Source organism: Triticum aestivum, chromosome 7D (genome assembly GCF_018294505.1).
Source record: "Triticum aestivum cultivar Chinese Spring chromosome 7D, IWGSC CS RefSeq v2.1, whole genome shotgun sequence".
Lineage (NCBI taxonomy): Eukaryota > Viridiplantae > Streptophyta > Magnoliopsida > Poales > Poaceae > Triticum > Triticum aestivum.
Genome location: NC_057814.1, coordinates 55,255,698 through 55,327,296, shown reverse-complemented (window position 1 = coordinate 55,327,296; position 71,599 = coordinate 55,255,698). Strand labels below are relative to the sequence as shown.

General features: G+C 46.6%; 3 protein-coding genes, 1 long non-coding RNA gene and 1 pseudogene across 5 annotated transcripts in view; 2 read left to right on the top strand and 3 right to left on the bottom strand.

The window, feature by feature from the left end:
• Positions 1-11,417: 11,417 nt before the first annotated feature.
• Positions 11,418-12,373, top strand: LOC123170773 (probable methyltransferase At1g27930; annotated as a pseudogene).
• A 27,703-nt stretch (positions 12,374-40,076) lies between these two features.
• On the bottom strand, positions 40,077-40,928 carry LOC123166792 (early nodulin-93). Its single transcript, XM_044584591.1, has 3 exons — positions 40,752-40,928; positions 40,580-40,641; positions 40,077-40,478 (listed from the first exon to the last, which is right to left on the bottom strand). Exons 1-3 carry the CDS (start codon positions 40,843-40,845, stop codon positions 40,242-40,244), a joined length of 393 nt encoding a protein of 130 aa, XP_044440526.1. The 5' UTR covers positions 40,846-40,928; the 3' UTR covers positions 40,077-40,241.
• A 2,066-nt stretch (positions 40,929-42,994) lies between these two features.
• On the bottom strand, positions 42,995-43,879 carry LOC123166801 (early nodulin-93). Its single transcript, XM_044584603.1, has 3 exons — positions 43,731-43,879; positions 43,554-43,615; positions 42,995-43,462 (listed from the first exon to the last, which is right to left on the bottom strand). Exons 2-3 carry the CDS (start codon positions 43,605-43,607, stop codon positions 43,277-43,279), a joined length of 240 nt encoding a protein of 79 aa, XP_044440538.1. The 5' UTR covers positions 43,608-43,615; positions 43,731-43,879; the 3' UTR covers positions 42,995-43,276.
• Positions 43,880-46,264: 2,385 nt separating this feature from the next.
• LOC123166795 (early nodulin-93) lies at positions 46,265-52,172 on the bottom strand. Of its 2 annotated transcripts, none has more exons than XM_044584595.1 (3): positions 51,911-52,172; positions 51,741-51,802; positions 46,265-46,633 (listed from the first exon to the last, which is right to left on the bottom strand). In XM_044584595.1, the coding sequence occupies exons 1-3, from the start codon at positions 51,972-51,974 to the stop codon at positions 46,448-46,450; spliced, it is 312 nt and encodes a 103-aa protein (XP_044440530.1). In that variant the 5' UTR covers positions 51,975-52,172; the 3' UTR covers positions 46,265-46,447. The 2 variants fall into 2 exon arrangements, with proteins under 2 accessions (XP_044440530.1, XP_044440529.1); XM_044584594.1 differs by lacking the exon at positions 46,265-46,633 and adding an exon at positions 51,190-51,641 and having other exon boundaries at positions 51,911-52,102.
• A 17,436-nt stretch (positions 52,173-69,608) lies between these two features.
• Positions 69,609-71,599, top strand: part of LOC123166802 (uncharacterized) — a 2,855-nt gene continuing 864 nt past the window's right edge. Inside the window, exons 1-2 of the long non-coding RNA XR_006483706.1 lie at positions 69,609-69,831; positions 69,912-71,465. This is a non-coding gene — a long non-coding RNA (uncharacterized lncRNA). The remainder of the gene's footprint in view (positions 69,832-69,911; positions 71,466-71,599) is intronic.

The following is a 71,599-nucleotide window of genomic DNA, read 5'->3' as shown; positions in this document are numbered from 1 at the left end:
TCCATGTTCCTTTTGCTCAAACTAGTACTGATCAATTTTTTCAACATTGATTGTTTTGTGACAAGAACGTTGCTATACGTACGATGAATTTCCGTCCAACACTCAGTACGATTAGAGACAAATCATAGATTACCTGTTTGTGGGTCATAGCATCTGTTGTCTGGTCGTACCAGCGTCCGATAAAAAAGAATCATACATAGAGCAGTTTTGTTGTGACAAACAAAGTATATGTAAGGTTTCTGTTGTTTGGTAACAAACCATAAATATTGTATTCACTTAAATACCTTGAGGACACTTTATACTATGAAGGTAGTAACATAGACTAGTGTCATATGCATAACACTAGTATAATTTACTTCACACTATGACCAGCCTTGCTCCCCACAATGACAAGCCTAACCATTGCATTTGATTGGGTTGGAGATGTATTGGTGTCAACATAAGTAGGTTGGTTCTAAGCTGTCGTTGGTTGGTTCTACCTCTGCATTAATTGTTGATTGTGATGTAGTGGTCCTGACGTTCTGGAAGTAGTGGTGATGTTCTATCTTACATTTGGCGATGACAAGCCTCTTACAATCACCCTTAAAGTATTTTGGTCCCCAGACCTGGTAACTATATATCACCGAGATTCAGACCGTTCTAATTTCGTTATGAATGTAATGGGAAGGGGCTGAACCCGGTTCAAGAAAAAAAAATCGAGATCCAGGTCCAGCGTGGAGTTGCCGTAGTACACTACCACCCCACCGACGTTCTTGGTACAGGTCAACATCTACACCTAATTGGGTTGGATATATTTTGGTGTCAACACAATGAAGCTGGTCCTAATGAAGCTGCCGTTGGTTTGGTTTGTGATCAAGTTGTGCTGCTAGAGGTTAGTTAGAGATCCCATTATTTTTATACCGAGCCTGTATGCACTAGTACGCTTCATTTGATCTCTTGCATGTTGCTTCTAAGGCCAATTCTAACCGATTCCCTAGAAAATAGAGGAGGATCCGACAGAGTAAGCTTAGTGGAGTAAACTTTTACTCCTCTATAAGTGACCGCACCTAGCCGATCCCCTAAACTTAGTGAAGTAAAAAAATAATTTATATAGGTTTTGTGTCCTAGCCGCATGAACTTCAAACATTTCACAATATATATCATAAAAACATTCATAACATAACCGTTAAAAAGCATAAATTTCATCATCACGAATTTCAAATTCAAACATGCCTTGTTCACCCAAAATGCATTACTTCAAACACAAAGTTTGACCCTAAATCACCACAAACATAACATGTGTATGTTGTGGATCGAGCCAACCAATGGCATGCACGAACTCAAACGAAGTCCTCGGCAAAGAAATCGTCACCGCCGCCACCACTACCATCCTCTTGGACACCATCACTACCACCATCGTCCCGGCCGCCGCCACCACCATCATCACCACCACCACCGCCACCACCACCACCACCATCCTCTTGGCCTCCACCAAGACCACCATTCCGAAGAGAGCTTTCCGTTTGGGTCAAGATGTCCCCACGAGTGAGCTCTCAATACTTTCTTGCGGTTTCATCCATTGTGTTTGGATTCATGAACATGATAGCACGGTCTGCGGCTTTCTTGGCAACACGAATCCTCTCCTCCTCAAGTGCAAGTCTACACTCCTCCACCTTCAACTTTCTCTCCTCCGCCACCAACTTGGCCTTTCATTTCTCATCCTCCAAAGCTCATTCCACCTCGCCATCTTATCTTCTTTGCGTTCGGTCGCCAACAACTTCTTGGCCTCAATCATGGCCACAAGTTCTTCTTTGTATGTGCCAACGTACGCATATCTCTTCTTTTCTTTTTTTTGCAATTTCGTTCCCTTTCAGTCTATTGTTGGCCTCTTCATCAACCTCGTTGTCCTCCTCAACAGATATGCTCAACCTTGTCTCTTTGGAGTGGTCTCCGAAACTCTTTGGATCCACTTCTCGTTCTTGCATAGCTCTTTGTAGCAATGATGCAACATGAAGGGCTTGTGGCCGAACTTGTGTTCCTATGCTTGAATAGTTCTTTGATGTAGGGGCCATACTCCGCCACTTGCACACCGCTTGCTGGTACATGATTCACTTGATTGATGCAACCGGACCATCGGTTGCATTGGTCGTAAATGGTGCTCCAACGATACCCAAGAGAACCTTGCGTACGGCTTGATTGCACCTCCACGGACTTGTTGTAGTAGTCCGTAACTCCCCCAAAACATAGTCTTGGTTTGATTCGTTCCAATCATTGCATCCATGAAGATGTTCATTCAAGCATAGCATAGAGCAACATCTTCAACTTGATTGTAGTTGGCGGTGCGTGACCTTGACGACCGCATGCTTGCTTCAGCCACCTCCTCAACTTCATCTTCGTCGGCCACCTCCTCTTCTTCCATCTCTTCGGCCGCCTCCGAAAGATCCCAAACTAAGTCATAATTGAGATCATCTAGCACCATCACCGCCGAGGACTCCAAAGACGCTAAAAATACGGCCGTGTTCATATCCACACTACGACAACAAAACAAACAAACTCCATCACCATCAGTCAACAGCAATCACCGTCTAAAACTCGTTGGCCGAAATGTGAAAGACGATTTTCTTTACCTTGTTGGCATTTCGTCGAGCACTTGGTAGCCGTGACCCTTCTTGCCGGTTGTCTTCTCCTCCAACCGCCGTCAGTTTTCAAGCTCTCTTGGCTCCAGTGGGAGGCCGGCACGAGTGTGGTTTCCAGCGGCGGCAGTGGCCGGCAGGGTGGTGGAAAGTGTCTTCGCTACCTATTCCGGCAGGAGGGCCGGTCATCGGTGTGGGTATGCTTGGAATTTATGCTTAAGATATGATTGTACTTGTTGCTCTAACATGGAGGCTCCACACCTCCCCTTTCAATGTGAATTTAATGAGAATGAAACTTTAGCTTCTTATGCTAATTGTGTATATGATTACTATGATGTGGAACAAATAGAAGAATTTGTTGCTTTGAAGGGTGGTTATGAAATTGAATTTTTGTTTGAAGAGTATGAAGATTGTAACGATGCTCTTTATCACATATATCATTTATATACTACTACTTGGGGGAGAATAAAACCACACATCAAGACACAATAGATGGTGCGGGTGCATTGGCGAATCCTCCACCGAACCCGCAACAAAAGATGTTCCCATGGCAGCACGCTGGATTGTATCCCAACGGTCTAGCAGCTGCATGTGCTGCCTGTGCTACCATCATCACGAGCAGGCGGACTTGCACCATGAAAAACACAATGATAACTTGGAAGATGTTATTTTTCGCCATTGCCTAAGAACGCGAGCACGCATGGCGGCTAGCTCGAGCGCGATGGCCAGCGCTAGTACGACATGGCCGCCCGAGCACAACGGCCAGCATGCATGCCTGGTTGTGTGAGCATGGAGGCCAGCTCGAGCGCAAGCACAATGGCCAGCACGCACGCACGGCTATGCCAGCATGGCTGCCAGCTCGAGCGCGATGACAGCACTAGCACGGCACGGCTGCGCGAGCACCACGGCCAGCCCGAGCGCGGTGGCCAGCGCTAGCACGGCACGGTGGCAAGCACGACGGCTAGAGCTCGGGGCGCGAGCTCCGGGGCGGCGCGGGCACAACAGCCATGCCGAACTCCGACACGAGCGTGGCGCGGCAGGCACAGGAGCCAGGCGCAGGCGAGCTTCGGCCCCGGCGCGGCGGAGGACGGGCACTGCAGCCGCAACACCCGCGAGCTCCGGCCGGCCAAGGCACAGTAGCACCGCCAAGCGCGAGCTCCGCAGCCGCGTCCTGCCGTCTCGGTCTTAGGGATGAAGTGGGGGTCCGGTTGGGTCACTTTTTTTCACCGGACACTAATTAACGAACGTTTCGGACTTTTAGAGGAGAAATAGGAGGTTTGGCTGTGGATGCTTTTAGTTGATTTGCAAAAAAAGTAAACGAGAGAAAAGATTTGTCATTTTCATTATTAACAAAAAAGAATTATTTGGTTAATTTTTAAAAATTGAGCAAAAATCATAACAACACGCCGAGCAGACTATCGTCATGGAACATGACAATACACATGGCAGCAGCCGATCTAGCTACCAACATAGACTCCACACAGAGCCGGAAAGAGCAACCGCCATGGTTGGACAAAGGCGTCATCATTATCACCTATCGCCCTAGATCCAGTGACTCCAACTTCACCAAAGGCGACCATGAACAATGCAAACACCACAAGTTGATGCACTTAACCAACATTTACTAGTAGAAAATGGGCATTAGAAGCGGCCTCCGCAAGCGGTTGTGATCAAATAGAACAAAGTCGATTGTAATATGCACACCGGAGGCGGTTAGAACAACATAACCTCTTGCTGTAAGTATTCGAGGCGGTTGGTAATAAAAAAAAGAATTGCATCTACTATTGAAACCGCTTGCGCTTAGTGAGTAGCTCGGGGCAGGGCCTTCACTTCTCTTTGTCTACTGATCCTCTGCCTTCACTTTAGTTTCTATCCATTTCCCTTCCCTTTTTCGGTCCTTGCCCAGACCTTGTGCCAAACTCCGTCCCACCAGATGAACGGTTCGTAATTTCTGATTAACCGTTGGAGTTTCTGAGAACTCTCTAAAGTATAGATAGATAGATTACACATATTCCACAACAAACAATCCTTTTGTGCTCTGTCAAAGAGCAAAGAGTTGTATTCATATATGATTTTTTTTGATTTTTTTAGGAATTAAGCACATGCAGAGAATGATTTACCCTAGCTCTGAGGGTGTGTTGGATATACAAACGCAATATCGAGCTTTGCTCACGGGGTGCGAGTGCGAGAGAAAGACGTCGTTGATATACACAAGGATATGTGTTTTATTTTCTGCTTTTGGAAGGATGGTTTTGTAAGGGTTGGACCATTTTAATATATATTTTTCGAACTCCGGAAGAACCCAGACTTAAATTAGATAAGCATGCAACATTTTACAAAAGGACCCAACAGAAAGTAGAAATGACAGTCCAGATGAGAAACTTTACAAATAGGACCCCAGAAGACAAAACAGGATGCAACATTTTACAAAAGGACCCAACGGAAAGTAGAAATGACAGCCCAGATGAGAAACTTTGCCAATAGGACCCTAGAAGACGAAACAAAAAGCAATCAAGTCCTCGGTGCCTGCTTCGATCCTGGCCCGGAACCACCGCTGCGGGGGACGAGACCATTTTAATATATGACCTTGACATTCATGCAAAAAGAAATAGTGTGCATCCCTGAATGCACAAACAAGCCTGCCAATAGTAGCTGGTTTCTAATTATTGGTGACATACTTCATTACCCAATAAATGCTTTAAAAAAGTATGATCTCTGCGAAAAATAAAGAATGTCACCATAACACGGACGATCTTGACACAACATATGACCAACAGAATGATAAAACAGAGATTCCGAAAGGCACGCACTACAGACTCATGAGGTCAACCTGTATGCCTAGCCACTCTCTTTTTGTCTTAAATCAATGCGGCAAAAATCTAGTTTTCAAAAGGGCTAAAGTAAACATAAGATTAAGTCTCTTTGCGGTATACTCCGAACAAGATATATAATAATCTCCTCCCATTTTATTATGTAAGTAACTAGTACAATAACTTTTTGAAACTAGGATCACAAATATCCAGGATTAGGTAACACATAAATCACATATATCATTTATATGTCAAGCTTACTACTTGGGGGAGAATAAAACCACACATCAAGATACAATGGATGGTGCGGGTGAATTGGCCAATCCGCTACCGAACCCGCAACAATAGATGTTCCTAGGACAGCACACTGGATTGTACCCCACCGGTCTAGCAGCTGCATGTGCTACCGGTGCTGCCATCATCATGAGCAAGCAGACTTGCGCCATGAGAAAAAGAATGATCACTTGGAAGATGCCACTGTTCGCCATTGCCTAAGAACACGGAATAATAGAAAATATATAGTTATGGAATAATCTGTCAACCAGAATATTTTTGTGGTCATGAGAGGTACCGTTCAGTCGCCTTATATAGATATGTTGGCATCAAGGTTATCCTTATCCAATTAATGTCATTATATGACTTGTTTCGTTTTTCTTTGGATAAAGGTTATCCTTATCCAAATAAATGCCAAATAAATCTCTACTACTTAAAAACTCTACTACTTAAAAAAGAGAGTAAGGCTTCTTTTGCTGCCGACTGACCACGCCTCTTCGCTTCGCCCATCGTTTCATCCTCCTTTCGTCACGTCGTCCGCATAGTCGCACATGGGCCAAGCCCATCAAAACCATGAGACCTAGCCCATGTAGCTCCCTTGTTCCCATCTCGACCACAACGACGCGCTCTCCTATGTGCCGCTCTTTGCGGCAAATTGCCGGACGCACGCACAGACGCATACCTGACTGGGCCGGCCCAAGCTAGCGACCAGCGGAATGGGTACTGTAGCGCGAGTCTATTGACCTCTAAAAGATTTCGCGTACTGTAGGGATTGAGCCCGGGACCTCTGGTGAAAGAGCCGACTGTGCTAGCCAGTAGACATTATCACAACGAATGTTTACATTGGTAGCGCAACATTATAAGAACCAAAAACAACGAAGATCCTTTTTTTCTTCCTTTTTTCGTGTTTTAAATTTTTGCTCGAAATTCCAGAAAAATTGGAAAAAGGTAAAATAATGAAATTCGCGAACAATTTCTAAAACAGGATCAATTTTGGAAAAACCAAAAACATTTAACACACGCAAATTTTTTGAAACAGCAGAACAAATTTAAAAACATGAACAATTTTTGGAAACAGAAACATTTTATGAAATTTGCGAACAACTATCGAAAACATGAACAATTTTGGAAACACGAAAAAAATTAAAACAGGAACATTTTCTGAATCTGTAGAACAAATTTGAGATGAACAATATTTGGAAACATGAACACTTTTTGAGAACTAGAACATGTTTTGAAAATGATTTTTTTCGAAAACTGAAACATTTTCCAAATTCCAAACACAAATTTTGGATAAGCGAACATTTTTCTTAAAATAGGAACATTTTTTTAAACTCCTGAAATTTTTTTGCAAACACAAACATTTTTTAAAAATTATGTACATTTTTTGGAACTCTCTGCAAAAATTAAAACACAAACATTATTTGAAATTTGCGAACAATTTTTGAAACTCCTGACAAAAATTGAAAAATATAAAAAAAATCTTGAAAATTGCGAACAAAGTTTGAAATAGGAACATTTTTTGAAACTCCCAAACAAAATTTGAACACATTAACATTTTTTGAAAACAAATTGCGAATAATTTTCCGAAAATTGTGAACGGTCTTTGAGATGAAATCATTTTTTTGAAGTTCTTGAACAACTTTTGAAAAGTTCTGAAATTTTGAAAAAAAATCATAAAGAAAAGAAAACAAAAACGAAAAAAAATATAGAAATAGAAAAGGAAAAAAAGAATAGAAAAAGAAAAGGAAAACGAAAACGAAAAATAAAAAAAGGAACCAGAAAACTAGTCCAAAAATCGGTTCAGGAACCTGCTAGAAGATTCCGAAAACCATTAGAAACCTGGGCTGGAACCTTCCTGAAAGTTCCTAAAACCATGTGCGATCTTCTCATTAGCTATACTAGCAAAAGGGCCCGTGCGTTGCAACGGGAGAAAAAGTATATCTTTAACACGGCATCCAACCATCATCGTGGCTATCCTTTATCCCGGACAAACTTGCTGGTCGATACTTTTGGCCACAACAATGTACACACGTGTACATGATTTGGAAGCAGGCAAATGGATGAATTTTCTGAGAGGCTTCCTAGCTAGTATGCCAAGCTATCTTTTTTTGGTGAGTAGAAGCACACATACACAATGCATCAAGTCATGATGGACTTCATGCGACATCACCGCTCCATGGCGGTGTCTGCTTGATTTCACCGGGTCCTCGAATTTTACAAGGTGGTGTCGGTGTTGTAGTACGTGTTGGGTTAGTGTTGGCGCACACCTGAACACGTAGTATAGGTTTCGACGAGCATAATGTGTGACCCTAGCAGTCGGTACTTTTGGACGAAGAAACACATCAACAGAATTACTTTGCGGTACATGCAAAGCTAATTCAGGGAAATGCCTTAATTGATCTGTACACTGGATCAAGTACGTAGAAAGAGCTAGCTGGACTGATTAAAATTTCAGCCCAAGCTGGACAAACACTAATAAGTTTAGCCCAAGCTGGAAGAACACTGATTATGGCTTTTTAGAAAACTCGCATGACAAATAGGGTGTCTTCCTTTCTTTGCCGGGTTAGTTAGTTGCCGCGGGTCGATCTATTCCGATGGCCCATGCACATTGTAGCATTTTGGACTTTTTTTTTATCATCGACTCACTCTCTTTCCCGGTGCTCTCTCTATCTCTCTCTCTCCACTCTCTTGCGCATTAAGAACAACTTACTGATTGAAGCTAAGCTAAATCATCATAAGTCAATACTTTAGCTGGCACAACAATCAGGGACAGTTGCTCCTTTTGATCCATTCTCGGTGTTCCTTCGTTTCCTTGTTGGGTTAATTCTTTTTCGCCTCCTTTCCTTGGGTACCCAATTCTTCTTGTTGATCCTCCAAACTGCTTAAGTATATGAACCGGTAGAATTGTATCTAAAGAAGCGAGGTGGGACAGGAGGAGAGGTTCTGAGTTCTATCCAAGCTCGTATACACCTTTTTTTTGAGCAACAAGCTCGTATACACCTGATTCTGAAAAGTCCACTCACGTGCTCACAGCCCATAAAAAACTTCAGTACAAAGCCCACTTGCCTGGCTCATTGCTACACGGAAACAAAATCGGCCCAGTTGAACGTTGCTTAGACAACGTACGGCTTATTCTAGATGGACAAATTTTTAGTACCACCTCAAATCTATAACTACTAATAATACCACCTCGGATGTAGAAAATAATATAGGTGAAAAAAACTGAAAGCGTAAATTCACGGAAAGAAGCGTGTTGTGACGGTGAACCCACGGAGTCAATCCGTACTTTATTATTATTATTATTATTATTATTACTAGCAAATATGCCCGTGCGTTGCAACGGAAGAAAAAAAACTCAATCTTAGGAAAATAGTGGTTTAAGAGCCCACATAGATACACGCCCACCATTTCAACACGGCAGAGAAGCAGTAATAGCATAAACCATGAATATGAAATATTACTAAAGCTTAATTTCCCAAATCAAGTTTAATAGTGCCAACAGTAGTTACAGAGGCATGCATTGTTTTCCACTATAGAGATTGCTACAGAGTATCTACTTCTAGTGTGGATTTTCTAACATGTAGTTGTATTTTTACATGGTCTTCCTTGGTCTTTGTACCCGAAATATGACTGTTTCTTGCAAAAAGAAAACAAAAACTCAAATGTGCAGTTATTTTTTTTCATGTAGAGCATACATGTTTTGATTGTTTGAACCTATTCTTTAAAGATGTTTTGATTGTTTGCATCTAATTTTAAATTTAGAAAAGAGAAAATACACTCAAATCGTTGCTCCAAACATCAATTTTGTGAGTGCCCGTGAGTTTTATACAATTTTATATGGGTGTTCGGCTCGGCTCCCATCCCCATGGACATATGTTCATGTTCTTACAAACGCTTGTAGACGGTGGCAACTGCTGACGCGGATGGTGGTATGTGTGCATGGCATGGTGATCTTGGCTCCCACTCACCGCCGACCATGCTTCTCGACAGATTGGTCCTAGAGTATTCCTATTCCTATCGTCTTGAAGCTAGCGTTTATCAGGTGTCGTTGGAGGAATAACCTGAGGAGCATGGCGTGCTTCCTCATTGCATCACTCACCGCCGAGTCCATACTGGGTTATTCCTCTTTATTTTTTTGGCAGCAACATACACGGTGTGTTTTTCTAATTGAAATCAACCGATGTGCTTGCGGGAACCATGGGAGTATTTTTCCGTGATGGAAATAAATTCATGAGTTTTTCCTTGTGTACACGACTTGCCCATCTACTACTCCCTCTGTCCCAAAATTCTTGTCTTAGATTTGTCTATAAATACGGATGTATCTAGTTACATTTTAGTGTTACATACATCCGTATCTAGAGAAATCTAAGACAAGAATTTTGGGATGAAGGGAGTATTTGTTTGTGTATATTCATCATTTTACCAAACTTGCCCATCTTCTATCGAGTGAACCGCGTTTCGGCTAGCTCTGAGGCATAGTGATCCGTGTATATTTGTTTTCAATTAAATTTAAATTCCTCCATCATGACCAAATCCTATATGTTCCTGGATTAAGCACATTTAAATTGATCCAGGGCAAATATCCTCACTTCAAAACTCGAGGGGAATTTTCCTCACTTCTTTTAGTTCTCTGTTTATTCTAAATTAGAAAGAAATAAAAACAGCAAAGAGAGAGAGAGAGGCCCACTTGCCTAGCTGGTCTAGCAAAGGCCCATCTCCTGTTTCTCTTACCCTACCAGAAGTTGCTTAAAAAAAAACCTAGAGCAGACCGATCCTAAAATTCCTCTCCTCTCTCTCTCGATCCTTTCCCTCTTGCGCCGCCATACAGGCACGCTAGCCCCCATGCCCCGATCTCCTCGCTTCCCCCGCTGCCCGCGCCTCTGGCACGGCGTTGCCGCCGGCGAGCTCCTCCTCCGCGCCTCCTCTCCTTCCTTTTCTTCCCTCCCCTGACCTCGACGGTGAACCAACGCCGCCCAAGTTTGCCCGCTGCCGGCCCACCCTCCCACAGTCCATCGCCACCTCTGTTCTGGCCATGACATCGCCTGAGTTCCCTCTATTCTTTTGCCCTCCCACAGTCGACCACTGCCTCTGCTCGGGCCATGACATCGCCTGAGTTCCCTCTGTTCTCTTTCTTTGTTAATTCCTTTGATTCTTGAGGTAGCATCTCCCGCTCCATTTATTCCATCTTTGACCAACTCCTTTGATGCTACTTGTTGTCGTCAACTCACAAACACATTTAAATTGGTGGGACTGTCTACAAGTAAACGATGTGGGACTATCTATTAACCATAATCTTCTACATTTTATTACAGAAACACTCGCTGGGGCTGGAACATCTCACACAAACAGGCTGAGGCCCAAGTGGCAACGCATCAGCCACGAAACGATCGCAATTGGTCGAATGGCACGCTCATTGAACGAGGCATTATCAAACACAATCATAAGCACAGAAGAAACTCACCTACATCTATCTCTGTGAACCCGCAAAGACATCCAAAATCCCACAACAATTCCACCATATTGCCCAATGCCATGCAGCAGCCATAAAATCCCAGTCACACATATGCAGATCCGCAACTGTAATTAGCGTTCATGATCCAGGGGTCAGTGGAGAAACATCCCTGTCACATACTTCCTGAGTAGTCATTAAAGTAAATCAGTAAATCTCTTTGAATTAATTGCATACATACCTGGCCTTCGTCTCTGATTGATGCGCAGGATGCACCTTGGCTGTGTCCCAGACCACCACCTCCTCGCTCTTCACCTCTCGTCCACAGACGGCCTCAACGCCAAGGAGTTCGCGCTGCTCCGCTCCATCGTGGCCGCGCGCGCGCCCAGCAGGCTGCTTGTGTTCGGCCTCTCGCCGCAGCTCCTCGCGCTCGCCGCGGTCAACTCCGGGCAGGGCGCTGCCACCGCCTCCGTCACCGACAGCGCCGAGGACGCGGGGGGGCATGCTCGTTGGGCGTGGCCCCAGCAGCTCGGCGGCCGTCCATGTTTCAAGGTACCCCGACCCGGCAGGGGAGGCGTGGGCGGTGCTGCGGCGCGCGAGGTCGAGCCCGGTGTGCCGGCGCCCGACGGGGACGGTGCGCAAGTTGGGTTGCCGGCTGGTGCTGACCTCCTTACCGCGGGAGGTGCTAGACGCGAGGTGGGACGTGGTCGTCGTCGACGGGCCGAGCGGGGCAGGTGAGGTCCCGGGGGGCCGGGGAGGATGGGCGCCATGTACACCACGGCCGCGCGCGTGACGGGGCCGAAGCGGTGGACGTGACGGTGCACGAGATGAACCGGACGACGGGAAGATCTGACGCCACCGCCAATCTTCTCCACCCAGCGGCGCCATGGCTGCCGACCGACGAGCGCCTCATCACGGCTGCTGGCCAACGAGGACAGGGGAGCTCAGATGCTGGGATGGAGACGCACCTACAGGGGGGCCGGGGACGCCGGAGGCGGAGGAGAGGCCGAGAGGGACAGAGGCGGAGGGGAGAGCCGGACGGCCGACGAGTTCGCCGACGAGAGCCCCGCCGGAGCCGTCCCCCATTCGACCTTCTCTGCTCGGCGGCGCAGCTCACGCGCGTATCCATGATGGCGTCCACGATGTTCGATCGGCGTGGTTCAGCGTTCTCTCAGATCTCGCTACTTATAGATGTGCCGCTCCTATCCCGGTGGCTACGGAGGTGACAGAGTCTCCGAAACGTTTTAAGGAAATTTTAGCTACAAGTTTGGGCACATAAAACATATAGTACCACCTTGTGTATATGTTTTAAATTTAAAGTGAAAGCGTAAACTTACGGGAAGAAGCGTATTGTGACGGTGAACCCGACAAAGTCAATCCGTGCTTTATTATTAGGGAATATATATATATATATATATATATATATATATATATATATATATATATATATATATATATATATATATATATATATATATATATATATATATATATATATATATATATATATATATATATATATATATATATTGCACACCTGCCCGTGCGTTGCAACGGGGTAATATATATGGTAGGCCCCTAGCTAAATTAGCATGTCTTAAGACTTCCATATCTTCACTGCTTATTTTTTTTTGCCCTCATCGATGGAGGCCATGGTGTCCACCTGATGACAAACATGTCCGAAAGTGGTTAATTCTATGATAAAACACACGACACACCTGTCATTAAACTTCACCAACGTACGACACACCTGTCATTAAACCTCACCAACGCAAGAGAATGTTTAAAGTTTAAAAACTATAGTTGCCAAGTTCGACGTGATGGCCACCCTCCGTGAGCTACTCCTCACACTTGGTCTATGCACCATTATCCTCTACAGTTTGGAGCAAGAGTTGCGCATCTAGACAACACATGGACCTTGCAGTTAAGAAGTGAGTTCTAGGCCACAATAGCGCTACCTTCGGCAGACCAGTTTAGAACTGCCAAACTAATCCCATTTGTGCATCATATAGCCAGAGAATGGGGGGTTTAAATTATATGCGTCATTGTGTCAGCCATGTCCGCCTTTCTAAACTAAATATTATGTCTGGAATATAAAAAATCTGAAATATTTGTGCATTAGTAATTGCAAGAAGTAGAAATTCACGTCTATAAGAAGCAGTAGCGCACACAACCAAAAATTACCTCACCACAAATAACCTAGATTCTGACCTTAGGTGGTTGGATCCGGTGACGGCGACTATTGAGCGTCGCTCCCTTTCTGAAGGCGTTGCTGTTGAAGAATCTCGTCGTTCATTTGGTGTAATAAGATGGTTGGTGTGGATATGGTCATTGATGTAGTTTTCCGATTATGGATTTGATCGATTCAGGTTTTTTTTTTCTCACCTATGCATAGCTTTGGTCTTGTATGACTTTGCTATTTGTTGGTATGTTCTTGTGTGCGTGTGTTGGTGTTGGCTGTGTGCATCCTAGCTATGCAGAGGCCGGGTGTGCTCATTATGTTTGTATCTTCTTGATGCTCTATTTTGAGCCAATAAAATTCACCCTTTGTCGAAAAACAAATAGCTACAATTTTAGTGTGTAAGCAGCAGCACATCCAATTTCCACGCATGCACACGCACAAAGATCAAGTGCCACACCGCCTTGATGCCACAAGACCTGAAGGAAAAAATAGAGTGGTTGAAAATATGGGCTCTCTTTCGCAAAAAAACGAGCTCTCATCGTCTTGTGTGCACGCCGACGACTTTGGGCAAGAAGACACCATGCATCCACAAGCCTAGATCTAGGCAGTTGGAAGACTTTTTACACGAGCCATATACCAGATTCTTATCTCTTCTTGAAAAGCTTTGTCTATGGCCACCATATGCAGCCATGGATTGGTGCAACCGTGAGAGGGAAAAGGTTGACCAACACCTGGGAACTATTATGAGTACGATGTGCAGATGCGGTGGCCAGTAGGGATGCATCCAAGCACCTTCAATCTGCCCTCACACCGCCACCTCTGCCTTGCTGCCTTCGCTGTTGCCACCAAACGCGCGACGGCCGGAGTGCCGGACGTAGTCCCTGCATGTGAGCTCATTGCCATCCTACGATGCCACCTGGCTGGGAAGATCAGGCCATCCAGTCGTGGCTACGCATGGCGCCCAGCGCCTCTACAACATCCTTTTTTAACACGGCCATAACAGCGGCCGGCGGCGATCATGATGGACCAGGTCCATGCCGGCAAGACCAACGACGGTTCGGCTGTCGGTGAGGCGGAGGGAGAGCATCAGGCATGTGGATGGCATCGGCGAGTTCCTGCCGTGATGGTGGCCCGGCTGTCGGCGAGGGCGATGGAGAGAATCAAGCTCTTGGACTTGCGGTGGTTTGGCGGCGGCATCATCGAGTTCGTGCGATATATGAGGAGGAAATCGAGGGGATTCTCTATGCGCCTGTTCTCTTTGTATTAGGGATTAGTAATGTAGTTATTTATAAGTTTGGGAGTTTCCCAGTTCGTTCTTCAACGGGAGTTATCTCTGGAGTCTGAAACCTACACGTAACGTAGGACAAGGTGTCGGCTTAAAGTAACATCTAAAAAGGGACCGTAGATTTAATTAGTACCACCTTGAATTTTGGAAAAAATATGGACGTGTCGGAAAAAAACTGAAAACGTAAATTCACGAGAAGAAGCGTATTGTGACGGTGAACCCGACAAAGTCAATCCGTGCTTTATTATTAGGAAAAGATAGCAAAAATGCCCATGCGTTGCAACGGGAGAAAACAAACACCACAAGTCCTAACTCAACCAATTGAGCATGGCGTAAGACCTCACCTCCATGCCCCTAACCAAATAAACATGACTAAGACCTCACTCTTAGGCCGGCGTCCTCTATTTGAACATGACACCTGAATCAAGTTTCCGCTTATCCACTTTTCCACCCTCGTTGTCGATAGCCACACTGCCAATTGTTACTAAGCAAGGTTGGCCAGGCCCAAGAACTGGATGCTTTAGCATCCTTCGTGTTCGGCTAGACTAAGAACGTTGGGCAAAGATTTATTATCATTCGGCTAATATAGTAGGGAAAATGGAGTAGTTCGTGTTGGACACACCATGACATTTGAGTTCGACTCCTCATCCGTTGTGACCGGTGGCACTGGGCTGAGCGAGGCAGGCTTCTACGTGACGATGTCTAGCAGAAGAGCATGTCAGTGACCGGCATGTGTTGGTCGACTCGGTCATACCAAAGACGCAATGGAGAAAAAAACATCCAATGTAGTCGTGGATATAACTTTCTTCTTGAAGTTTGAACATATATTCATTCCCGGCATTACGTCGGGGCTTTCAATATTATATTATTCAGTCTTAGGAATCTGTCTAAATAGCAGCCACCACGTATAGAGCAGGCAAGCCGAATCCCCACCTATAGGCATGGGTGGCTCTCCTAGTTTAGGAACCTGTTTAATTAGCCCACCACTTAAATAGAAGATTAGCCTCCACGTACGGATATCATGGAAATTTGGCACGATTTTTCCTCAATTCTCGTTCCTTCCTTTATATTATTTCTCTCAGTCTATATTATTGACTTGTCCTCAATTCTCAATCCTTCCTTGAATTACCTTTCTTATATTTTTGTCCCTAATTTTCCCAACAATTCTCAATCCTTCCTTGAATTATCCTTCCTGTATTTCTCTATTTTTCTGAGAGATGCGGAGTCATTGGGCCGATTTGTGTGCATGCGTTTTCTCATTGCGGCCATATAATCCATCGAGCAGCCAGTTTCCACATAGGTGCAGTTTTCACACACATATTTTAACTGGTGATATGTGATGTGCTAAAGCGAGGTGGGACTAAACAAAAACATTGTCTAGCTCGGTTGGTTGCAGCCTTACAAATTTCCTAGGAGATTGCGAGTTCGATCCCGGGTAGCGACACAAGGCGCCACTGTTTTTGCCTTTCCCAGTGTAGATGGGCCGGCTTCATGAGGCCCAAGCGGGTGCGGGGCGGATGGGTGCAGGCCCCGAAAAAACGCAGCGCAGGGCGCACGCTATTAGGGAAAGATTAGTACCACCTCGTTTATATTACGATTTTATTCATACAAATAGTAAAAGCGTATTATGACATGAGAAAAAAGCGTATTGTGACGGTGAACCCGACAAAGTTAATCCGTGCTTTATATAGGGAGAGATTATATTATTATTATTATTATTATTATTATTATAGCAAAAAGTCCCGTGCGTTGCAACGGAAAGAAACAACAATGCAAACTTGTGGTGGCCGTGTGACCTTGACGTCTCCATCGACGCCTAGCTTCCAATGGTATTGTTTTCCTAGCGCATCACAATATTTTGTTGGATCCTAACAAATATGTCCGTGTGTTGCATTAGGAAAAAAAATTATCATAATCCCATTCCCAACACCTCCCCCACACAGCCCACAACATCTATTTCAATGTGACACCCCATTTGTCGACGATTATCCTCTTTTCCACCATCACCAACGGTCTAACAGGTCGCAAGGCATCTGAACATGGTCAATCCCAAGACGACGAGCTCACCCATCCATTAAACCATACCAATACAAGGAAATGTTTATAACTTAAAAACACATTCCACTTGAGCTAGGCGTGAAGAGCTACTCTATGGTGTCCATGTATTGGTAAAGAATACAAAATCTCTTACAAACAACATATTTTACCTCGGTAAAATCGTACTCCAACATTGACCTCCATAATTGGAGTAGTTGATCAGAAAAAGCGAAATATTATTATTTGCAACAAAAATCTAAATTGTTAACAAATCACCTAATAAAATACACATTTCCATCTATTAATGGAATATAAAGGATACAAAAATCACACTCATTATTTAATATATTTTTAGGGGAACTCATTATTTAATATCACTCATTAAGCTTTCAATTTGCGCGTACATGCATGATTGCATGCCATTTGAGCGTGATAGATATGAAGGCTCCTGTTTGTTGGTTTTTTTCTAAACACCAGCTCGACTCAGACAACACACACATTCACATGAGGACACGGCAACAGAATAGCTCGGCCATGGCCATAATTTAAGCATCTCTGCTTCTTTTTTATGGGAGGTCTGCTGTTTGATCTACTACATAAAGACGTAGAACAGGGCATGTGTCCTGTAATGGGAAAGAGAAGATGTTTAAACGCCAATGTGTTCCATGTTAATGAAAGAAGCCTATTAGTGTCCACAAGCCGTACGTGTTAATTTGTCGTTCATGACAACTGCAAGTACACATCACTAATTCCTCCAGCCTGTTCGTCGCTGCTACCACAATCGTCTACTTACCTCTGCCTCCCGCTGTGCTGTCTTGCCGCTGCCGCCGGGCACGAGACGGCTGGAGTGCTGATGCAGTCCGTGGAGGTGTCTTACATGCGAAATCATTGTCCTCCTACGGTGCGACCTGATCGGGAACGACAGGCGTGCGCAATCATGGCCACACGCGATACCCAGCACTGTACGATATCTCGTTCGACCAGTGCATCGGCTGGCGGCGTTCATCGGGGACCGGGACCGTGCCATGCCTGCATGACGGCGGACCGTCTGTTGGCGAGGCGGATGGGGGGCATCTTGCTCATGGGCCGGCGGATAGCACGACGGCGGTCCGGCTGTCGGCTAGGAGGAGGGAGATCCTCACTTTCTGCCGATGACGACACAACGGACGACATCGGCGAGTTCGTATGGCACCTATCATTGCCGGCACGGCCGTCTGTTTCTGCACCGCCTTCACATATCCAGGCCTCCGTCTCTGCCGAGACGATATTTATGGAAGGAATTGGGAAGTCGGCCAGGGATATCGGTGTTCGACTCCAACTGTCCTCGTCCTCTAGAGTCACGGAGAAAAAATAGTACTACGTGTTGGGTAACACGGTAGCAGGGGAGCGACGTACGAAAAGACCGAGCCAGATAAAGTCAGGTCGTGGTTATCTCCAATGGCCAGTGCTACGCGTCATCCGGTTGACAGGAGTCAAATTCTAAACCGCCTAGCTAGCCGTTCGATGAGAGGCGCGCAGCCGTTTGATTTAAGCCAGCTAGACCACGTGCATCCTTCCCCTTTCCAAGCCTGAAATTGACTCGGTCGTCCGTCGCTCGTCGTCAACAACCTGGTCCTCCCCTCCTCCCGTGTAAGTACCTGCACCGGCCATGCACCACGGGTCAAATCCCCCACAGCAAAAACAGCCCGTTGCATTGCAGTTTCCGTCGCCGGCGAGATCAGGAAGTCGCCACACGAGTAGCATTGCAGCTCCGCCGCCAGTGAGATCCGCGCGTTGCAGCTGCGCCCACGTTGCATTGCAGCTCCGCCGCCGGCGGGCAGCATTGAGCTTTCAGCACAACACCATTGCAGCCCGGCGCATAGCTCCAAGCCTCCAACACAGTACCGACGACGTTCGGTGAGCTCCATTGGAACCGGAACGAGCTCCAACGCAGCATCGACACTCCGGCGAAGCTCCATTGCAACTCCGGCCGAGCTCCATAGCAGCACCGACGGAGCTCCAACGCAACATCGACGCTCCGGCGAAGCTCCATTACAACTCCGGCCGAGCTCCATTGCGGCCCCGGCGGAGCTCCGACGACTCCGGCGAAGCTCCGTTGAAACTCCGACCGAGCTCCATTGCAGCCCCGGCGGCAGCCCGTTGCACTGCAGTTCCGACGTCCACCGGCATGTTGCACTGCCACTAGTAGAAAAGGGGGCTTTTGTCCCGGTTGGTAAGGGCCTTTAGTCCCGGTTTTTGAACCGGGACTAAAGGCTCGTTACTAATGCCTCCCCCCTTTAGTCCCGGTTCTTACACGAACCGGGACTAAAGGCCGTCCACATGGACGCAGCCTGGAGCTCCACCTTTAGTCCCGGTTGGTGTTACCAACACCAACCGGGACTAAAGGAAATTTTATGTTTTTTTTTTTGAAAATTTTTTTTGCGAATTTTTTGAAATTTTTTTTATTTTCAAATTTCTGAATTATTTTAACCTCTAATCTCTAATCATCACCCCTCATCACTGCTCAATTTATCCTCTAATCTCTAATCACCCCTCGTCATTCCAAATCATCTAACTTCCCGGACGGTCACCCATCCTCTCACTACTCCAGCCTGAGCATGCTTAACTTCCGGGTTCTATTCTCCCTCGTTTCCAAGTCTGCACTTGTTGTTTTCCTGACAATAGTAAGATGTCAATTCTATTAACCCTCAGGAATTTAGCTTGAGCATGAAGTGACACATTTCACTGTTTGAGTTTGAAACTATTGTTTTAAAAAACAATAATTATTTAGTAACACTAATATTTCTGGAATAATTAGTTTGACCATTGTTTGACCACTGTTTGACCAGATTTGACCAAAATTCAAAAAAACTGAAATAATTATTTAGTAACACTAATATTCTAGAATAATTAGTTTGACCATTGTTTGACCACAGTTTGACCACAATTTGAAATTTTTTGAATTTTTTTGCCTCTCTAGATCTTAAAAGCCCCGTATCTTTTTTCTGTTAGGTTTTTGAGGATTTTGAAAATGTTTAACGGGGTTCCCCGGGCTAAATTCGGATGTAACTTTTCGAGTAGATGATTTTTCATATAAAAAACTTTTTAATCCGAGTTCGTATGCAAAAGTTATGCCCATTTTAAGAAATTCCAGAGAGATTTTGCAAATAAAGTCGAAATTCATATTTGTTAATTTTCCCAACAACTAGACCACATATCACATGGGAAACTTATGTTATTTTATTTTTTTGACATTTCCATCATTTTCTTTTGTTTTTTCTAAAACTGAAAAGGCGGTCCACGGGAGGGGGGGTAGAGTTTGATGGGCCCTTTAATAGCGAAAAGAATTTTCATAAAGAATGTTTTTGTTAGAAATTTAATAGCAAAAAGCATTATCATAAAGATTTTTTTGTTAGAAACTAAAATAACAAAATCTGTTTTTGAATAGAATCATAAAACACAATAATAACAAAATCAAAGAATTCAAATTTGAAAACTAATGGCACTAACAGAAAGTTTATAATTTTTGTGACCTAAAAGCAAAAAGAATTAAAAAATAAAATTTAATAAAATAAATAAAAATAGCAACAGTAAGTATTTTGTTGTAAGTAGAAACAAAATAAAATAAATAAAGCAACAAAGAAAAAAAAGTGCCATCTACTGGGCCACCACGGCCTGAATACGACTAGAAACCCAACCATGGGCCAGGATTCAGGCCCGCAGGTGGCCCAGTAGGCCCACAGGCACACAGTGTACGGTTAGGCCCGAAAGCCTGCAATTGAGAGGAGCTCGAGAGGATGGGCGCAGCAGCGCTTATAAACCACTCTCGAGCTCTCTCAACTAGCGAGGTGGGACTAAACTTTGGCCGCGACGCGGGCAGCACATGTCCTTTGGTCCCGGTTGGTGGCACCAACCGGGACTAAAGGACTAACATTTGGTCCCGGTTGGTGCCACCAACCGGTACTAATGGGCATCGCACCCTTTAGTCCCGGTTCGTGGCACCAACCGGGACTAAAGGGCCCAGGTGAACCGGCCCTAATGCCTTAGCCGCACGAACCGGGACCAATGCTCACATTAGTCCCGGTTCGTGACTGAACCGGGACTAATGTGAATATTGCCCTGTGACGAAAGCCCTGTTTTGTACTAGTGTGCAGCTCCACCGGCCGGCATGCAGCGCCACGCCCGCTGCACTGAGCTCCGCCACCGGCGGGCAGCACGATGCATGTTGCACTAAAGCTACCTCCCGCCCACCGGCGAGTTGCACTGCAGCTCCGTCGCCCACCGAGAGCTACGAGGACGCGACACGCGCGCTCCACGGAACCATCCACCGCCGCTGACGAGATCCACGGGTTGCAGCGCTCCTCTCCGCAACACCGGCGGCGCTGCATCAACACGCTCGGCAACACCAACCATGGCTGACGGTCCCGACGATGCGGCCGTTTCCTCCGTTGGCGCCGGCCACGGCTGCAACACCGACGAGCTGTGCGATTGCAACTTCGGCGACATTAGCCGTCGATTTGAGACAGGATTGCAGCAGACCCATGGTGGCTGCAACGGCTGGTTGCAGCACTCCCCCCGGCGAGATTCTCCGGTTGTAGCGCCGGTTAGCGCTGCCGCGAGCGGCGCATCCAGGGCCTTGTAGAGCCGGCGAGATTCAATAGACAGTTTGTGAGTGGTTTGCAGTCAACGCGTGGTGTACGGGGAGAGAATAGATGTGTGGTGAGTGCTTCTCGGTTGAGAATTGGGATAAGCACGAAGGGTGGAAGCTGTGATGCGCGAGGCCCACCTGGACACGTGTCAAACGTTAGACGCGGCTTACGCTTGGGATAGATCATCCGGCTGATTTTAACACTTTCCCATCTCCAATTCATCGTCCGTCTAGCTTCAACTGGACGTGGCCTCGTGGGCCAGGCTTAGTTAGAAAAAAGAACTGAATTTGGCATATAACTTGCTGGATGAGTTGCCCGACTGCGTGAACAACCGTGAGGTGGGCACCACGTGACACATGTGGTAAGCAATTCAAACTATTAAAAAAAACAATCGTGAGGTGGGCAGAAAAATAGTACCATCAAAAAAATAATGACTTTTTCGCAAGCGTTTTAGTACCACCTCGTTTATATTACGATTTTGTCTATACAAATCGTAAAAGCGTATTATGACACGAGAAGAAAGCGTATTGTGAAGATGAACCCACGGAGTCAATCCGTGCTTTATTATATAAATTATAATTATAATTATAATTATATTATAGGGAAAGAAAGATTAGGGAAAGATATATAGATGGGCCGGCCCAGTCGTTCGGTTAGTATCGTCGCTGTGTGCGTTACCTCGACATTTCGACGCAGAGAGAGTCGAATAGGAAATTCCAGGTTTAGCGTCGGCGCTAGCCAAACCCGACCATCGGCGCCTCCCTGTACGCCCCCGTGCTCTCATGCACGACCGCCTCCAGCCACTCATATGCCGCCACCGGCCTTGATGCCTCTTTGCAACGCACCACCGACCATCCTCTCACCCATGCCACTGCTTCTGACTCTCCGTAATTATCATCGCCGGTCTTCCTCCTCCTTCCTCTCTCGCCTAGCCGACCTGTGTTGGCAGTCATAGACGGCACACTCCACACTCCACACTCCACAGTACATGCCGCTACGTTGAGCCTGACACTGCTGCATCAATCTAAAATGTGATGACCACCATCACGGTTGCATCAATCTATGGTTCAGGTTTGAGACAGGTCTGCAACATTGGTGCTAGGAGGAGACGCCTGGGCCTGGCCGAAAAGACATGTGCGCCCGCCTGTGCTCGTCCGACGACAATTGGGAGTCCAAAGTTCATACTCTTTCCAGGGACACGTATCTATTAGATTGATTCTCATCATAGTAGTAGCTCTATCTGTTGTGTCAATGAACAACCACGCGAGGCTGCAGGATTCTAATCACTGACTCAATTTTAATTTTTGATCTGCCTTCTAAGGTAAGCGTGGAGTTATGGTTTGACCTTTTCATTGCCGTGTTTGCAAAATGGTGTGGCAGTAGCATTGGACAATTAGAGGGTGCTTGGATTCAAGGGACTTATTTTAGTCTGATTAAAAATAATCTTTTAAGAGGATAAAGTTCTAAGCACCCCTGACTAAAGAGAGACTAAAACTAGTCTTGAGACTAAATTTTTTTAGTCAGGGGTACCCCTACTAAAATGTGGATTAGTCCTCTCTCTCCTCATTTAACTCCTCTCCTTTAACACAGCCGAGTTCTGGATTGGAGGCTTTGGAGGATAATAAATGCTCATTAACTTGATTTTAGTCTCTTTAGTATTTGGATCCAAGCATGGATGAGGCTAGCAAGTTTTAGTCCCACTAATTTTAGTCATAGCACTAAAACGTATCAAGCACCCTTTTAACCAGTGACGAGGAGCAACATCACAACTCTTCTCATAATGCCCACACGTTGTGGAGCCGCCGGCCTTCCCAAGCCGCCCTGATCAGGCAATAAAGTAAGCGAGTCTGTCCATGCATTTTTAGTTGCTCAACTTCTGATAATGTTTTTTTTTTGAAAAAGGAGGTTTAAACCCCGGGCCTCTGCATCAAGCGATGCATGCGGCCATCTTTATTTATTATTTCATCAAGGTCTAACAAGAACGTACATCAAACCACCCGAAGCCACCACTCTCACCTACAAAACTTGATTATGTGGAGTGCTCTCACTCCCCATATCTAAACCGATGTCGTCGCCGATTCATCCACATAACGCATCGGAACGAACAGCCGGTGCAGCAGTGTACACCACACATACACATCTTTTAGACACCCGCCATCATCATCGGACTGCTGACCCATCTTCAAGAGAGAGATCCACATCATCCTTGTCAGTCCGTCCATCCGTCGACGCCACCACGGCACACAACGGCGCCACCACCCCGCGCTCGTCCATCCAGACGCGAAGATTCTGGAAGATCTGTCGTGCGTAGCACCTGCCGACCAGGCATGACACAGCGTAGCACCTGTCGGCCAGGCATGACTTGACATCTCCACCGAAGCTCCGTGCAAGACGAAGCCGCTCCATCTCCTGCCTCTGTCTTCCAGCGCTGCTTCACAAACGATGCTCCCAAGAGAGAAACGACACCGCAGTACCACCATCGTCCGATCTGGAAGACCAGGTCCTAGGGTTTCCCTCGGAGCAGCACGAGTTGGTCGACAATCGTTGCATGATGATGCGTTCATCAAGGTAACGGCGTATAGCGCCGTCATCGTCTGCCATCGGCTCGGTTTTCATTGGCAACTATGTCATCCCGACTCGCAGCCGGAACTAGATGACAGATCACGAGATCTGATCATCCAGCCTCAGGCCGACCACCTCCGACGGAGGAGATGGACACCACCGCTGGCAGCACCGGCCAGATCGGATCTGGCCGGAGGCGCCGCTAAGCCGCTTACCGGACAAAATCAACGTGAAGGACACCCGACCGCCGGAGGTAGCCGCCGCCACCATCATGGTTGATCCTGCTGCCAGACTGGACGCCATCCGCGCGCGTGCGCCCGCGCTGCGACCACCATGCCTCCATGGATCTGAGCAGGATCCCATTCCTGAAGAAGAGGGTTGCGGTGACATGGGCGCACTGCCGTGACCACCGCCGTCCTCCACCACCACCGGGCCTAGCGACGCAGGCGGTGGAGCGCTGCGCCGTCCATCCATCGCTCGAGCCTCCCGCCCGAGGACAAGCCACACCAGGGTGCCAGGGGCCCCATCGCCGCCGGATCTGCACGGGCTTAGCCAGGCCGAGTCCATAGGGCGGCGGCGAGGGGGGAGAGAAGGTGCGAGAGGGACCTGGCGGAGTAGATCTCGCTGTCGCCCGAGTCACCCTGGGAGGTGGGCGACGCGGGGGCCTGGGACAACTTCTTATAATAGTAGTGACTTTATGTGATAATCACAGTTCAGTTAATCCTAGCAGGTTACTCACCATGCTTTGTATTTTTTTTCTTACAAAGGACCAGAATATATGGCTCGGTAAGTATGCTCTCACGAAAAAAAAAAATCTTGGAATAACTGCACTGTGAATACTTGTATGAACTGACAACAAATTTTGTGTTCCGAATATATGTTGTGTGACATAGGTGATTTTGGCAAAAGTATTGACTTCTGATGATTTAGCTTCGTCAGTAAGTTGTTCTTGCTCAAGCCCTACATATGTAGGTCTTTCTCTTTCTAAGTTGCTTATGATTTGATATACCGTGTCTCTTTTGAAGGTTGTAGGAACTCCCAGTTACATATGCCCTGAACTTCTTGCTAACATTCCATTTGGCTCCAAGTCCGACATATGGTTTCTAGGCAAGTATTCCTATCTAATATTCAGACAAGGTGGAAGAAGAGAGAGAGAGAGAGAGAGAGAGAGAGAGAGAGAGCGCAGTGGGTGAGTGAGAGATTGAGGAAGAAGAGTGATCCTGCGGTACTATAAGCAAAAAATGCCATGATGTGCATGAACCATCACAGTAGATCGGCCCTGTTGCAATGCACGGGCAATTACCTAGTCCAATAAAATGTCATTAGTACTAGTTCCAAGAAATCATGAATAGCCACGGTCATGATGTCTTATAGATAGGGCCTACTCCCCTCCTTTCAAAATAGAGTGCATATTTGTTTTGTTTGATTACACTTTGATCTAGTTTATAAGAAAGAAATATTAACATATACGATACTGATCAATATCCTCAAACCTATCATAAAAAAGTTTTCATATTATATTTTGGGGAAGAATTGGTCTGTGCGACTACCAAAATTGCATATCCGAGTCCTGCCACTTAAACTTCCATATTTCGGTTTGGGCCATTAGCGATTTTTAAAAAATAGGTGCATTTCCCCACAAGTCGTCACTACCAGTTACCGTCGACTTTGCGTCGTTTCCTCCCATTTTGGACCCTCCACTTTGTAGGGTAACGCAGCAGAAAACAAAAAATTTCCGACCAACGCACCAGCCCAGGACCACTATGGAGACTGCATACATGGTTTGATCTTTTTCGTTACCGACTCGTAGCGCAGCGGGAAGTAGAGTCGATGACGATCGGCGGTGCAGATCCCCGCAGCTAGGATTTACAACCTCCCAACCGCGAGGATGTATACCCTCATCTGCTCCTCAGACAGCCCTCCGGGAGGCAGTCGAACAGCCCCCCCCCCCGGACGGTGTCGCGGACAGCCCTTCGGGAGGACCTTCGAAACTCGAACGGTCACTCGGACAGCCCTTCGGGAGGACCTTCGAAACTCGGACGGTCACACGGACAGCCCTTCGGGAGGCACTCACGAACTAAGACCGAAACTACGATCTCTCTACAGAGTTGCACACATACGGTGTCATCTATCCGGCAGGGCTTCGCCGTCCAGAACTAGTTCCTGCCGGAACCCAGACAGCCTTACGGCTCTACGAAACTCTTTTCGTGGGAGGGAGAGAAGAAGCCAGATAATGCATGGCATGTGTATGAGAGCAAGGGATGAGTGTGGAGGGCTGCCCCTCCACCTCTATTTATAGGAAATCCCAAGGGGGTAGGGTAGTTTCACAAAAAACCCAAAATGCACATGAATGAAGTCCTTCCACAAGGACCTAGGAGTGAAACCAAGGAACAAGAGGGTCCCCAAGGGGGGATACCCCATGTGGCCGGCCACACCCCCATGAGGGGCCCAAAAAATGGCTCCTATCCATCCATGTCATCCCCAAGATCTTTTGGAGCAAAGCCCCAAAAGGTGGCTTTCCATAAAGTAACCATAAAGCTGATTTTCACTATTCACGACGACATTTTTCAGCGTCTGATCGAACTGAAAATATTTATGTGGGCTAAGAACATTTCCAGTACCCACTAAAATGATTTTCAACGCGTTCCGAAACAATTCCGGTTTTAGTGATTTTCATCTGCGAAACGCATCTGAAGTGGCTCCGGCAGCTCCGGAACATTTCCGGTTTTTATCTCAGAAAATTCCAAAAAGCTTCCAGAATGATTCTGGCATCCTCCAAGAATTATCAGGCATGTGCCGAAACCAATTTGACTTAATGGTGTATCCCGAAACAACTTTTCGGTATCATCGAAACTTATCCGATGACCTCTCTCTGCGGTACGATTCCGCTGTCCGAAACTTTTCGGTGTCCGAAACTTTTTCGGTGATTTTCTCTCAGACTCCCTGTCTAGTATTCAGCAGATAGATGACCCTTAAGCGTGTGACCCTATAGGTTCGGTGAAGTATAGACATGACCCGGAACCCCTTCCGATCAATGATCAACATCGGAGCCGTGGACACCCATATTGACCCCTATACCCACACGAATAAATATTCGAGTGAACCTCCAGTTGCCGTGTGCTATTCCTGTTGCTTCGCGATATGTTACAAATACCCGAGGTGAGACATGTTGGCATTCCCGTGGATCAACAACTTGTCCACTATGCTAGTTACCTCGTTACCGGTATTGTTCTCTTTTCTCGTTATCGTGTTCCGGCATCCCCGTGATCAAATCACAAAGTGTCTGGCCAGACGATGATGGATACCGTAACACCGAGAGGGCCCAGAGATATCTCTCCATCGTCGGAGGAGCAAATCCCAATCTTGAGCTATCAAGTTACTTGACACACTTTTCCATGAACCCGTAAGCCGCCGTAATAGCCACCCATTTACGGATGACGTTTAACAAACCCCAAAGTTCATGAAGCAAGCATGAAGAAACTCGATACTCTCATGGTCTAAGGAATCATGCAAACGTTAACCATCTCTGTGTTATGTACCAATAAACTTGTGACGAATGAATCTCATAGCATAACATCAATCCGGGTCGATTCAACACAAATGTTCTCTTAACATTGTGCCCTCAAAGTTGCTGGCATAGACATGCCCATGACCAGGAAAACAGAATCATCATGCAACACTTGAGCTAGTCTTAGAGGCCAGACTAGGAATACTTCTTACCGTTTATTATTCCACACGTGCATATGAGTCTTCCTCCGAGCCTCGTGGATATTGCAGACTCGAGAATCATTGCAGTTATAGCATGGAACATAAACATAATTATGAACTCGGAGATAAATAATATCATTTATTATTGCCTCTAGGGCATATCTCCTACAGACTCCCACTTGCACTAGAGTCAATAATCTAGCTTATGCTAATGCACTTCACACCTGTGGCACACCGGTGTAAATATGCTTCGCTTGTGGTATAGCCTGATGTCCAACGGATCTGACGACTTCAGTTCCGTGTGTATCTTTGCATGTCCTCGCGTTTCACGTTTTCACAAAATTCATATTTTGTGTGGACTTGGCTTTGTATGTATGTGAATCACAGGTCGAACCTGGATTCCTCAGACTGAGTTATGGAGCAACTACCTGCAGTAGTGTCCCATTGTCAAAAGCCATCTTGGAACTATACTAAGTTCATGAATGAACTATATGATTCAACATCTTCTTTGTCGCTTCTAAAGCGTCAACATACTTAGCCCTTGTTATAGAATTCGCCACAGTAACTAGTTTGAACAAATTCCAACTAACTGTGCCACCACATTGTGTGTTACACAAAACCCTTAATTTAAATCGAAAATCGCATGGAGAAAAGATGAAGACTCTATCGATGTAACATTTTACAACGAACTCTTCATGATCTCTGCTTGCGAGAAAACCATGTCATCAGTACTTACTCTAGTACTCTGTGACATCTTTCACTGTTGTCCCATGATCAGTAATTTGATCACTTTGGTATCCATACTCGCAACACCTTGGGAGTATCGGACATATCTGGTTGTTTTACATACCATGGAATACATGATTAATCCAAACACAAAAGTGTGTGGAATCTGCATCATGTATTTTACTCATCAGTGTTTTGGGACACCGAGTCTTGCAAAAACTCTTTCCATGTGACTTTGGCAAGAATCACTCCTTGGCGTTTTAAATGCTAAAAGGTTTTAGCATCTTGTCAATATGTATTCATTGCTTAGCCCCATTAGGTAAATCTATCTCCATAGATCATCATGCCTAATATTGAGGCTATTTAGCCTAAGCACTTCATCGAAAAACTATTTTCAAATGAAGTCCTAATTTGTGTCAAGAAATTTATTTCCAATTACCAATGTGCCAAGCACATAAGGTTTTTAGAAATATTATTACGCTCCCACTTACTTTCTTGAATTACAAGCATCTTCGTTACCCATTGATGAAGTCAAAACCCCTTTGACCATTTCATCAAAACACGAAGATTCCAACTCCATTTTGCTCTCTTCTGTCCATTGCTGGAACTCTGAAGTTTGCATACCTACTAGCATCCTCTGGATCGACAAATTACTTTGGACTGTATCATATACAAGTCCTAGCTTTCATTTCCATCAGATGGAAATCCTTTTATCATCCATGTTTCATATCTCATGATTGAAATATGTATTAATTGCTAGTTCAACCCGAACCGACTTTAAGCATCGCTACGATGAAAACAACCTCATCGTAATTATTTTCAACAAGTCGAGCTTTATGGATAAAACATTTTATCCGTATCAGTTTTAAGTTCCATAAATATTCGTTAGACTCTAAGTCTTCCGAAAGGTGTATCAAGGTTTTAATCTTGAATCACTTATATGGAAACTAACTCGGGTTGTATTGGCATTTAGCCAATTCCGGAGTCAGGGCCCATCAACGCTTCCTTGTGTATCGTAGGTATAATGTTGTCTAACAACAATATCTCGTTTGCGCACCTGAGAGGTTTGCACGAGCCTTGCCTACGTGGTTCAGCTGCAAGTTCGACCGAAGTTCATACATTTTATTGTAGAGACTTCTGTATCAGTCGCAGTAGGAAACTCTGGAATTTCTTCCAAGGTCTCTTTCCTTTGATCTGATGAAGATACTGTTTATCTCGTCGAGTTGCACTATTCTCCCACTCACCTTTTAGAAAGAACCATTCTCTTTAAAAGCACACCGTTTCGCGGCAAAACTATTTGCCTCGGTATAGTGAGGGAGGAATACCCAACATTTTGGTATAACCTACAAAGTAGCACTTGTCTGATTTGGAATAGGTTTGTAACCTTTTACACAAGCCCCATATTCCAAATGTTAAGAAAAGATATAACATGGTTGGGCGTACCATACCATGGCTTCATTTCAACAGACCCGATGTAGCTCTTTTCAGTGTAAAAGCCGCAGTCTCTAAAGCATCACTTTAAAAGGGATAATGGCAAATTTATTTATGTCATCTTTGACCTTACCATGTCATAAATGGTTTGATTACATCTCCACGGACTTTCCACTTGCAGTGGTGTTCCGGGAGGTGCAAGTTTATGAAACCCCTTTCACAACTCATCAGACATTCGCTAAACATGTAACTCAAATATTCCTTTGTGCAATCAAATTGCAGAAACATAATTTTCTTGTTACAATAACTTCTACTTCATTTTTGAGAACCTTTCGAATGATTTCAAAAGATCCAGACTTACGTCTCATCAAGTAAATATCCATATATCTACTTGAGTCATTTCTGAAGATAAATAAATCCACCACTAACAACACTTATCGGACTACACACATCAAATGTATGATCACTAATAAGTTTGTTGTTCGTTCCTTATGGCCTGTGAACGGTATTTTAGTCACTTCACTTTTCGGAGGAAAGTTGCAAGTGTCAGATGATTCAAAATCAAAAAGACTTCAAAATCCATCATAATGGAATTTTCCATGCGGGTTTCTCCAATGTGACCAAATGTAGTGCCACACTTGTGTGGTATTCTTTTAGTCTTGCGACATTTAGCGTCAGTGTTATGGATGTATCATATTACCCTCAATATTCATAACATACGTCCCATCGATGATGGAAGTATGGCCCTTATGTTATTCATAATACTTAACAACAATTGTTGTTTTTATGAACAACTCTTTTGCAACAAACATTGTGCAATGGGCTAGAGTGTATGAAACTCTAAAATGAATTATGAAAGTAAACCCAGAGGTATTGTATTATTATCAATATTCATAACATACATCTCATTCATAATGAAAGTATGGCCCTTGTGTTATTCATAACATCGAACATAAAAAGTTCTCTTATGAACAACCTTCTTGCAAGATGCCTTATGCAATGGGATAGAGTTTGTAAAACTCTAAATGAATTATGAAAATAAATACAGACGGCAATACACCGATGGAAGGTATAGTAACATTTACTATGTTCCCTGTGTATACCTTAACCTCATTTCTAGCTAGTCTTTCAGGCCATAGTAGTTCTTACATCGAGTTGCAACAGAATGCAATCGAGCGGGCATTTTTGTGATGAACTCACAATACCCAAGAATTAGTGATTAACATGTTTAACCATAATTCGCAAGAACTATATCTTTGACCAGCCTTCTATACATCAAAAACTTGTATGACATTCATACATGAGCTGGATATTCCAGTCTTCTTTCCTTTTGCCTTTATACTTCTAGCAGTTTAACTTTTAGTATTTCTCCTACTCTCAGAAGAAGCACCCAACTTAAGAGTGGCATTAGCCCCGGACTTCCTAGGCGTGTAAGTCATACTAACACCCTTTGGACACTTCCTTTCTCTTTAAGTTGTTGTTTTATTCACCTTTCATTATATGACAGGCGTTCTTCTGGATCCCTTTCCCAACAGTCAAATGCATAGTAAACACTTTTACTAATACTTGCAAACAAACATTGCTTTGTTTGTATCTGAAAATAATTTTCAGTTCCATGAATATCATATAACTATCCCAACTTTCGAAGTTTGGGTTTCATGGAAGCAAACATATTCCACTTGACCGTAACAGAATTCTAGCTTTTGGATCGAAGGACGAGAGTCACATGATCCATAGCATTAGCGGGAGGATACGGAAAGCATGCGATAGGACAAAGTCCTTCTCGGCACTTTTGAGGACAATCCTCATATTACGTTACCAATCGTAAAGTTTTAACCAGATATTTAACAGCTATTCAATTTTAACAGGGAAGGTGGAAACGCGAGCCATTATTCTACAACTATTTTGCAAGAAACACTTAGACAGTGTTCATAATTAATTGCACTGAGAATTAAACATGTTAATTCAACAGTGCGCTCCCACTCAAATCAATATCTCTCATAATTGATTTAGAGTGATTCAAGATCCATATTTCTATTCGATGCCATTGACGGGTTCATCACTGATGACACGAATTTCAATCGGTAGGCCAACTTGCCGATCACATCTCTATGTGATTCTTGTTCATCTTTCGATGGGCGTGTTCCGAGCTCAGGACTCTCCTGCCTGAACGTCAAAGACAACCAAGTGATCTTGCTGCGAGGTCTGACCTCACCCGCCTCATTCCTCTCGATTCGTTCGTGCTCATGTGTACATGGCGCACCCCGAAAAGATACGAATTTCAGACGGTGCTACACTTGGGTGAACACTAACTACTTTGATATTTTAAGTGAGAGATCACCCTAATAAAAAGCGACTACCGCGCAATCAAGAAGGGTGTATCATAAGGGATAAACATCTCAGGAAATTCATAATAGCATGATATGGTATAGCCCTTTCTGACGGAGAAGTATTTCATTTCTTCGTCTTCGGCATTCGCGTCGGTGTTCACCTTCACGAAGATTGCCACCACCCTGTTGATGCACCAGATAATATTGCTATCTCTATAGCTAATAAAATAAGGCATTACAACAAGGTTGACACGCAGGTCATTAAAGTGCAATCATATGGCTCCAGCCATCATGCCCAATCATGACACGCAGGTCATGTTAATCAAATTACATCATATAGTCATCTCATACATAATCGAATTAGTATGAGCACTGCTATACCACATCACATGCACATCCTGCAAAACCAAATTAGACGCCTCTAATCGGTTTATGCAAAATTTATTTTACGTGGCTTCTAAGGTTTTGACTTAAACCGCAGCTACCAACATTTTATCATCAAGTATGATTATTCAGGTTGCTAGATTAACATCTCGGGGTATATGAAACACGGGATAATCAAATCTCGAGCCCCATACTAAACTTCGTCATACGCATGACCCCCGTGCAGATCATATCTGCAATGCCCTTTCATCTGCGAATTTCATCTTTCTTTTGACTACGGCAGAACCCAAAGAACTGATAGCACTTCCATGATCAATCAGGATCACGGATTGCCAGAACTTTGTCAAATTCCACCATGCTGTCTCGAGATTGAGCAAACGCAAATTCTAGGGAAGCAACAAGAACCTCGGGTAACAGATTTCATCTGTCACCCGCATAAATAATTTTCAGCAATAGATCTCATCTACTACCTAATTATATTATGCAATACCCATACATCTCCATGTATTCTAGATCGAAACCTGCATCTACGCATAGCACGGCTCTTGATGCCACTGTAGGGAACGCAGCAGAAAACAAAAAATTTCCGACCTACGCACCAGCCCAGGACCACTATGGAGACTGCATACATGGTTTGATCTTTTTCGTTACCGACTCGTAGCGCAGCGGGAAGTAGAGTCGATGACGATCGGCGGTGCAGATCCCCGCAGCTAGGATTTACAACCTCCCAACCGCGAGGATGTATACCCTCATCTGCTCCTCAGACAGCCCTCCGGGAGGCGGTCGAACAGCCCCCCGGACGGTGTCGCGGACAGCCCTTCGGGAGGACCTTCGAAACTCGAACGGTCACTCGGACAGCCCTTCGGGAGGACCTTCGAAACTCGGACGGTCACACGGACAGCCCTTCGGGAGGCACTCACGAACTAAGACCGAAACTACGATCTCTCTACAGAGTTGCACACATACGGTGTCATCTATCCGGCAGGGCTTCGCCGTCCAGAACTAGTTCCTGCCGGAACCCAGACAGCCTTACGGCTCTACGAAACTCTTTTCGTGGGAGGGAGAGAAGAAGCCAGATAATGCATGGCATGTGTATGAGAGCAAGGGATGAGTGTGGAGGGCTGCCCCTCCACCTCTATTTATAGGAAATCCCAAGGGGGTAGGGTAGTTTCACAAAAAACCCAAAATGCACATGAATGAAGTCCTTCCACAAGGACCTAGGAGTGAAACCAAGGAACAAGAGGGTCCCCAAGGGGGGATACCCCATGTGGCCGGCCACACCCCCATGAGGGGCCCAAAAAATGGCTCCTATCCATCCATGTCATCCCCAAGATCTTTTGGAGCAAAGCCCCAAAAGGTGGCTTTCCATAAAGTAACCATAAAGCTGATTTTCACTATTCACGACGACATTTTTCAGCGTCTGATCGAACTGAAAATATTTATGTGGGCTAAGAACATTTCCAGTACCCACTAAAATGATTTTCAACGCGTTCCGAAACAATTCCGGTTTTAGTGATTTTCATCTGCGAAACGCATCTGAAGTGGCTCCGGCAGCTCCGGAACATTTCCGGTTTTTATCTCAGAAAATTCCAAAAAGCTTCCAGAATGATTCTGGCATCCTCCAAGAATTATCAGGCATGTGCCGAAACCAATTTGACTTAATGGTGTATCCCGAAACAACTTTTCGGTATCATCGAAACTTATCCGATGACCTCTCTCTGCGGTACGATTCCGCTGTCCGAAACTTTTCGGTGTCCGAAACTTTTTCGGTGATTTTCTCTCAGACTCCCTGTCTAGTATTCAGCAGATAGATGACCCTTAAGCGTGTGACCCTATAGGTTCGGTGAAGTATAGACATGACCCGGAACCCCTTCCGATCAATGATCAACATCGGAGCCGTGGACACCCATATTGACCCCTATACCCACACGAATAAATATTCGAGTGAACCTCCAGTTGCCGTGTGCTATTCCTGTTGCTTCGCGATATGTTACAAATACCCGAGGTGAGACATGTTGGCATTCCCGTGGATCAACAACTTGTCCACTATGCTAGTTACCTCGTTACCGGTATTGTTCTCTTTTCTCGTTATCGTGTTCCGGCATCCCCGTGATCAAATCACAAAGTGTCTGGCCAGACGATGATGGATACCGTAACACCGAGAGGGCCCAGAGATATCTCTCCATCGTCGGAGGAGCAAATCCCAATCTTGAGCTATCAAGTTACTTGACACACTTTTCCATGAACCCGTAAGCCGCCGTAATAGCCACCCATTTACGGATGACGTTTAACAAACCCCAAAGTTCATGAAGCAAGCATGAAGAAACTCGATACTCTCATGGTCTAAGGAATCATGCAAACGTTAACCATCTCTGTGTTATGTACCAATAAACTTGTGACGAATGAATCTCATAGCATAACATCAATCCGGGTCGATTCAACACAAATGTTCTCTTAACATTGTGCCCTCAAAGTTGCTGGCATAGACATGCCCATGACCAGGAAAACAGAATCATCATGCAACACTTGAGCTAGTCTTAGAGGCCAGACTAGGAATACTTCTTACCGTTTATTATTCCACACGTGCATATGAGTCTTCCTCCGAGCCTCGTGGATATTGCAGACTCGAGAATCATTGCAGTTATAGCATGGAACATAAACATAATTATGAACTCGGAGATAAATAATATCATTTATTATTGCCTCTAGGGCATATCTCCTACAGACTCCCACTTGCACTAGAGTCAATAATCCAGCTTATGCTAATGCACTTCACACCTGTGGCACACCGGTGTAAATATGCTTCGCTTGTGGTATAGCCTGATGTCCAACGGATCTAACGACTTCAGTTCCGTGTGTATCTTTGCATGTCCTCACGTTTTCACAAAATTCATATTTTGTGTGGACTTGGCTTTGTATGTATGTGAATCACAGGTCGAACCTGGATTCCTCAGACTGAGTTATGGAGCAACTACCTGCAGTAGTGTCCCATTGTCAAAAGCCATCTTGGAACTATACTAAGTTCATGAATGAACTATATGATTCAACATCTTCTTTGTCGCTTCTAAAGCGTCAACATACTTAGCCCTTGTTATAGAATTCGCCACAGTAACTAGTTTGAACAAATTCCAACTAACTATGCCACCACATTGTGTGTTACACAAAACCCTTAATTTAAATCGAAAATCGCATGGAGAAAAGATGAAGACTCTATCGATGTAACATTTTACAACGAACTCTTCATGATCTCTGCTTGCGAGAAAACCATGTCATCAGTACTTACTCTAGTACTCTGTGACATCTTTCACTGTTGTCCCATGATCAGTAATTTGATCACTTTGGTATCCATACTCGCAACACCTTGGGAGTATCGGACATATCTGGTTGTTTTACATACCATGGAATACATGATTAATCCAAACACAAAAGTGTGTGGAATCTGCATCATGTATTTTACTCATCAGTGTTTTGGGACACCGAGTCTTGCAAAAACTCTTTCCATGTGACTTTGGCAAGAATCACTCCTTGGCGTTTTAAATGCTAAAAGGTTTTAGCATCTTGTCAATATGTATTCATTGCTTAGCCCCATTAGGTAAATCTATCTCCATAGATCATCATGCCTAATATTGAGGCTATTTAGCCTAAGCACTTCATCGAAAAACTATTTTCAAATGAAGTCCTAATTTATCTCTCAAACCGTGCGTCCAAATCTCAAACCGCTTTCACCATTGGATTCCTCGCGTCGAGATCTTCAAAACTAGATCCCATATTGATAGGTTTTGACGAACTTAACTGGACGAAAAAAAACAGGACGGAAAAACCGAACCGGGAGCACGGGTTTTTTCCCTTTTCGAAAGAGGCGCACCCGTGCCTCTCAAGAAATCACAACTGTGCCTCTCGCGGAAGCAAAACCGTGACTTTCGCGGAAGGAAAAAAGAGAAAACGCATATTTTTTCCGTTTCCGAGGAGGCACGGCCGTGACTCTCGTGAAAGCACAACCGTGCCTTTTGCGGAAGCAAAACCGTGACTCTCATGAAAGGAAAAAAAAAAGAAAACGCGTTTTTTCCCTTTTCGAGAGGCATGGCCATGACTCTCGCGAAAGCACAACCGTGCCTCTCGCGAAGCAAAAACGTGACTCTCGCGAAAGAAAAAAAACAGAAAACGCGTTTTTTTTCTTTCCGAGAAGCACGGCCATGACTCTCGCGAAAACACATCCGTGCCTCTCGCGGAAGCAAAACCGTGACTCTCGCGAACGAAAGAAAAACGGAAACACATTTTTTTCCCTTTCCGAGAGGCACGGCCGTGACTCTCGCGAAAGCAAAACCGTGCCTCTCGCGGAAGCAAAACCGTGCCTCTCGCGAAAGGAAAAAGAAAAAGAAAACGCGTATTTTCACGCAAATTTTTTTCCAAATTTTTTTGATTGAAAAGCTAAGGAAGACCGCTGGAAAACCAAAACATCGAAAAAAGCCGAAAAAAAGCCGAAAACGCGTGCGAAAAAAAAAATCCGAAGGGAGCGCCCAGAGCGCGACACGTGGCGAATGGCTGAGAGCGCGCCAAGTGGCGCTGATCGTTACGAGGCTCCCGAAGGAGCGCTCGTTAACTGGTTGCTCTCGAGTTAAGGGGGAAACAACATGTATTCCCTTGATCCAGCGCTAATTACTCGTAGCAGCCAAAGGAATTGTCGATGGATAGGGGGCCAGGCCCCTGCTCGTCCCCCTGTCTCACCGAACGCCTGCCAGATGGTAGCTGGACAATTAGTGACCGGTTTTATTGTCAATTGCATGTAGACGCTACCATAGTAACTAGGTGGGATTTGATTAAGCAATTTGAGAAGTTTAGAACAATATGGGAGCTCCGGTTTTAGATACTCTTAGGGTATCTCCAACGTGGTCCCGCAAATTTGCTCTGGAATCCGTCTACCAACAGGGTGTCCAGTTCACGGACACGGATACAGGAGGCGACCATCCAAAGCTAGGCGCATATGTCCATTTAAACTTCAAATGAATTTTAATGAAAATGACCAAATTGATGCAAACTCAAACAAACCGGACAATATTCATTTAAACTTAGATAAGTTTTTCATAAAACCGGACAATATTTTGTACGGTGAACTAAAAACCATAAAAAACCTAATCCTACACTACCCTGTACTTCACAGTGACCTCATAGACCGTGCCGGGCTGGCCAGCGGCTCCTCTGGCATCATCACCGGAGCCGTTGCCGTCATCGTCGTCGTCGGGCTTCGGGAGGCGGAAGGGTGCGGCGTCGCGGCAGGGCTTCCCGGCAGCCGCCTAACGCTCGCGGATGATTCTCCCCGCTTCCTCCTCCGTTGTGCACAATGCGGCCGCGGCCACCGATGATGTGGACAGGGCCTTGGAGGAGGCAGCGTTGGCGACATCGATCTCACTAAGAGACCACTTTTCGTTGTACTTGGCCATCTCCTGGTCGAGGTGACGAAGATGGCGCTTGCTCGCCATCGTCATGGAGTGATCCAGGACCTAGTTGTATGCCAGGTCCGGGTCCGCCGCGTTGTGTGGCGGCAGAACATTGGAGTCCATGAACTCAGACCGGTGCGCCGCGTTGTGCCTATCCCGCCGGCGTCGCTCCCTGCCGGCGTAATCCTGCGCCGTTAGGATGCTCCAGGACGACGAACGGTTGCCACCACCGAGATAGTGGCGAATGCGACTGCGCACCTTCAGGGTGATCGCACGGGATAAGGGCGGTGGTGATCGGTGCTCCTCCTTGACACAATGGGGCGGCGGAGAGTGCTGCTCCTCCTTCACGTGGCGGGGCAGCGGAGAGAGTCGCTCATGCTTGACGCGTTGGGGCGGTGAGAGGGGCTTGTCCTTGACGCGACGTCCGGTCTGGACGCCGCAGTTGCATGAGGGAGAGCGCAGGGGGTAGGTGGGCTCAGGCTTCACGCGGAGGAGCGTCTCCGGTGGAGCCACCGGGCCGTTGACATGGAGGACGGAGCGACAGAGCATTACCTTCATCTGTTGATCGTACTCCTCTTCCATGACGGTGAACACCGGCGCCGACTGGTCCTCCTCGTCGCCGGAGGAGATGATGATCTCCGCCTTCTGCGAGAAGCTGCCCGCCGATGAGGACGACAACCCCGGGGTTTGTGGGCGGCATCGCCAAGATCCTCCGAAGCGGCCCGCCTGCCGGCACTGAGGCCCACGACTTGCCCATCGCCGGAGTTGTGGAGGAAGAAGGGAGGGAAGGAGGAGGATGTGCGGAGCGATGCGGTGAGTGCGATGTGGACAGCGCCGGAGCACAGCTTATCAAGCCACGGCTAGGCCATGCAAACAGACGGTCAGCTGCTTCAATGTGGTGCAGCGGCTGAAATTGGTTCGTCAGGAAGATGCGTCCGCATTGAAGCGGCGACTCCCGAGAGGTCGCGTCGGTCAACGCCGCCCTTCCGTCCTATCACATCACATGACATCAATGTCGGCTGCCGCGTGCTCCGGGCCGGCCTTGATGCGGTGCGGGAAGCGGCGTGTGCATTGAAAGAAAAGCGCGGGAGATGCCCTTATGCCCTTATGTATAACAAATTCAAACGAGCACATAGTTTTACAACCTTAAATCAAGCCCACCTCTATGAACTTTTCTATACTGTACACATGTTTTCATTTTTTGGAATATCTCACATGCACACTTACACCCGGATGCGATAAGAATGTATATTAACTCGCGACCATGAAATATATCCAGGTGTCTCCGGTCTCGAGAAACACCTCAAAAACTAACCAGGGGGGGCTCCACTAGTACAGAAAGCTTGTTTCCAAACTGCTAAAATTTCCATCCTTATTTGCCAAGGCATCCAATAATAAACTGTATCAAAAGATTTAAAGTGTGAGGTCAGGTGGCATTTCGTGACAGAACAGAGGAGAGTAGTACGAGTTCAAAAGAATGAACTATTAGTCTAGTGTTCTCTCGGTCTTTTGCAATGCTCTGACGCATGTCAAATGGTAAAAAAAAGGTGAGATGAGTGAGTGCACTTGCACCAGAGTTGTAGTACAAACAGTACTTCTAGTTGTTACTCCCTCCGTCCCATAATATAAGAAACGTTCTTATATTTTGGGACAGAGGGAGTATTAATTAAAGATGTCTGGAAAGATACTAAGATGGAAAGCATGACCACATTATTCCATACATCATCAGATAATTAGTGCTTGCTCGCAGAGAAGGAAGCGCAGTACACCTGATCGTGGTTCGCTGAACATTATGCAGGGCTACAGACCGGCCGGCGACCGGCGTACACGGTTTATTACCTACTACTAATGGATCTATTATAGGCTACTTAGTGGAAGGAGGTGTTCTTGAGGTGCTCTCACGTCCTGGAAGGAGTGCTTCCTGGCCATGGAGAGGATGGTCTTGTCGGCGACGACGAAGTAGGCCATCCCGGCGACCGTGGAGATGATGAGCGCCTGCCCGCTGGGGTTATGTGCTATGAACCGAGCAAGGATTTCGTCGAAGAACTGAATGGCTACTTACAATGGGGACTGCGGCAGCGACGGTGGCGACGGCCGCGGCCTTGGCTCCCGCCATGGCGGCCTCTGCAGTTTGGGATCGACGTAGGAATGTTAATCAAGATCAAGTTTCAGCAGTCACATAAGCTGCAATGAACTTCTGAAGTCTGTCGTACACAGCTTATATGAAACCAGGATCGAGCCCTCTGTTTTATTCAGTACACGGATGTACATACATTTCGGCGTCAGATATTCATGCGGCAGCGGTTTCTTGGGACACTGACAACGACGCATACATTTTTTCTAGAATACGCGCAACGGCCAACGGCAGAAGCAGGATAATACTAGCTCAAGGCCTGAAGAATGCCGGCGGACGGGGACGAGCTGCGGCGGCGGCGCCACCGTGGAAGGAAGTGTCCTTGAGGTGGTCGGGGGCGCTCTCGTACGAGTGCCTCCTCGCCAGCGAGAGGATGGCCTTGTCAGCGGCGACGAAGTAGGCCATCCCGGCGACGGTGCAGACGATGAGCGCCTGGCCGGTGGGGTTCAGGTTCGCCTTGGCCCATGGCAGCATCCTCACGCTCGCCAGCTGCACGATACACAGTTCAGTTATGAAAACCGGACAAAAGAAAAACTCTTGCTTTCCTTATACATGAAAATCAGCAACTCCTGTTGGACGGAGGAGCTCACCGTGGGCACCGCAGACGCGACGGTGGCGACGGCCGCCGCCTTGGCTCCGGCGAGCGTCGCTTCTGGGAAACATTAGGAAAAGAAATGCATTTGTAGTGTCAGACTATCAGTACACGACCTGGCTGAACTGAACTGACCTCTGAAGAATTGGATCCTGCTGGTTACTAGGTACCTCTGGAGCAGCGTTTGGCGAGGGCGAGCTTGTTATCGAGGTGGGCGCGGGTGACGGTGGCCGTCGACGACATCTTCGCCGTGGTCTTGTGCATAAACGGCTCAGCACGAAGAGTGCGATGATCGAGCGAGATGAGATGAGATGGGCTGGCTGTTGCTTGACGCTTCCGGGACGAGGAGTTGAGCCAAGTATTTATAGCGGGCAAAAAGGTGGCGGCCACGCACGGTTTTGGGATCCAAACCGTGGGTGCTCTGCTCTGCTCACTCGTTTGGACTTGGAGTGATGAACTGCGTTGGTGGGCAGAGCACGCTTTCCGGGAGCGGCATGCAGGTTGCAGGGGCCGGTTATCCAAAACTGTGGTATGGGAATCCACAGGATTGGATGATGTTTGTCCGTTGGAGGGTGTTCTCCCTCGTCTTTCTTTCTTTCTTTCTTTACCCACCAAACTAAAGCCAGCAAGAAAAGGGAGATCTCGATCAATCTAAAGTTAGGCACAACAGTGCTGATCCGATCATCATATAAGGGCATGTACAACGGGGGCATCACCCTGATAGTGCCTCACCTCTTAAACTAATCAAAAAAATAAGGAAACCACCGTTTTGAAAAAATCCTGGCCAACCGGAGCCACACTGCTGTAGCGGGACCCATCGTCCTTCACATGCCTAGTATTTTTCTTCCTCTCTCTATCTCTCTCCTTGCATGCATCAGCAGAGCTGCCTTTTTCTTTCTTTCTCTCGCTTTTCACGCTGAAGAAGCTGGCTCTTCTGCAGGCTACACCTGCTAGTGCGAGGCTATATCTTTTAGTCCGAACCTAACTCCGATCTTACATGGACCTGCGGGGCAGCAGGTTGAGGCCACCCATTGGCCATGCCCTAAAAAAACGAAACAAAGCGGGTGCCGCCAGTTTCACTCGTAAATCGTCGGTCGGTCGGCGAGCGGCGCTCCCCGTTTTCGGGCGAAACCGGCGGCATCTGCTCCCCGGCCGGACTAGCCCTTCTCTGTGTGATGTGTGAACTGCTTCGGCACTTCTTACGTTTTTTCTGGTCTGGGCCTACCGATGTTGCATACAACACTCCATTCAACCCAGACCCTCAAACAAACCACAAGTATGCGGATCAAGTCGTTCAGATTCAACATGGACTCTTATTTGTCCTCAGACGCACCCACGTGTTCGTTTTCTTGCTAATCGGACGCAAACCAAGGGGCTTTGCGGGAGTTCAGACATGTGCCCCATAGGACTCAAACACAATTTGCCAGAGGCGGACCTACATAGTGCTGAGTGGGTGCCCAGGCCCCCAGTCAATTTTTGAAATTTCAGTAAAAGTTCCTTGTATTCTATAAGATTGTTTTTGAAATTCTTCACATTTGTACATTAAGTGCCCCCGCTCCTATTATTTGCCCCCACTCCACATCATTTCTGTGTCCGCCCCTGCAATTTGCCCACCCAAAATCATGGCGGAGCCCGCGCATTTGGAGAGGCTCGCACCGTTTTCACGCCAAAACCCGCGCTTTCCTCACCCTCTCTGCTCAATTCCCGTGCTTTTTGCTGTCTGCCACCGCATGGACCTGTATGAAGAGTTGTCGGAGCTGACGGAGGTGGAGGATCCAGAGAAGGGGGTCGTCCACAAGATCAACTCGCCGAATGGTAAGCTCGTCGACTTTGATCAAATTTATATGGAAAAATATTAACATCTACGATATTAAAGTTATACAATATAAAAATTATATTCATAACACACCTAATGATATTGATTTCGAAGTGTGAATATTGATTTTTTTTTATAAAGTTGGTCAAACTTTACGAAGTTTGACTTTGGAAAAAACAATCGTATATGCACAATAAAAAAGGACCAGAGAGAGTATTTACAATGCACACTTACACGCGGATGCGGTATGAATACATTTTATTTGACTCACGACCAAGAAAAATGTCGAGGTGCCCCGGTCTCTGCGGACAAACACCTCAAACCTACACACGGGGGTCCTCCACTAGTACAAAAGCTTGTCCCAAAATAGCTAATTTTTTCATTTTTCAGAAACATCCTTACTTGCCAACCCATCCATTAAACCATACCAGAAGATTCAACGTGTGAGGTGGCATGATGCTCACGTGCATTTCGGAACACAACAGAGCAGGAGTAGGGGGGTCACTGTTATCGGTCTTTTGCAATGCACTGACGCGTGTTAAATGATAATCGCAAACAAGAAAAAGGGTAAGATGAGTGAGTGCACTTGAACCAGAGTTGTACAAAATTAGAACTAGTAGTTTTTATTAATTCAAGATCTCCGGGAAGGTACTAGTAGTAAGATGGAGAACATGGCCACATTATTAGTGCTTGCTCGCACAAATTGAAGGGCTGTACACCACCTTTCAGCACTGCAACCATCGTCGCCTCGCCTGCTGGCCCTGTCGCTGAACATCATACGTTTCAGAACACACGTTTCCACGGGCCAGCGTACACAGTTTATTGGGCACTGGCTAATCAAGTGTCTAATTAGTTTTTTTGAACCAATCAAGTGTCTAATTAGTGGAAGGAGGTGTTCTTGAGGTGCTCTGGCGCCGTCTCGTACGAGTGCTTCCTGGCCATGGAGAGGATGGTCTTGTCGGCGACGATGAAGTAGGCCATCCCGGCGACGGTGGAGATGATGAGCGCCTGCCCGGTCGGGTTCAGGTGCGCCCTCGCCCACGGCAGCATCCTCGCGCTCGCCAGCTGCAGAGAAAGCCACGGAGGAAGAAGACGGTGAGATGCATGATTGTTGGCCCTTGCAACTAGCTGCGCCGGCTGAGAAACGCGTACTTACAGTGGGGATGGCGGCTGCGATGGTGGCGACGGCCGCGGCCTTGGCTCCCGCCATGGCAGCCTCTGCAGTTCCGGATCAACAGAGACATGTTGGTTACGATCAAGTTTCATAAGAGACGGTACAGAAAGCTGCAATGTGCCCTTGAGGACCGGCGCGGCATGATATCATTTTCGTTACCTTTGGAGCAGCGCTTGGCGGCGACGAGCCTCTGGTCGAGGTAGGCATCTTGACTTGGTGCTGAAGAAAGTGAACTAGTAGCTAGTGAACTCGAGTACTGCTAGCTGAGATCCGTAGTAGTAGTAGTAGTGTGAGTGAGGTGAGATGAGATGGATAGACAGGTGCGGCTCTCCGGCTGGATTTATAGGTTGCAGGAAACCGCGCAACCAGCGAGCAGAGAGGGAGACGATACGGTGGGAAGCGAGACCGCGGTTTTGAGACGAGCGGCGGGCGGGCGGGATGGCCGGCGCTGCGGCAGAGCACAGGTGGCGGCGGCTCGTTGGCGTTCGTCTTATAGAAAGCGGAGCACGTGATGGGCGGGCGCTCCACTACACTCTGCACAGGATAAGAGGAGGCATCGATCGATCCATCAGGGTTGGCAGGTCTGTCAGCGTAGGAGCATGGGCGTGAGTGCCGTGTCAGTCAGCGTGCACCCCGTTTTTGTTTGGGCGGGCGCTCCCAGTTTCCGGCCTAGCTAGCTCGGTTCGCCGCGTCGGCAATCAGGCCAACTCCGCCAGTGGTTGGCTGCAAAACCTTTTTTTTCCTAGAGTACGCCAAAAGCGCACCGTATTTTTCTAGAAGGCAGAAAAGTTGATTACAAGAATGGACTCCAACTCCACACAAAGAAACCTAAAGCCTGCTCTCTTACAAACCTATCCAGACCCTCAACTCCTACTCCCGCCGATTTCAATTCCATTGCTTTATCTCATCAAGGATAGTATGCACTAAACTAGTGGCTGGTCTCACTTGGTCGTCTCTATGGAACACCCTAGCGTTCCTTTGCTTCCAGAGGTGCCATGCGGAAGCGATAACAAAGGAGTCGAAACCTCTCTTGATCTTCCCATGAAAGGAGGCACACGCCCTCTCCCACCATGCCATGAATGAATCGTCTTGGCTTGGGATCTGAATGTTTGCTTGTAGGGCCTCGAAGCATTCGTGCCAAACTTGTCTCGCGTAGACGCACTGGGCCAGAATGTGGTCCACATTGTCCTCTTCCTGATCGCACGTGAAGCAAGGCGAAGTGGTCTCTTGCAGTCCGTGTCTTGCTCTGCGATCCGAGGTCCACAGTCGATATTGCGAGGTCAGCCAGGCGAAAATTTTACATTTGAGTGGCCCCACCTTCTCCATATTTGTGTAGCGGTGGCAGAGCGTGTTAGGCCAAAGCAGAGCCTCTTGTAGGTGGACTTTGCCGAGTAGGATCCGGTGTCATCACACGGCCAGATGAAATCATCAGGTTCCGCCTCATTCCTAACCACCGAAGCGATCGCCTGCTGAAGGTGAACGAGTTGAATATGGGCAATGAATGAGAGTTGGCCTTCGATGTCTAGCATCCAAGCACCATGGAGGAGAGCCTGCTGGACGGTTCGTCTGCTTTTGGTACGCTTATCGACCATGGCCGCGAGCAGGGGAGCGATGTCCCTGATGGAAAATCCGTGTATCCACCTGTCGGTCCAGAAAAGAATCTTTGAGCCCTCGCCAACTCTAATGAGCACCATGCTGTCAAACACTGCCTTTGCTTCCTTATCGATTATGAGATGCAGGCCTTGCCACGGCCGGCTGGGATCCGTTCTTCTGAGCCACTCCCAGCGAACCCGAAGTGCGGTGCAAAACCTTTGTTTGGTTGGTTGCCGTAGTTCCCCAGAGTACATGATACTCCCTGGTACTCCCTCTATAAACCAATATAAGAATATTTATAGATAACTAAATTAATATTCTAAACGCTCTTATATTAGTTTACGGAGGGAGTACTAGTTAGTTGATTTGCAAAAAAAATTGTTGATTTGCAAAAAAAAGATAAACAAGACAAAATATCTATCATTTTCAATAATTAAGAAAAAAATTGTCCAGAAAATTGGGCAAAAACCGTAACAACACACCTAAAAACTATCATCATGGAACATGACAATACATATGGCAGCGGCCGATCTGGCTACCGACGTAGACTCCAAATACAACCGAGAAGACTTCATCCGCCATGCATGGCTGCACACAGGCGTCATCATCATCACCTATCGCACTAGATCCAGTGACTCCAACTTCACCGAAGGCGGCCGTGAACAAAGCAATCATCACAAGTTGATGCACGAAACCAACATCTACTAATAGAAAACGGGTAAACGGGCATTAGAAACAGCCTCCGCAAGCGGTTGTGATCAAATAGAACCAAGTCACCTGTAAAATGTCGAGGCGTCTCCGGTCTCGAGAAACACCTCCAACCTAAACAGGGGGGCTCCACTAGTACAGAAAGCTAGTTTCAAAACTGCTAAATTTTCCATCCTTATTTGCCAAGGCATCCAATAAACTGTCTCAAAAGATTTAGAGTGTGAGGTCAGGTGGCGTTTCGCGACAGAACAGACGATAGTAGTCTAGTGTTATCTCGGTCTTTTGCAATGCTCTGACGCGTGTCAAACTGTAATCGCAAACAAGAAAAAGGTGAGATGGGTCATGAGTGAGTGTACTTGAAGCAAAGTTGTACAAGAGCTGGTTATTAATTTACGATCCCTGGAAAGATGACAAGATGGAGAACATGCCCACATTATTACATAAGTACATCATCAGATAATTATACCATCACCTCGCCTGATCGCCCCTCTCGCTGAACATTATAGTACTATTTTTCGGCGACCGGCGTACACGGTTTATTACGCACTACTAATGGATCTACTATTATAGTATAATTAGTGGAAGGATGTGTTCTTGAGGTGGTCCGGCGCGTCGTCGAAGGAGTGCTTCCTGGCCATGGAGAGGATGGTCTTGTCGGCGACGATGAAGTAGGCCATCCCGGCGACGGTGGAGATGATGAGGGCCTGCCCGGTGGGGTTGAGGTGCGCCCTCGCCCACGGCAGCATCCTCACGCTCGCCAGCTGAAATGACAGGTAACGCATTCATGAGATATGTGCTATGAACTCTGTAACTGAATGGCTAGCTGGCTACTTAGGGTGGGTACTGCGGCCGCGGCCCTGGCTCCGGCCATGGCAGCCTCTGCAGTTTCGGATCAACGCAGGAATGTTAATCCAGGTCAAGTTTCAGCAGACGCATAGGCTGCAATGGGTGGGATATACGAGCAGGGCCGGTCCTAAGATTTTGGGGGCCCGGAGCAAAACTAAAATTCGGGGCCCTTAATACAAACACCATAACAATAGCGATCATTATATATATAGGATGCGGATATTTCAAACATAGGGCAAATGCACCAGAATTGTAAAAATTTATTAGAAAACTAAAGGAGTCAAAAAGTTTTGGGCAGAAATGACTCTCATGGTATTCTCAGCGAAAATAATTGCAGGCCCAAAAAATGTGAATGGTAACATTTATAGAGTACTATCAATTTTGTCTTTTTGTCCAGGATACCATGGTAGTCATTCCTTGGCGAAACTTTTCATGCATTTATATAGTACTACGCGAAGGCATCTTTGTTAAAATAAAAGTTTCACTTTCTTTTTACTCTTCTCATTACTTCTAAGATATAAAATTCAGTTCGGGTGCAATGGGACCAAAGACACATTGGCTATTTCTGTTATATATTGGACTGTTACCTGTTAACACTTGAATGCATCTAAAAGTATTATTTATGTCACGTAACCTGTACATATTACCTTAATATAATTCTACATCCCTCGATGCACAGCAACATGTGATGCAAAGTTAACATAAAATTAACTGGCGGACTGTGCCGTGCATCCAATGTGTTAAGAGTGTTCTCAGGGTCACTTACATTCACATTTTCTCCCTGTATTCCATTAGCTCGCCCATCCATAGCTACTGTCACAAACTCTATATTCGTCCAAGCGTCAATGGCATTCTCAAAATAATTATCAATAGCTCCTCTTTGTGATTTTATCAACTCATCCACAAATCCTTTCCATAGTTCTGAAATCCAAAAAACACAGAAGATCCACAAACCAATTATAATGAAATATTTTAATATAATTGACCTATATAGATAACTAATTAGTGATTGATGGTATTACCCGTGTACGTACAAAGGTTCCGTCCGGCAAGACAAGAAGTGGTTAACTGGTGATCGATTGATGCCCTGGTTGGATCCAAGAAGGAATTCCCTAGAGCTCTAGGCGCAGCATTAGAGAAGCGATCAGATCACACAAAGAGGCGCCAAGCCGGAGCACCAGAGTAACAATCTCTGCGTTGGCCGAAACTCTCCGATCTCTGCACCATAGCCGCCGCCGATTGCCGCTTTCGTCGCGTACAGATAGATCGTGGTCGCGTAGTTGCATCGCGAAGGAAAATTTTAGGAAACGAGCAAAAGAAGATGAAAGAACGACCGTAGATTGCTCCCGGGCTCCCGTAACATGTGCCCTTTACTATGCGATTCCCATACAGGCTGGCAATCGCATGTCGCAGCAGCGAAAAATTAGGCCATGGGCTACCGGCCGAATGCATGCATACTAGGCGTGGGGGCCCCTGTAAGGTGGGGGCCCGTGGCGGCCGCCCTTCCTGCCCTCCCTCAGGGCCGGCCCTGTATACGAGCAGAGCAGATGCTGGGCTGAGGCCGGAACTGTTACCTCTGGAGCAGCGCTTGGCTGCGGCGAGCCTCTGGTCGAGGTAGGCAGGGGTCACCGTCGACATCTTCGCGGGAGAGATTTGTGGCAGCCTGGCAGGAGATCCAAAGGAAGCGAAGTAGCTAGCGTGTCAGTGGAGCGTGGATGTGAGTGAGAAGAGATGGGCAGAGCAAGGTGGTCCGGCCGGATTTATAGGTTGCAGGAAACCGCGCAACCGGCGTGCGGCCGGGCAGGAAGACGACCAGACCGTGGTTTTGGTACTGGTGCCGGCGGGCGGCGCGTAGGTTAACACGTAGACGTAGGAGCATGTGCGTGAGTGCAGTGTCAGTCAGCGTTATAGCACTCCGTTTTGTTGGCGATGTGTGTGGTCTGGGCGCTCCCAGCAACCCGTCGGCGATCCAATTCCGAGAGCACCTCGGTACAGATCCTTTGTTTGGCGGGGTCGGCCCGAGCATAGTGCTTTTTTTTTGTGAAGGGTGGATTTTATTATACAAAATAAAGCATCAAGTGAATTCCATAAAAATGAGCACACATCCGGCCTATGCATAGTTAAGATGCACACTGTGAACACCAACATTCACACACAAAAAAAAAACGGCCGGCAAATACAAAGTCATATAAGACCAAGGCAATGCCCAAGCAAGAAAAAAAAATCCAAAAAGATCAAATCCGCGAGCGACAATCTAAAATAGTAATCATATCATCACCAATCATCTCATGACACCACAAGGACAACGAGGTTCTCAACAGCAACGCCTTCATGAAGGGAAGATGTTTTTAGTAGTTCATTTAAACAGCAAAAACATCTTATATTTTGGTCCCAAGGGCGTATACGTATATGCTCTTGGATAAAGTTGAGCACTTTTTTTCTAGGGAAATAATTAGATCGCCTGTTTTAATATTTGACTAACATCTTTTACGATCTATAAGGGTGAAGTCATATAGAAAGTCACGCAGATTTGGGGCTTGAGAGTAATCTTATTCTAATTTGGGGCTTGTAACACATGATCTATTCTCTTTTTACTTTTTTTAGAGTCATTCTCTAGAAATCCAATTTGACTCTCGGGAGCACGTGCTTCTGCGTGTGAAAAATATTTTTTGAAATGTCAAAAAAAAATACCAACAAATATATTTCATGTATTTATAGTCACATCCCAATGTTACCTGCAAAGTTTTGGGCAAAAGGCCAAACATTTTGGCTTGTGCAAAAAAAAAAAACACAATAAATATTTTTTTTCTCTAACGAAACACTACTGCTCCGTTTGGCATGAAAATTGTCAAGCATGCTTGTGACGCTAACACGAACATCAACAAAAAAATCAATGTTTTTCTAATATGTTTTACAACTTTTTTGCAGTACAGTTCATTGGGAGCGGTAGCCAAAACGCCCCTCCCATCTTTCTTTTCTTCCCTAATACATGAGGCATATCTTTTATCTCTGTTTAAAAATAACATAACATTTCACGTAGGATAGATGATCCAATATTATGCTTTTTGTGTAGGCATGTTTGCCTACACAGCTTGTGGCTTTTTTCTCCCTCCACTGATTGATGTGTACTGAATTTTATTACTCCTACTCACAATTGTTCATAGTAAATATAAGTATGGATGTGTGCATCGTTAAGATGAAGAGGCAGAAGCGAACGAACCTGTGGTTATTTGGAGGACGGTGGTATCCCAGCCCACCAAGATTCAAATTATAGATTTGACATTAGTGTTTGCATTTTTCTGGATTTATTTCAGCCTTTCCTGCAAAAAAATGATGAAGAGGTAGGAAACTACAGCTGCATATTTTTCCACACAAAAAGGCATCCCGATTCAATTCCGTTGAAATCTTGGTAATGTTACAACATCTACAGCTGCATATTTCAAAAGTGACCCCATATGTTCGCAAATGCATCCGGACGTATCTGCGGACAGAGCCCGCTCACCCTTCATTTATCTCTCGCTGCAACCACAAACCTCAAATCTCACCCTCGACTTTTTTGATACTCCATGATGGAACGTAAAATTAAACCACCTACTATATCATACATAGATCAAACTATCCTAGTTTTACTTGTCGTTGGAGATGAGACAACCTCCATGTCGGAAATGCCGGGTGGACAAGCCTCATGGTCGTTGGCCGCAGTTCACGACATCCCTCGCGAGCGATGGCAGCAGTGCGTCTAGCAGGAGGAGACTAACGCCCTGCTCACAGAGATCGAGGTGGAGGCGGACGAAGAGGAGGCACAAAAATCACGGACATCGCCAGTTCCGCGTTGATCGCGCCGCTAGCACAGTTAGTGCCCAACCGCAACGGCCACGAGGCCGATCCATCCATGTCCGGCAACGTCCACAGGATGAACTCTGGCCGGGAAGAGTAGGAGGTGGGACACAGATGTGGGCAAGTCTCGTGTCCCATGTCATATTCTTCCCCTCCGACAACTTCACTTCACAATAGTTTGCGGCCATTGAACTTGCCAGACATGGTAAAGACATCATGTGGAACACGGAGGCCTCCAGGACTGACGAATATTTAGACTGGGTTAAAAAGTGTTATTTGCTTTTGTTTAGTTGAAATGTATCTAAAATGTAATGAATTTCATCCAGTTTGAATGAAAATCGTTCGGTTTGTATAAACTTATCTAGTTTGTTTAAAGTCTATTTGAAATGTGTCTGGACGTTTAATGGATTAGCGTTGGATGGCCGGCTCGTAAACGGATATTGTGTCCCTTTTAGGGGCCGGCGTTGGAGATACCATTAATTAGTTGGCTCTTTTTTCATGCTCTAGCACATGTAAGATGAGTGATGGCAGATGAACCAGACTTGTACAAATATATTCTTTTAGGGGCCGGCGTTGGAGATGCCCTTAGCTTAGTCTTTTTTGCATGCTCTGGCACATGTAAGATGAGTAGTGATGGCAGATGAACCAGAATTGTACAAATACTGGTATTCATTAATTCAAGAAAATACTGGCTGGGTTACATGGTAACTTCATCATCCGATAAGTGCTTGCACGGATAGAAGCGCAAGGCCTGATCTGCATCGCCTCGCCTCTCTCGCTGAACATTATACTACTGTATCATTCAGCAGACACGTACGGCCGTACGGGTCGGCGTGAAGTTTATTGCGCACTACCCATGGTGGATTCAGCAGACATTATACTACAGGATCTACTGCCTAATCAGTGGAAGGAGGTGTTCTTGAGGTGGTCCGGCGCGTTCTGGAAGGAGTGCTTCCTGGCCATGGAGAGGATGGTCTTGTCGGCCACGATGAAGTAGGCCATCCCGGCGACGGTGGAGATGATGAGGGCCTGCCCGGTGGGGTTCAGGTGCGCTCTCGCCCACGGCAGCATCCTCACGCTCGCCAGCTGCAGAGAAAGGCTCGGAAGAAGAAGACGGTGAGACTGAGATGCATGATTGTTGTATGTTTGCAAGACAGCCGTGCCGGATGAGAAACGTGTACTTACAGTGGGGACTGCGGCAGCGACGGTGGCGACGGCCGCGGCCTTGGCTCCAGCCATGGCAGCCTCTGCAGTTCCAGATCAACGCAGACATGTGTTAGTGACGACCAAAGTTTCAGCAAGAGACAGTACGTAAAGCTGCAATGTGGCCTGGAGAACCGCTTGGTTTTGGTTACCTTTGGAGCAGCGGTTGGCGACGGCGAGCCTCTGGTCGAGGTAGGCACGGGTCACCGTAGGCATCTTCGTGGGAGAGAGTCTGGTGCCGAAGGAAGGAAGCGAACTGGTAGCTAGTGAACTCGAGTACTCCTAGCTGATATCAGTAGTAGTGTGAGTGAGGTGAGATGAGATGGATGGACAGGTGCGGTTCTCCGGCTGAATTTTTATAGGTTGCAGGAAACCGCGCAACCAGCGGGCGGGGAGAAAGGCGATTTGATTCGGTGGGAAGCGAGACCGCGGTTTTGAGACGAGCGGCGGGCGGGCGGGATGGCCGGCGCTGCGGCAGAGAACAGGTGGCGGCGGCTCGTTGTCGTTCGTCTTATGGAAAGCGGAGCACGTGACGGGCGGGCGCTCCACTACACTCTGCACAGGATAAAGAGGAGGCATCGATCGATCCATCGGGGTTGGCAGCGCATCTTAGGATAACACGTACCGTAGGTAGGAGCATGTGCGTGAGTACAGTGTCAGTCAGTGTGCACTCCGTTTCTGTGTGGGCGGGTGCGCCCTGTTTTCGGCCTAGCTAGCTCGGCTAGCCGCGTCGGCAATCAGGCCAATTCCGCCAGTGGTTCGGCGCAAAACCATTGTTTGTTTGGCTGGCGTCCTTCACCGGAGTACGTTAGGGCAATTCCAACGCGCACAGCCAAGGATGTGTGTTTTATCCGCCTTTTGTCCGTTTGGATTAATCGAGCAGATGGACGCGTCCGCTTTCTGGCTTAAGTCGGCTGGTGCATCTGACGGATGGCCGACCCATTTTCACCCGTGTCAAAAAGAAAGCAGAAGTTCCGAAACCACGCGGCCGAAATAAACATAATTGAACATTAATGACCGGTCAACTGTCGGCCAAAGTCTACTTAAACATTAAAAAAAACTAGCGCGGTCAGCGTGCTGCCCTTGGCGTCGTCATCGTAGTCTACTTAAACACGTAGGTAGGAGAATGTGTGTGAGTGTAGTGTCAGTCCGCATGCACTCTGTTTGTGTGTGGCGGGTGCTCACCGCAATCAGGCCAATTCCGCAAGTGGTTCGGTGCAAAACCTTTGTTTGTTTGGCTGGCGTCATTCCCCGTATTACATGATACTAGTTAGTTAATTTGCAAAAATTAAAAAAACGAGACAGAAGATTTTCCCCGTATTAATGCAGGAAAATTGGCAAAAACCGTAACAATACACCCAACAGACTATCATCATGGAACATAACAATACACATGGCAGCGGCCAATCTAGCTACCAACGTAGACGTACTCCAGACACAACCGGAAAGAGCAACCATCATCATCACTTATCGCCCTAGATCCAGCGACTTTGACTTCACCGAAGGCGGCCATAAACAAAGCAATCATCACAAGTTGACGCACGAAACCAACATCTACTAATAGAAAACGGGCATTAGAAGCAGCCTCCACAAGTGATTGTGATCAAATAGAACGACGTCGCGTGTAATATGTACACCGGAGGCGGTTAGAACAGCATAACCGCTTGCAGTAAGTATTGGAGGCGGTTGGTAATAAAAAAACTGCATCTACTATCGAAACCGCCTAAGCTTAGTGGGTAGCTCAGGACAGGGCCTTCAGTTCTCTTTGTCTACTGATCCTCTACCTTCACTTTAGTTTCCGTCCATTTCCCTTCCCTTTTCCAGTTCTTGGCCAGACCTTGTGCCAAACTCGGTCCCACCAGATGAATGGTTCGTAATTTTTGATTAATCGTTGGAGTTTCTGAGAACTCTTTAATTGGTATAGTATAGATAGATAGATTACACATATAGGATCCACAACAAACAATCCTTCTGTGTTCCGTCAAAGAGCAAAGAGTTGTATTCATATATGATTTTTTGATTGTTTTCTGAGGAATTGAGCACACGCAGAGAGTGGTTTACCCTGGCTCTGAGGGTGTTTTGGATATCCAAATGCAATATCGAGCTTTGCCAATGAGGTGCAAGTGCGGGAGAAAGACGTCGTTGATATACACGAGGGTATGTGTTTTATTTTATGCTTTTGGAAGGATGGTGTTGTAAGGGTTGGACCATTTTAATTTTTTTTGAACTCGGGAAGAGCCCAGAGTTAAATTAGATAAGCATGCAACATTTTACAAAAGGACCCAACAGAAAGTAGAAATTACAGTCCAGGTGAGAAACTTTGCAAATAGGACCCCAAAGGACGAAACTAAAAAGCAATCAAGTCCTTGGCACCTGCTTTGATCCTGGCCCGGATCTACCGCCGTCGGGGACGAGACCATTTTAATACATGACCTTGGCATTCATGCAAAACGAAACATTGTGCATCCCTGAATTCACAAACAAGCCTGTCAATAGTAGTTGGTTTCTACTAATTGGCGATATACTCCATTACCCCATAAATGCTTTAAAAAATTATGTTCTCTGCGAAAATAAAGCATGTCGCCATGACACGGACGATCTTGACACAATGTACGACCAACAGAATGATAAAACAGAGATTCCCAAAGGAACGCACTACAGACTCATCAGGTCAACGTGTATGCTTGGCCACTATTTTTTCTTCTTCTTAAATCAATGCGGCAAAATAATCTGGTTTTCAAAAGGACTAAAGTAAACATAAGCTAGTCTCTTTGCGCTATATTCCGAACAAGATATATAATAATCTCCTCCCATTTAATTATGTAAGTAACTAGTACAATAACTTCTTGAAAGTAGCATCACAAAAATTTAGGATTAGGTAACACATGAACCACATATATCATTTATATGTTAAGCTTACTACTTGGGGGAGAATAAAGCCACACATCAAGATACAATGGATGGTGCGGGTGAATTGGCCAATCCGCTAGCGAACCCGCAACAATAGATGTTCCTAGGGCAGCACACTGGATTGTACCCCACCGGTCTAGCAGCTGCATGTGCTACCGGTGCTGCCATTATCATGAGCAAGCAGACTTGCGCCATGAGAAAAACAATGATCACTTGGAAGATGCCATTGTTCGCCATTGCCCAAGAACAAAACAACAGAAAATATATAGTTATGCAATAGTCTGTCAACCAGTATGTTTTTGTGGTCACGAGGGGTACCGTTCAGTCGCCTTATATAGATGTGGCGGCATCAAGGTTATCCTTATCCAATTAATGTCATTAAATGATATGTTTCATTTTTCTTTGGATAATGGCTATCCTTCTCCAAATAAATGCCAAATAGTTCCTCCATCCCTAAATATAAGTCTTTTTTAGACATTTCAATATGAACTACATACGGATGTATATAGACATAGTTTACAATGTAGATTCACTCATTTTGCTCTGAAATCTCTAAATAGACTTATATTTAGGAATAGAGGGATTAAATCCTATGAAATGTCATTGCTAGTATACCGAAAAATCATCAATAGGCACGGTCATGTTGTCTTATAGATAGGGCTTACTCCCCTCATTTCAGAATAGAGTGCATATCAGTTTTGTTGATTACACTTTGATCTGGTTTATAAGAAGGAAATATTAACATGTACGGTAGCAATCAATATCCTCAAACCCATCATGAAAAAGTTTTCATATTATATTTTTGGGACGAACCGATCTGTGCCACCGCCAAAGTTGCATATTCGAGTCCTGCCACTCAATCTTCTGTATTTCGGTCTGGGCACTAACCATTGTGAAAAAAATAGGTGTATGATACTGCACGTCATCTCCATCGGTTGCCGTCAACTTTGCGTTGTTTCCTTCCATTTTGGACCCACCACTTCACCACATCAACTGCAGCCACGAGGAGAATCTATTGACCCTTTCGAGCGATGTGTGGGCCCCTCCGATGAAAGTGTGGGCCCCTCCGATGAAAGTGCAGGCCACTCTGATGTGGGCCAACCAATATTGGCGACAAGACTCTTTGAGTGTCCGTCGATGTGGGGGCCCGCCGTTGGGGCCATAATTCCCATTTTGCCCCTCCGATGCGTGCCTTTCCCCACTGTGGGCTCACTTGCAGTGCTCGATAGTGACACGTCCCTAAATTTTGTTGTTAGACACCCTTTTCCCCACCACTTTGAGTCATATCCTTTCGTAGATCTGTCACCGCCTCGTTGCTTCCACGGCCTCCATTCACCCGGATCTCGGCGGCAAGGGACGACGCCCTCTAGAGCCCGTTGAAAGTGGCATTTCTCCCATTTGGTAAAGAAATCAACCATTGTCTTGTGTTGTTTTGTGATTCCCCTTTTGTGTTTCGAATAGTGTGGTCATGCTATGTGAAAGGATCGATATAGTTGACTAGAGGGGGGGGGGTGAATAGGCAACTAACTATTTTTAGCTTTTCTTTACCAATTTAAACTTTGCATCAAAGTAGGTTGTCTAGATATGCAACTAGGTGAGCAACCTATATGATGCAACAACAACAAGCACATAAGCAAGCAAGAGATATAACACAAATAAGCTTGCACAAGTAAAGGCACGAGATAACCAAGAGTGGAGCCGGTGAAGACGAGGATGTGTTACCGAAGTTCCTTCCCTTTGAGGGGAAGTACGTCTCCGTTGGAGCGGTGTGGAGGCAAAATGCTCCCGAAGAAGCCACTAGGGCCACCGTATTCTCCTCACGCCCTCACACAATGCGAGATGCCGTGATTCCACTATTGGTGCCCTTGGAGGCGGCGACCGAACCTTTACAAACAAGGTTGGGGCAATCTCCACAACTTAATTGGAGGCTCCCAACGACACCACGAAGCTTCACCACAATGGACTATGGCTCCGCGGTGACCTCAACCGTCTAGGGTGCTCAAACACCCAAGAGTAACAAGATCCGCAAGGGATTAGTGAGGGGAATCAAATTTCTCTTGGTGGAAGTGTAGATCGGGGCCTTCTCAACCAATCCCGAGCAAATCAACAAGTTTGATTGGCTAGGGAGAGAGATCGGGCGAAAGTGGAGCTTGGAGCAACAATGGAGCTTAGGGTTGGAAGAGGTAGTCAACTAGAGGAAGAAGACACCCCTTATATAGTGGAGAACCAAATCCAACCGTTATCCACTTAACCAGCCCGCGACCTGCGGTACTACCGCCCCTGACAAGCGGTACTACCGCAAGGCCACACGGTACTACCGCGAGTGACCGTGGTACTACCGCTGCTACGGCAGGAACTAGGTCAGGCCTGAAGCACAGAGGCTGAGGGCGGTACTGCCGCAGGCGCGGTACTACCGTTCCCCCATGCGGTACTACTGCAAGGCAGGAATGGCCTAGCCTGGGAAGGGCGCGGATGAATAAAAATACATCCGTGCCTACTTCCGCTGAAAATCAATCGATGCAAAAATCTGACACGGTACTACCGCACATGGCATGCGGTACTACCGTGCAGGGAGCGGATGTAAAAAAGTACATCCGCCCCTACTTCCGCTCATGTAACTGTGCCAGACCAGGACTCACGGTACTACCGCGCGCATGGGGCGGTACTACCGTGTAGGGCGCGGACGTAAAAAATTACGTCCGCCCCTACAGCCGCATGAGCAACTGAGTCTGGTCTGAGGCCACGGTAGTACGGCTCCGTAGGAGCGGTACTACTGCGGGCGCCTACGGTACTACCTCAAAGGCTTGTGGTACTGCCACAAGGGCCTGCAGTACTACCGCTCCGTAGAGCAGTACTACCGCATGCCCCAGAATAGCAACACTTAGGAATCCTTCTCTTTGCATAGAAATGAGGAAAACGGAGGATGCTCCAAAGCACAAGGGGAAAGGTGGTGCAGAGGAAGAAAATGTGTACGTGATGATTCCACCCGAACCTTTCCGAAGCGAACCCCCTCTTAATAGTACGGCTTTCCTACGACTCAAATCCACCGAAAAGAAACGTAGAAAAACGCCGTCTTCAATAGTATTCGAGGGGCACCAAACCGTCTTGTGCCTAGCGATGAAACGTCTGAGAAACTCAAGGCACACGATTAGTCCGCAAAAGCATTGTCATCAATCACCAAAACACCTTAGGGATAAATATGCCGTTACAATCTCCCCCTTTTTGGGGGATTGATGACAATACGGGATTTGCACAAAGGGAAATAATATAGAGCATACGCAAACCCCTCCTCTCTAAAATATAGACGGGCTCCCCCTAGATGTGTGCAATCTAGATAGGTGCTTTGGACTGCACGGCACACATACTAGGATCAACACTCCCCCTATATTTTATAGACAAGGAATATCTTGCAATAGTAAGGCTAACACTAAGCAAGATAGCAAACAAGAGCATAACATAAGTAGCACAATATATCATAAGCTCACTAAGATAAGATAGAGTGCATATGTCTTACACCATATGAAGGATAAGTCTCACAAGCGAAAATCAAACCAAAGCAAACGAGGTTCAACTGAACAAACACAAACGAAGCAATACGAAAAAACGACTCGTAAATCCTACACTCTCTCCCCCTTTGGCATCGAGATGCCAAAAAGGCAGAGAGGACACCTACACACAAGGGGTGGCTCAGGCAGAGTAATCACTCCAACGCTCCTCGTCAGACTCGGCAGCGGGGACGGTCTCCTTGATGTCCTCCTCAGAATCAGTCCACTTGAAACCTTTCTTAGCCATCCACTCAGCCTCTGGAGTGATGACCTCCTCAGAACCGCCAGAGACTTCCTCTCCAAAGACCTTCATAATCTTCTTGTCGCGGCGGCGACTCTCCTTGGAGGCCACGTGAGTCCTGTATTGCCCCTTTGCTTGCATGCAAAACAGAGTCTTCATCTTGTCCTTCAGCTTCTTGGCCCACGAGGGCTCAGAGAAGCGAGGGGCAAACCCAGCAGCACGGTCCTAACCAGCATCCTCCGCCTCAGCCTCCTCCCCATCAACAACCCTCTGAGCAATAGTCGCCTCAGCACGAGTAGTAGTGTTGGCCCACTTGGGCTTGACACGGAGACTGGTGGACTCATGACGAATCCAGTCTGGAGCAAGAAACTCATCACCGGAGAACAGCTTCTCCCAAGTCTTGGAGATCAACAGAAACAGGTACGGTCCATAGATGGGTACCTTGCGGTTGAACACCGCGAACCGAAGCTCACACCACATGATATGTGAGACATCAAGTGGTTGAGACTGAGACACACGCGCCTCCTCGCACAGGAGCATCATATCCACCAGATAGGCATGTACCTTGTACTTGTCACCAATGCGAGGGAAAAGAGAGTTGCGGAAGATGCGATACATGATGTCCAGAAATGGGTTCAGCACCCACGTCGTCTTGCCACTGGGAAGTGTCTTCGCAACATTATACTGCTGGAGCTTGTTCTTGCTGGCTGACTCAGGGTTGGCATGAGGGCGAACACCAACGGGTGTGTTGAGCCCCTCATTAGGTACGTGGAGCAAATCCATGAAGTCCTTCCAGGTAGCAGTCAACTGACGTCCATTGGTCATCCAGGTCATCCTTCGATCCTCCCCAGAGTGAAAGTGAACTGAGGCAAAGAACTGGCAAATATTCTCAGGGTCAAAGTCCAGGTGGAAGGAGATCACATGTTCAATGCCAAACTGCTCCACCAAGTCCAGAGCCTCTCCAAAGTAAGCACGGTGCTTGTCCTGCCTCATGTGATTCATGTCAATCCACTTGACATCCACATAGGTGTTTTGCTTGGCCTTAATCACATCCAGGTAGATGAGGGTCTGCTGCTTGGTCCAAAACAGGTCATTGCCTCTGAAGATAGCACGGACATTCACATACGGGTTGATCTGCCTTTGAGGGATAAACTCAGAAAGAGGTATCTCGTCCATTCCCTTTGTGGGTTCCTTGTACTTGCTAGCGGAGGACTTGACATTGCGCTTGGGGGCACTGGATCCCTCTGGAGCTTCATCTTGATTGCGCAGACGCTTGGAGCCAGTGTCACGACTGGGATTAGAATGGCGAGCAGGAGCACCGGAGCCACCACCTAAGACACAAAGCAAAAAGCACACAAAAAAGCGAGAAGAATCAATGCATAGACCTCAGCAAGACAAGGGAAACAAGTAGAAAGCATACGTGGTAATTGCTAAGAAGAAGATTGGACAACAACGGTAGTACTACCAGTTCGTGTGGTACTAAAATTTTAGTACCGCTCCTAGTCGCGGTAGTACCGCGTGAAGGCGCGGTAGTACTGGGGCTCGGAGCGGTAGTAGGACCTTAGTACCACGGCTCGCGCGGTAGTACCGCACCTGACGGGCGGTAGTACCGCACCAGAGGTGCGGTAGTACCACACAAGCGGTAGTACTGCACCAGAGGTGCGGTAGTACCGCACGACGTCAGATCTGAACCACTTTGAATTTGAGAACAACCGCGAAAATGAGGCGGTACTACGGTTGATCAAATCTACAACGGGACAACATATCAAGTATAGTTTCTACGCAACACTACTCTCCTACATCCTACTCTTGCATAGATTTAGCCTAAAATCTCAAGAACACATGCATCTCCCCTAAAACCTAGAGGCAAAGGAACGAACAAAAGAGAGAGGGATTTGGGGAGAAACCTTGTTCCATGGCAAGAGGAAGTGGTGGGGAACGATCCCACCGGTCGGAATCCGAGGAGAGCGGCCGGAGACGGAGATCCGGCGAGGGTCTCCGGCGCCGTTCTTGAGGAGGAGAGAGAGGCGGCGGGGGAGAGAAACAGACGAATGGGTATGGGGGAGTTCGAACTCCCCCTGCCCGAGTCTTAACCCCCACGCGCACTCGTCAGCGCGGTAGTACCGCATCTCATCGCGGTAGTACCGCTCGGGCGGAAGTACCGCACCGAAGTGGTAGTACCGCTCCCCCAGGCGGTAGTAAAAAATTACTGCCGTGCTGGGTGCGGAAGTACCGTGCGCTCCACACGCGGTAGTACCGTGGCAGGCCGCGGTAGTACCGTGAGCTGAAGAAGATGCAAGTTCCGAACGAAAGAAAAAGGGTCTTTGCAAGGAAACTTCAAGCGAACGAGACACCACTAGAACACGCTCAGCACGAAGAAAGAAAGGCAAGAAACAACAAGGACCAACCACGAGACACAACCTCTCCAAGGAGAGGGCGGTGGCCGGAGCCACCTATGTTTGAGTCAATTGGTATGGCACCACGAAGGATTATCCTTGGGCCCGTGACCAAAACTCGTCTTTGAAGCACAAGTACCATAAAAAATGGCTAATGTGAAAGAGTTGATCAATTTATGCATAATGGGGGAGGGAGATTTCATTGAGAGAACAACACTCCCCCTATGTCCATGCCTACATCTAAACGAGACAACAAGTTGAGTATGGTGGGGTGTGCAAGGATTCAAGCAACATTGCTCGAGTCAATGATATTTAGCTCATGCTTTAACTCGCGAAATCTTGCTTCATCTAAAGGCTTCGTGAAAATATCTGCAAGGTTATCATGAGTGTTGACATAGTTGAGCTCGATCTCCCCTCGCCTAATGTGATCCCGGATGAAGTGATACCGAATCTCAATATGCTTCGTCTTGAAGTGTTGCACCGGGTTAAGAGAAATCTTGATGGCACTTTCATTGTCACACCAAAGAGGCACTTTGTCACAAGTGACACCCTAATCCTTTAAAGTTTGCCTCATCCACAAAAGTTGTGCACCACAACTGTCGGCAGCCACATACTCCGCTTCGGTGGACGAGAGAGACACACAACTTTGCTTCTTGGAATACCAACTCACCAAAGAGCAACCAAGAAATTGGCACCCTCTGGAAGTGGACTTCCTATCCACTTTGTCTCCCGCTCAATCGGAGTCCGAATACCCTACAAGCTTGAAGTTTGCTCCTCTTGGGTACCATAAGCCAAAGTTTGGGTATGAGCCAAATATCGAAAGATTCGCTTGACCGCCACAAAGTGTCTTTCCTTAGGTACGGCTTGAAACCGTGCACAAGTTCCCACACTCAACATGATATCCGGTCTAGATGCACAAAGGTAAAGCAAGGATCCAATCATGGACCGATATACCTTTTGATCCACCGCTTTACCATTGGGATCAATGTCAAGTTGGCACTTGGTGGGCATTGGAGTGGAAGCCGGCTTGACATCACTTAGCTTGAATCTCTTGAGCATGTCTTGAGTGTATTTGGCTTGGTTGATGAAGGTTCCTTCTCTTCTTTGCTTCACTTCGAAACCGAGAAAGAACTTCAACTCTCCCATGGAAGACATCTTGAACTTTGAGGTCATGAGAGCGGCAAATTCCTCATTGAAAGCTTTGTTAGAGGAGCCAAAGATAATATTATCAACATATAGTTGGCACACAAACAACTCCCCTTTGACCTTCTTAGTAAAAAGAGTGGGGTCGATTAGCCCAACTTCAAATCCACAGTCTTGTAACAACTCGGTAAGGTGGTCATACCACGCACGTGGGGCTTGTTTAAGGCCATAGAGTGCCCTATAGAGTTGATACACATGATCGGGAAAGTAGGGATCCTCGAACCCGGGGGGGGTTGCTTGACATATACCAACTCATTAATAGGACCATTAAGGAAAGCATTTTCACATCCATTTGTTGCAACTTAAAGTTGTGATGAGAAGCATAAGCAATCAACAAACGAATGGATTCAAGGCGAGCAACGGGAGCAAAGGTTTCACCGTAGTCGATACCCTCGACTTGGGAGTAGCCTTGTGCCACCAACCTTGCCTTGTTGCGAACAATGGTCCCATGAGCATCTTGCTTGTTCTTGAATATCCACTTGGTTCCAATGACATTGTGGTTCCCCGTTGGCCTTGGCACCAATCTCCACTCCTTGTTGTACTCGAAGTTGTTGAGTTCTTCATGCATGGCATTAAGCCAATCCGGATCTTCGAGTGCCTCATATACCTTTTGGGGTTCAACACAAGAGACAAACGCGTGATGTTCACAATAGTTTGCCAATTGTCTACGAGTGCTTACCCCCTTTTGAATGCTTCCAAGCACATTCTTCATAAGATGACCCTTGGTAGAGAGCTTGGATGCAATCTTTGCGGCACGACGCTCCAATTCCTCCTCGGAGGTGAGTTGAGGAGCGGTCACTTGATCATCTTGAGTGTCGTCTTGAGCTTGTTCTTTATCTTGATCTTGCTCTTGATCTTGAACTTGCTCGGAGGAGGGAACTTGACCTTGGGCATCACATGGTGACTCAACACCGTCTTGAGGTTGATCTTGCCCTTGGTCATGTTCATGAGGTTGAGGGCCTTCACTTTGTTCTTCGGAAGCGTGTGGGCCTTGGGTTGGTGATGGCTCCACTTGAGTGGAGCATTGTCCTTCTCCTTCGGCCACAAGGGGTTCCTTAATGGGTAGGATAAACCCAACTCCCATTCTTCTTATGGCTTGAGGAGGAATTTCATCACCTACATCACAAGTGCCACTTTGCTCCACTTGGGAGCCGTTATTCTCATCAAACTCCACGTTACATGTCTCTTCAATAAGTCCCGTGGACTTATTGAGGAAACGGTGAGCATGAGAGTTTGTAGCATAACCAACAAATATGCCCTCATAAGCTCTAGCCTCAAATTTAGACAAACGAACACCTTTCTTGAGAATGAAACACTTACACCCGAACACCCGAAAGTACTTGAGGTTGGGCTTGTTACCGGTGAGTATCTCATATGGAGTCTTGTTCAATCCCTTGCGGAGGTAGAGCCGATTGGATGCATGACACGCGGTGTCGATGGCTTCGGCCCAAAAGTTATATGGAGACTTGAACTCCGCCATCATGGTCCTTGCCGCATCCATCAACGTCCGGTTCTTCCTCTCCGCTACACCATTTTGTTGAAGGGTGTATGGTGCGAAATATTGATGCTTGATCCCCTCATCACTAAGGAACTCATCCAAGGTGTAGTTCTTGAACTCGGTGCCGTTGTCGCTTCTTATAGTCAAGATCTTTGCATTGTGTTGACGTTGGGCTTCATTTGCAAAGTTAATGACAGTTTGTTGGGTCTCGCTCTTCCTCTTGAAGAAATATACCCATGTGTATCTTGAATAGTCATCCACAATCACAAAGCAATACTTTCTACCCCCAAGACTATCAAAGGATGGAGGCCCAAAGAGATCCAAGTGAAGGATCTCCAAAGGCCTCTTCGAGTAAATGATAGTCGTGGGAGGGTGAGCCTTCTCATGTAGCTTCCCTTCAATACAAGCATTGCGAGCACGATCTTTAGCAAAACTAACATTTGTTAGTCCACGAACATGGCCCCCCTTGAGAAGACTTTGCAAAGATCTCATATTGACATGGGCTAAACGGCGATGCCAAAGACATCCCACGTCAACTTTAGCCATTAGGCATGTCGCGGTCTTAGTGGGTCGCTCCAAAAAGTTAATCACATATAGACCATTCTCGACATGCCCCAACAAAGGCTACTTTAAGAGTCTTTCTCCACAAGAGGGCCACGGTATCAATATCAAAGAAGTGGCAAAAGCCCATGATTGCAAGTTGACGAATGGAAAGTAAATTGTATGCAAGGGACTCAACAAGCATGACCTTCTCGATCGTGAGATCATGAGAAATGACAACCTTGCCGAGTCCCAATACCTTAGAAGATGAGGCATCACCCCACTTGACGTTGGTGGGCATAGATGGAATCTTGTGCACGTCCACCACCAAGTCCTTGCTTCCGGTCATATGATTTGTAGCTCCACTATCGAGCAACCATGATCCCCCACCGGAAGCAAACACCTACAAGAGATCAATGCTTGGTTTTAGGTACCCATTTTGTAATGGGTCCTTTGATGTTAGTGACAAGGGTCTTCGGAACCCAAATATTCAATATACTCATGAGGAGAACCAACAAATTTGGCATAAACATGCCCATCACTAGCACGACACAAAACATAAGAAGGGTTAAAGTCGCCGGCTTTGTTGGAAGGGGTGGCATTGCCTGTCTTGACACCACCACCCTTCACATTGCTCTTCTTCTCCTTGGAAGCACCCTCTCCCTCCTTCAAAAAGGTTTGTTTGAGAGGGGGAGGTCGTTTGGTCTTGTCAGTCTTCTTCTTGTTCTTGGGCATGGGTGCGAACCCAATCCCTTCCTTGGCCACAACTTCCTTTTGATTGCTCAAAAGGTCGTTGAGGTTCTTCTCACCTTGAATGCACGACACAAGGCCTTTCTCAAGTTGCTCTTTCAACTTAGAATTCTCCTCAACAAGATGCACATGCTCACAACAAGGGTTAGTAGCATTTGCATTATCAATTAACACCATATGAGGAAATGTGGCTTTCTCCTTGGTTAGCTTTACTTGGAGTTGATCATGAGACTCCTTGAGGCTAGCATGAGCACCCTTCAAGACTTTGTGAGCCTTGTCAAGTATGTCAAACTCCTCTTTGAGTCTAGCAAGATCAACCCCAAGCTTGGCTTTCTCGGAATTGAGCACACGAGAAACAACAAGAGCATGATCAAGATCTTTCTTTAATTTAGCATGATCATCGTTGTGTGACTCCTCAAGAGCCAAACGAAGACCACACTCTTCTTCAAGAGCATTGGAAAGATCCGAAATCTCATCAGCATAGTCACGACTATGCCCCTCCATCTTAGAGATGGTATCTTCGTGAGCCTCGATCATGTCATTGGCTTCACCAAGTTGTTCCAAGAGAGCAACGAAGTGCTTCTTGGGTTTACCTTGAGTTGTTCCATAAAGACTCAAACTCATTCTCCTCCACACTAGATCCCTCATGTTCATCAATGCAATCCGTCAAAGAAGGATGATTAATGATGGTAGTTTTGATGTTGGGGGTTACCTTGTTGGTGGCTTTAGCCATGAGGCACTTGGCGGTGATGTTCTCATTGGGTGAGTCGAAGACTGACACCCGTGGAGTCGTCGCAATGGCAACCGAGGCCATGGCAACCGACTCACCATCTTCATCATCATCTTCATCCTCAATATACTCTTCTTGTACCACCAATGCCTTGGGAGGAGTCTTCTTGGTGAAGTTGTTCTTGTTGGGGAAAGACTTGGCTTTGTCCTTTCGGATGAGCTTGCCACCATTGTCTTCCCTCTTCTCATACGGGCACTCCGCAACAAAGTGGCTCACATTGCCACAATTATAGCAAGTCCTCACACGTTGCTTGACCCTTGCGCCACTTGAATTGTTCTTGTTGAAGTTGGGCCTTGAGTTCTTCTTGCTCCAAAATTGCCTTGAGGCAAGAGCCATGTGTTCATGATAGGCATAATTTGTATCTTCGGGGTTGCTCTCCTCTTCTTCCTCTTCGTCCTCCTCCTCCACATTAACCTTGGCCTTTAGTGCAAGGTTGGGCTTCTTTACTCTTTGAGACCGTAGCACCACATTGTCGGCGGTCTTGTCCAAGATGCTCATAGCAACGAACTCATCCAACACTTCACTTGAGGACAAGGTGTGGAAGTCCGGCCTTTGACGAATGACGGAGGACATGGCCTTGTGGTAAGGCATCATTGCCTTGAGGAATTTACGCTTGATCCAATTGTCATCCGTGTCCTTGCTTCCATGATCTCGGAGTGAAACCGCGAGTTTGGTTACCCTCCGATAAAGCTCATGAGGTTTTTCATCTTCTTTCATTGCAAACTCATCGGCTTCATCTTGCACCACTTCATAGTTTGAGCGTTGAATGCTTGCACTTCCTCGGTAGAGAGAAACAACTTGGTGTCAAGCATCTTTGGCCATGGAGTAGGGCCGGAGATGAGGAAGATCTTCGGGTGGAATCGCTTCTTGGATGATGAATAGAGCATTCTCATTGAATTGATTATCCACGGCTTCTCTAGGAGTGAAGTTGCTTCGGTCATGCGGATAGAAACCTTCTTCAATGACTCTCCAAAGATTAATATTCACATGATTTAAATGACGCTTAAAGCGATAGACCCAAGAATCAAAGTCCACATTCTTCTCAATCTTAGGGGCCGGGCCGGCATGATTCAAATGAGTGGAAGGAAGCGGTCCACCAAACACAAGTGGAGGTTCCACATGGGCAAAGATGTCGGTGCCATTTTTACCACTAGAAGAAGGAGATTTCTCGCTAGTAGCTTCCCCCTTGTCGGAGGTAGCATTCGTCTCCTTGTTAGCGGGATCACCCACTTTCAACGGTGCGGTGGAAGTTTAAGCCCTTCTATGTATTTATTAAACATGCTTTCGACCTCGGTCGTCATGGAGGTCTTCAATGTGTCCAAGGCCACATTGAATTCCTCACGAGAGACTGCGGTTCCCCCATCGGCCGTAGACGAGAATGGATTCACACCGGAGTGCTCCTCCGCACTGTCTGCGGTGTCAACCATACTCTTCGGACGGCAAAGTCCTTAATAAAGAGAAGAGGCTCTGCTACCAATTGAAAGGATCGATATAGTTGACTAGAGGGGGGTGAATAGGCAACTAACTATTTTTAGCTTTTCTTTACCAATTTAAACTTTGCATCAAAGTAGGTTGTCTAGATATGCAACTAGGTGAGCAACCTATATGATGCAACAACAATAAGCACATAAGCAAGCAAGAGATATAACACAAATAAGCTTGCACAAGTAAAGGCACGAGATAACCAAGAGTGGAGCCGGTGAAGACGAGGATGTGTTACCGAAGTTCCTTCCCTTTAAGGGGAAGTACGTCTCCGTTGGAGCGGTGTGGAGGCACAATGCTCCCCAAGAAGCCACTAGGGCCACCGTATTCTCCTCACGCCTCACACAATGCGAGATGCCGTGATTCCACTATTGGTGCCCTTGGAGGCGGCGACCGAACCTTTACAAACAAGGTTGGGGCAATCTCCACAACTTAATTGGAGGCTCCCAACGACACCACGAAGCTTCACCACAATGGACTATGGCTCCGCGGTGACCTCAACCGTCTAGGGTGCTCAAACACCCAAGAGTAACAAGATCCGCAAGGGATTGGTGGGGGGAATCAAATTTCTCTTGGTGGAAGTGTAGATCGGGGCCTTCTCAACCAATCCCGAGCAAATCAACAAGTTTGATTGGCTAGGGAGAGAGATCGGGCGAAAGTGGAGCTTGGAGCAACAATGGAGCTTAGGGTTGGAAGAGGTAGTCAACTAGAGGAAGAAGACACCACTTATATAGTGGAGAACCAAATCCAACCGTTATCCACTTAACCAGCCCGCGACCTGCGGTACTACCGCCCCTGACAAGCGGTACTACCGCAAGGCCACACGGTACTACCGCGAGTGACCGCGGTACTATCGCTGCTACGGCAGGAACTAGGTCAGGCCTGAAGCATAGTGGCTGAGGGCGGTACTGCCGCAGCCGCGGTACTACCGCTCCCCCATGCGGTACTACCGCAAGGCAGGAATGGCCTACATCCGCTGAAAATCAATCGATTCAAAAATCCAACACGGTACTACTGCACATGGCATGCGGTACTACCGCGCAGGGAGCGGATGTAAAAAAGTACATCCGCCCCTACTTCCGCTCATGTAACTGTGCTAGACCAGGACTCACGGTACTACCGCGCGCATGGGGCGGTACTACCACCTAGGGCGCGGACGTAAAAAATTACATCTTCCCCTACAGCCGCACGAGCAACTGAGTCTGGTTTGAGGCCACGGTAGTACGGCTCCGTAGGAGCGGCACTACCGCGGGCGCCTACAGTACTACCGCAAAGGCTTGCGGTACTACCGCAAGGGCATGCGGTACTACCGCTCCGTAGAGCAGTACTACCGCATGCCCCAGAACAGCAACACTTAGGAATCCTTCTCTTTGCATAGAAATGAGGAAAACGGAGGATGCTCCAAAGCACAAGGGGAAAGGTGGTGCAGAGGAAGAAAACGTGTACGTGATGATTCCACCCGGACCTTTCCGAAGCGGACCCCCTCTTAATAGTACGGCTTTCCTACGACTCAAATCCACCGAAAAGAAACGTAGAAAAATGCCGTCTTCAATAGTCTTCGAGGGGCACCAAACCGTCTTGTGCCTAGCGATGAAACGTCTGAGAAACTCTAGGCACACGATTAGTCCGCAAAAGCATTGTCATCAATCACCAAAACACCTTAGGGATAAATATGCCCTTACACTATGCTACTTTGCACAGGTTGGTGCCGCCCAATAGCTTCATGATGTCGTTGAAGATACGGCATGGGTGTCACACTGATCGCCTGCCCGATGGTAGCTTGACAATTAGTGACATGTTTTACTATCAATTGCCTTTAGACGCTACCATAGTACCTCAGAGGGATCTGGTTAAGCAATTTGAGAAGTTTAGGACGAATATGGGAGCTCCGGCTGTAGAAGCTCTTACGTAACAAATTCGACACACACAGTTTTACAGCCTTAAATCCTGCCCAACAAGAGGAACTTTTGTATATTCTACATATGTTTTTTAACTTTTGGAATGTCTTGTTAAAGTTGGAGGAAGCGTTGAACCCTTTGGCCTCTGTCCGCGATGTATTAATTTATTGAGAGGTTTGCCGTGGCAGAGGCCTATGTCGGGCTGTAGAAAACAGTCTGACGCTGCAAACAATACGCAGGCTAGGCCATAGGCCATTGCATGATCAAGTTTACCTATTTTTACTTTACCACTACGTGCCATTGCATGCTCCTATTTTTACTTTACCACTATGTGCCATTGCATGCTCCTTTTTTTACTTTACCACTATGTACCATTGCATGCTCCTTTTTCGATGCTTTGCATGCAAGCATTAAACACATTCAGCTGCGCGTGAAGGGCGCACGCTGGTGATGTCCACATGGGCAGCCTAGGAATAGTGTATCGATTTCGGTAGCGAGAGAGAAAAAAACGCAGCGATACATCCATCAATCAACAAAAAGAAATTCCCAAGTTCAAAAAAAAAGAAATCCCCGATTGCTTCCTTCGCTGCCCCTCTCTCATGTTTCTCTTCTCTCGATTCCCCAAGCCGAAGCCAGCCGCCGCCGACTCCCCAACCCCGACCTCCACTCCACCGCCAGCGGCCTCTCCCCCTCTCTCCCTGGACGCATATCCACTCGAGCAGCACAGCCCACAGTCAGATCCGCCCCTCCGTCCTCGCGCCAGAAACCCTAGCCGTCTGGCCATGGCGACCGACCGCAGGCACATGCCTCGACGATGGTGGTATGTTATCAATCCCTTCTCTCCTCCTCCTCCTTCTTCTCGCCCTCTCTGACCCCCGTCTTGTCTCATCTCTGTACTAGGGGCCACGGAGCGGAGCTTCCTCTGCCCGAGACGCTGCTCATGTGCTCATCAAGGTCCGCTGCTCCTTCCTCCAGTCCCAGTCCCAGGATAAGCAGCAGCAACATTAAGGTACGGCCCTCTCTCTTGATTTCCTCTTATTCCCTCCCTTTCCTTTCCCTAAGGCATGGGATTTGCTTTCCTTGGTAGGTGCACGCATCTCCTCCTCCTTGCCATTTGTTGTGTTGCTCCATGAGCAGATAACTTTCTATAGTAGAGATCTAATAAGCTTCTGTTGATTTTTTCAGCGGAAAAAAGTTACATTTTCTTGACCATATCTATCCTTTAGTGAACTTTGTAACAGGCTATTCAAGCAGGAGTATGTGTAGACATATTTGTTGTAACTGATGAATACACCAATTTGGCTTCGTCGAAGTTTTAAAGTATTGAAAGTGGTGGTTCATTATTTGTCTATGCAAACTCGGATGATTCAACACTTCACCAGGACATGTGAGCTTGATCTTATGATTGTCCTCTGTATTTTATTTCTGAAATTCCCCTGCGTAGGTTCCTGATAAGATGTCAAATTCCACCGCCTAGGTTCTTGATAAGATGTGAATGGTCTTCTCCTTGTTGCCTTGCCTTTTCTTATGAACAGGTATCGCATGTTGAGTTGATCCTATGCATTTGGTTGTGTTCTCAGGCTGAGAACATCACAAGATTTTGATCCGGGCCACTCTGTAAGCCTTCAAGCTACCCGTATTCACATTATCTGTAGGATCAAATCCCATGTCTGTCACAGTAAAAGTGTTTAACCCACCTTGGGTGCCACTGACCTGTTAGGTTTGGACCCACATGCCATTGGTGCAATAGTGGCATAACTGTTATGAAAAATTGCAGTGACAGATAAGGATTTAACACTTAACCATACCATCTAATTTTAATGTATCCATCTTTTTGCAGTATGGCCATTTCTTCCCTGATCCTCAATATGAAAATGTGCAACATATTAACTGCTGTGATTCAATTCAGATTATCATAGGTAATTCGCATAATGGATTGTCATAAATAATTTGCATCATGTTGTACCAACAGACAAAGGGAGTGCATGGTTCTACTAGCTTATTTGTGTTCGAGCCTCCAACAGGCTTTGCATGCCCCAAGATTTGAAGCGTGACTTACTTTTTTGTGTCGACTGAATTCTTTTGTTACAATCATCAGTGGAGATTTCTAAAAAAAATATGTGGATTGGTAAGACTAAGTTCGACTATCGTATTTAATGGGTCATAATTTCTTATTCCCAAAGCAGATGTTAAACTAAAATACATGAGTTCATGGGGGAGCACGTCAACAAGGCTGCTGCATGAGTTCATGTCGTCGGCAGTGGCTCACACGTCAACAAGGCCGATGAAATCAGGGGGGGCACGAGTGGGTCCGAGGACGAGCACACTTGATGCTTCTTTAATTCACTACAGCAAAATACTACTTCTTGGTGGCGTATGGATGTCGCACTGTATGGATCTTGATCTGTAGTTGGATAGTTCCTGACCTCATTCCAGGAGGCTGGTTGGAGCCTGGTACTTCACTTTTCTCCTTACTGATAAATGCTCCTATTCATTAATTTGGTAATGCACATGAGTTGTTGCAAGCCAAGCGATAGAAAAGTTTGAAACTAATGCTGCAGGTGATGTTTCTTTTTTTTTCTTCTTCA

What these genes read in the sequence shown, in the direction of transcription:
- LOC123166792 (XM_044584591.1), bottom strand. Translation starts at nt 40,845, where the DNA reads ATGCACAAGACCACGGCGAAGATGTCGTCGACGGCCACCGTCACCCGC. An exon ending in CGCCAAACGCTGCTCCAGAG is followed by an intron (nt 40,642 to 40,751) that starts GTACCTAGTAAC and finishes AATGTTTCCCAG; the next exon opens with AAGCGACGCTCGCCGGAGCC. An exon ending in TCGCGTCTGCGGTGCCCACG is followed by an intron (nt 40,479 to 40,579) that starts GTGAGCTCCTCC and finishes TGTATCGTGCAG; the next exon opens with CTGGCGAGCGTGAGGATGCT.
- LOC123166801 (XM_044584603.1), bottom strand. Translation starts at nt 43,607, where the DNA reads ATGGCGGGAGCCAAGGCCGCGGCCGTCGCCACCATCGCAGCCGCCATC. An exon ending in TCGCAGCCGCCATCCCCACT is followed by an intron (nt 43,463 to 43,553) that starts GTAAGTACGCGT and finishes CTTTCTCTGCAG; the next exon opens with CTGGCGAGCGCGAGGATGCT.
- LOC123166795 (XM_044584595.1), bottom strand. Translation starts at nt 51,974, where the DNA reads ATGCCTACGGTGACCCGTGCCTACCTCGACCAGAGGCTCGCCGTCGCC. An exon ending in CGCCAACCGCTGCTCCAAAG is followed by an intron (nt 51,803 to 51,910) that starts GTAACCAAAACC and finishes CTGGAACTGCAG; the next exon opens with AGGCTGCCATGGCTGGAGCC. An exon ending in TCGCTGCCGCAGTCCCCACT is followed by an intron (nt 46,634 to 51,740) that starts GTAAGTACACGT and finishes CTGTCATTTCAG; the next exon opens with CTGGCGAGCGTGAGGATGCT.